The 72,089-nt window shown below is 35.7% G+C and overlaps 4 protein-coding genes across 7 annotated transcripts in view; 3 read left to right on the top strand and 1 right to left on the bottom strand.

The window, feature by feature from the left end:
* The window catches only part of LOC149780400 (band 7 protein AGAP004871-like), a 16,483-nt gene extending 10,921 nt beyond the window's left edge, over positions 1-5,562 (top strand). Inside the window, exons 5-9 of the mRNA XM_089937325.1 lie at positions 102-184; positions 782-985; positions 4,018-4,073; positions 4,593-4,671; positions 5,147-5,562. Of these exons, the coding sequence (XP_089793451.1) occupies positions 102-184; positions 782-985; positions 4,018-4,073; positions 4,593-4,671; positions 5,147-5,335 (611 nt within the window). The 3' untranslated portion in view covers positions 5,336-5,562. The remainder of the gene's footprint in view (positions 1-101; positions 185-781; positions 986-4,017; positions 4,074-4,592; positions 4,672-5,146) is intronic.
* Positions 5,563-5,932: 370 nt separating this feature from the next.
* LOC149780399 (uncharacterized) lies at positions 5,933-9,470 on the bottom strand. The gene is made up of 6 exons (XM_089936203.1): positions 8,019-9,470; positions 7,757-7,930; positions 7,495-7,668; positions 7,326-7,412; positions 6,452-6,625; positions 5,933-6,281 (listed from the first exon to the last, which is right to left on the bottom strand). The coding sequence occupies exons 1-6, from the start codon at positions 8,150-8,152 to the stop codon at positions 5,933-5,935; spliced, it is 1,092 nt and encodes a 363-aa protein (XP_089792329.1). The 5' UTR covers positions 8,153-9,470.
* Positions 9,471-19,399: 9,929 nt separating this feature from the next.
* LOC149780398 (mechanosensory protein 2-like) lies at positions 19,400-58,428 on the top strand. Of its 4 annotated transcripts, none has more exons than XM_089937322.1 (10): positions 19,400-19,541; positions 35,366-35,462; positions 39,199-39,233; positions 42,941-43,056; positions 43,807-43,879; positions 44,366-44,448; positions 49,070-49,273; positions 52,349-52,404; positions 53,049-53,127; positions 54,897-58,428. In XM_089937322.1, exons 2-10 carry the CDS (start codon positions 35,377-35,379, stop codon positions 55,083-55,085), a joined length of 921 nt encoding a protein of 306 aa, XP_089793448.1. In that variant the 5' UTR covers positions 19,400-19,541; positions 35,366-35,376; the 3' UTR covers positions 55,086-58,428. The 4 variants fall into 4 exon arrangements, with proteins under 4 accessions (XP_089793448.1, XP_089793450.1, XP_089793449.1 ...); XM_089937323.1 differs by lacking the exon at positions 19,400-19,541 and adding an exon at positions 30,250-30,366; XM_089937324.1 differs by lacking the exon at positions 35,366-35,462.
* Positions 58,429-68,187: 9,759 nt separating this feature from the next.
* The window catches only part of LOC149780397 (flavin-containing monooxygenase 5-like), a 22,075-nt gene continuing 18,173 nt past the window's right edge, over positions 68,188-72,089 (top strand). Inside the window, exon 1 of the mRNA XM_089937320.1 lies at positions 68,188-68,613. Within this exon, the coding sequence (XP_089793446.1) occupies positions 68,284-68,613 (330 nt within the window). The 5' untranslated portion in view covers positions 68,188-68,283. The remainder of the gene's footprint in view (positions 68,614-72,089) is intronic.

The raw sequence follows: 72,089 nt of genomic DNA, 5'->3' as shown, positions 1-72,089 counted from the left end.
ACACATCTGAACCCAGGCCAGCGAAGAAGCCTCATCTTGAACCTGAAACATTCTTATAAATTAAGAACAAAATAATTACCTTCTGTAATTTTAATTGACAGGTTTGTTTTTCGTTCTTCCCTGTGTGGATACCTTCAGAAGTGTGGACTTGAGAACATTCTCTTATGATATTCCACCACAAGAGGTATGTGGAATTTTATATATCTGTCGGTTATATGAATTGCTGTACATACTTCACACTTTTGTTTACAATAATACTATTCAGCTCCATATATATGTGTGTGTGTGTGTGTGTGTGTGTGTGTGTGTGGAATTTCTATCATCAAGAACCTTCAACCAAACTATCTGAATAAGTTTAAACTGATTTGCTTTAATAGATGAATATTATCCTGGACACACTTGGGCTGAGATAGTTCACCGATTTATATATATTTCAGTTAATTCAGTCTAGTAGGTGTAAATTAATAGAAATTTCTTTTATCTCTTGATGTATAAGACCTTGATGTACATGTTATCTTATATGAAAGCAAAACTGACAATAATATTCATCTACTTAATCTTTTCGACATTCTTATTTTCCTCCCTCTACTTCTTTACCACTATTATCAACACCATCACCACCACCACAAAAACAACAATAACACTAATTGGCTGCTGCTACAACAACCATACCACTGTCACAATTTCTTTTCAGTTTAAAATAATGTTTACTCTGTTAAAGGCAAAGGTTAAAAGTACACAGTAATTGATAATTGCTTTCTTCTTCTTCCTGGAATTTCAGATCCTGACAAAAGACTCTGTAACGGTTTCTGTTGATGCCGTCATATATGCCCGTATCATGGATGCCACAATGTCCATAATTAACGTCGAGAACCCCCACCAGTCTACCAAGCTGTTGGCAGCCACTACATTACGTAACATCCTGGGTACCAAACAGCTGAGTGAGCTCCTGACTGACCGAGAGAGCATCAGCCATAATATGCAGGTATGTAGGAAATTGTGTATTGGTACAGTTCTGACTGCAAAAATGTTTCAGTTTGACATCTGGTCAACTGTTTTGGTGACCACGGCTGTTGTCATGTGACTTTATTGATCTGACCAAAGTATAACCGAGGTTTATACTTGGTTCAGTAGAAAAAAATTATCCTTTGCAAAATGTATGAACTTTGGAACTTGTATATCGAGCTGTTATTTATAGATGCAACAATATGACTCTCAGCCAATAATGAGCAAAGTGACAGCAGGGCCAAAATCCAGCTATCTCAGCCAATAACGAGAATAGTGACAGCAGGGCAAAAATGCAGCTCTTGTGGTAACATGTATCATTTTATACACTGTCTGTTGAAATGAACTTCATTTCTGGTTTCTTTTCATCATTTATTCCATATGAGCATTTCAGCAGGGAATGCACAATTAGGAACAATAAAAAACAAGAAAGCAAAAGAAAGCAGCATATATTTTTGATGTTCATAAAAGGAATTAATATTGGAAGCAACATAAAATTACTTATTTTTTACAGTTAGGGAATTTGCCCCTCTTTAAGGCATTTTTGTGACATCATACAATAAGAAAAATTAATCTTCCATAAATAAAACAATTTAAAACAATGCAGAGAAAGTTTTGATTTTTAACTCGATCCACCATGAAACCAACCAAACTCTAACATTGAAAACTGAAATACTGCAGCTCTGATAATTGGTGTCATTGCTCACAATGCTTCTTAAAGTCTAGCAAAATTCATGATCATGAGTGGTAACTCGAAAAAATAAACATTTTTTTTGGTGAAAAAATGTTACTCCATTTTAAGCAATCAGACCATTGGTGTACCACTGAGACAGGAATAATGTTAGAAGATATCTGTCACTTCTGATCACAGTACATCATGGCCTTGTTGCCTTTCAGTGATAAAAACTGATTTCAGTACGTCCATTCTTTGATCTTATCTGCACTACAAATCATTCAGCATAATTCCTGATGCCTTGAAAAAAGTCATTTTGTTCTTTTAAATAATTTGTATGCTTTTTGTCGTGAGCTAAATTTGGAACACTGCATGGCCATGCTTTTGATATCCATCGTTTCTGAGAGAGAGAGAGAGAGAGAGAGAGCAAATAGAATTCATCTAAAATCAATTGGCATATTTGGAAACAATTATAGATTGTCGATCATAAATTGCTTTATTTAAATATGTTTACATTGTTGACCAAGTAGCTTTCATCCATTGTATGAGAACCTTTGTGTGACTTTCAAGTCAGGAAACATTATTTGGACTAGGTATGCAAAATGATCAGATACCATACATGGGAGATTGTGTTTGGTTAGTGACTATGCATTATATCTTGATCTATATTTGTTGCAGATTCTGCAAACATGGATTTCAGTGATGGCATATTTGTTATTGCATTTAATGAACTTTAATAATGCTGCATGAAGCGTAATGTCATATTTGCCACTACAGCAGATTTTAAAATCAGTTTTACAGGAAGGGTAGAATGCATATTCATGTCCTTTAAGTTTGATTCCAACCACTGAAATTCCTGTTTACACCAGTCACTGAATTTCTTGTTATATTTCTGTTGCTCAGAATGACATTTTAGCATTGGGCAATAAAGCACACTTAGACAACTTGACAAAATTTAAACACCGAAGCCAAACCAGCACCATTTTATGCTGATTGAGCTCTGTAGTAATCAGACAATAATTAATCCTTTAATAATTTCAGAATTATGTCTGATCAAACATAGTATAACCAAAGTAAACAAACCTCAAGCACTCAAGCCATCTGAACCTGCCAATATAATCAAAGTGTGTGTGTTTCATTGACTTGGACTTTTAACGTAGCTTTAAAAAAAATTCAGTCATATCGCTACAATGTCAGCAGTGTGGCAGTTTAGAGTGATGTCTATCATTGTGGCATCATGCCGCAGACATGTAGCATGATGTCCCACCCAGTCACATTATCCTGACACTAGGCCGACCAATCCTAACACTAACCTCTTAATGCTGAGTGCCAATCAAGGCAGCTGTTAGTACCATTTTTGTAAGTCTTTGATATGACTCAGCCTGTGATCGAACCCACAACCTCCCGCATCCGAGGCAGATGCTCTTACCACTAGGCTGCCAGAGCGGTCCAATACAATCAAAGGAATATTAGTTGTTTTATGCTGATTGAAACTGCATTGTCTTGCCACATTTTAACCAGTTCCCTATAATAATTTTGCATAAATGGGAGATTTTAGTGAGTGACGGGAAACACCCCTCATCGCTTGAGGAAAATGCTATTGGCTGGAAGGTTCACATGATTTGGTGTAGAACAGTGGAGATTTGTTACATGATGAAACAATCTGTTCTTCAAATACTTCTTATGGAATGGAACAGTTGAATTAGAGTGTATGACCTAAGTTCTTATGGAATGGAACAGTTGAATCAGAGTGTATGACCTAAGGGCTCATCAGATAATAGGTATGGCTTTGAACAGTTGAGATTTACTGCATAATCAGATAACCTGTTAAGAAATAAAATAAATATGTTGGTCAAATAGAAGAGTATTGTAAGATGATCCACCTGTTAGTGAATACCATTCATTGATTTAAACAGTTGAGATCAGGATATTCTACTCTGACATCTCAGCTCAGGTGACAACGCTGTCTCTTTTCTTCATAAAATCATTCAAGTTTTGGAGCTACAGTTCGTAGAATACTGACAATGTTATGTCCTTAAGTATTGCTTTTTAAGATAATAGATATGACTTTAGCTATAGGTTGGTCAGTATGTTTTGTCATTATGTAGATTACTTAAATTTTATTTCATAATGTTTATGCATCTGTCGCCACTTTTCTGGTAAAAGGGAGGCAATAACAGGTAGTTGATTTGGTCCTGAGATGCCCATCTATGATACTTCTACCTTTCTAGGATATTTGAAGATGGAAAATATAATTCTGTTTGGTGAATATTTTCAACACAATAATGGTGTTGTTACTGTTATTGTTATTACATGTATGATTATTATTGTTATTGCAGGCAGTGCTAGATGATGCTACTGATCCCTGGGGAATAAAAGTCGAGAGAGTTGAAATGTAAGTAGTATTTTTGGTGCTTTACTTTTAAATGTCTTATATCTTTAGTGGGATAAGTCCTTATTTCTACAATCGGAATAAGTCTTTAATTCTATAATTGGATTAGATTCGTATTTTATTTTAAAGCAAGTCTCTATTTCTATGGTGGGAAAAGTCTTTGTCTTCCATGATTTGAATACTCACTTCCACATTTTCATTCATCTTGACTGAAGCATGATTATATTGTATTGTACAAACTTGTAAAGTGGCTTGCAGACTTTAACATCCAGTCCTACAGTGCAGAGATGAAGACACAAGACAAGTAAAATAGTTTTTCTGTTTTTCATTAGATACAATTCAAACGTTGGCATGAGCAATAGGAAAAGCAAATAATATGTACGTTTAAGTTATCCATATATGTTATAACAACATGAAGAATGTCCAATGGATCATCTCCATCCTATGAAATAGTTAATGACAGTGTTGTTGAACTTTGCTTTGCAATCTTTTTTGTAACAAGTCAGTTTTCTGCATTTTCAGGAAGGACGTTCGTCTTCCAACTCAGATGCAAAGAGCCATGGCAGCTGAAGCGGAAGCGGGACGTGAAGCTCGTGCAAAGGTACATGAATGTATTGCCAGTATTTCAGTGATAATTAATTGGACTTCTGGAAACATGGATGCACCATCATTTAATTTGTGTATTTATGTTAGAAACAACCATTAAATTTAGCAATTACAGAGATATAATAGTGCTGATACACATAATAAAATTTATATAAAAATATTAATGAAAACAATAACAATGATAAAGATGACAGCAACAACTGTGATGATAATTATGATGGTACTGACCTCTTAAAATCCCAATGACCACAATGACAACCATAATCACAACAATATTTATCATTACTGTGTTGACCACACTGCTGACATCATAGTGATATGACTGAAAAATTGTTAAAGCTACATTAAAAATCCAAATCACACACACACACACACACATTATTTTGTTGATAACATGAATGATTCTGTCAACAAGACAGAAACATGAGGAAGGTGAAGAGGATGAAGATATTCATTAAATCTAATTTCAGGTCATTGCTGCCGAGGGAGAGATGAAAGCTTCACGTGCACTGAAGGAAGCTGCTGATGTTATGTCAGAGAGCCCAACTGCGCTTCAACTCCGTTACCTTCAGACACTTCACTCTATCTCAGCGGAGAAAAATTCTACAATCATATTCCCCTTTCCGGTGGATATCTTATCTGCTTTTGTCAAGAAATAAACAGTAACAAATGTGATCTTCATTGTGGCTTGACTTTTCAAAATAGCCTTGAAGCAAAAATGAGATTCATTATTTTCTTTTAAATTATTATAGTAAATATATGAGGAAGACTGTTGGATGGTCAGAGGTCCTTGATTATTAATTGTGATACTTAATAACCAAAAATACTTTTCAAATGAACAGTGATTCAAATTTTGCCTGTGAAATAATAAAGTACTTTGTACAAATGCTTGTTTTTTTTTTCTTGTAGTAAAATGCTAAATGTTTTTCAACTCACTTTCAGCTGATTTTTTGGGTATCATATATGTTCTATTCTCTTCAGATGATTGATTTATATACAAAGCTTCATTATATAGGTGTGTGTGTGAGAGAGAGAATTCCATATACTAGTGTTCCTGTATTGTGTTAGTAACTGGAAGCCTATTATTCCTTTCTGACTCATTAAATATAAAATTTTGTGGATATTTTAAGGAAATGTTTATTTGAATTTTTGTTATGACCCTATACATTGTCAACAACAGTGTTTGATTTCCATTGGTGTAAAAATATAGTTACACAGTTTTAATCTCTCTTGCTGGAATTCTAAGTGAACAAACTTCAATTGGGCATCGTATATAAAACATAGGCTATGGTTTGATTTGTCATGACATGGTATATCAGTGTCAGCTTATTGACTAATAACAACCTTGTGGGCATGGTATATAAGACATAGGCTATGGTTTGATTTGTCATGACATGGTATATCAATGTCAGCTTATTGACTGATAACAACCTTGTGGGCATGGTATATAAGACATAGGCTATGGTTTGATTTGTCATGACATGGTATATCAATGTCAGCTTATTGACTGATAACAACCTTGTGGGCATGGTATATAAGACATAGGCTATGGTTTGATTTGTCATGACATGGTATATCAATGTCAGCTTATTGACTGATAACAACCTTGTGGGCATCATATATAAAACATAGGCTATGGTTTGATTTGTCATGACATGGTATATCAATGTCATTGACTGATAACAACCTTGTGGGCATCATATATAAAACATAGGCTATGGTTTGATTTGTCATGACATGGTATATCCAATGTCAGCTTATTGACTGATAACAACCTTGTGGGCATGGTATATAAAACATAGGCTATGGTTTGATTTGTCATGACATGGTATATCAGTGTCAGCTTATTGACTGATAACAACCTTGTGGGCATGGTATATAAAACATAGGCTATGGTTTGATTTGTCATGACATGGTATATCAGTGTCAGCTTATTGACTGATAACAACCTTGTGGGCATGGTATATAAAACATAGGCTATGGTTTGATTTGTCATGAACATGGTATATCAATGTCAGCTTATTGACTGATAACAACCTTGTGGGCATGGTATATAAGACATAGGCTATGGTTTGATTTGTCATGACATGGTATATCAATGTCAGCTTATTGACTGATAACAACCTTGTGGGCATGGTATATAAGACATAGGCTATGGTTTGATTTGTCATGACATGGTATATCAATGTCAGCTTATTGACTGATAACAACCTTGTGGGCATGGTATATAAAACATAGCTATGGTTTGATTTGTCATGACATGGTATATCAATATCAGCTTATTGACTGATAACAACATGGTGGGCATGGTATATAAACATAGGCTATGGTTTGATTTGTCATGACATGGTATATCAATGTCAGCTATTGACTGATAACAACCTTGTGGGCATGGTATATAAGACATAGACTATGGTTTGATTTGTCATGACATGGTATATCAAGTGTCAGCTTATTGACTGATAACAACCTTGTGGCATGGTATATAAACATAAGGCTATGGTTTGGATTTGTCATGACATGGTATAATCAATAGTTGTCAGCTTATTGACTGATAACAACCTGTGGGCATCGTATATAATAACATAGGCTATGGTTTGATTTGTCATGACATGGTATATCAGTGTCAGCTTATTGACTGATAACAACCTTGTGGGCATCGTATATAAAACATAGGCTATGGTTTGATTTGTCATGACATGGTATATCAGTGTCAGCTTATTGACTGATAACAACCTTGTGGGCATCGTATATAAAACATAGGCTATGGTTTGATTATGTCATGACATGGTATATCAATGTCAGCTTTTTGCTGAACCTTGTGGGCATGGTATATAAAACATAGGCTATGGTTTGATTTGTCATGACATGGTATATCAATGTCAGCTTATTGACTGATAACAACCTTGTGGGCATGGCATATAAAACATAGGCTATGGTTTGATTTGTCATGACATGGTATATCAATGTCAGCTTATTGACTGATAACAACCTTGTGGGCATCATATATAAAACATAGGCTATGGTTTGATTTTGTCATGACACGGTATATCAATGTTAGCTTATTGACTGATAACAACCTTGTGGGCATGGTATATAAAACATAGGCTATGGTTTGATTTGTCATGACATGGTATATCAATGTCAGCTTATTGACTGATAACAACCTTGTGGGCATGGTATATAAAACATAGGCTATGGTTTGATTTGTCATGACATGGTATATCAATGTCAGCTTATTGACTGATAACAACCTTGTGGGCATGGTATATAAAACATAGGGCTATGGTTTGATTTGTCATGACATGGTATATCAATGTCAGCTTATTGACTGATAACAACCTTGTGGGCATGGTATATAAAACATAGGCTATGGTTTGATTTGTCATGACATGGTATATCAGTGTCAGCTTATTGACTGATAACAACCTTGTGGGCATGGTATATAAAACATAGGCTATGGTTTGATTTGTCATGACATGGTATATCAGTGTCAGCTTATTGACTGATAACAACCTTGAGTATATGCTGAATTACACACTTTTACAAAGACTGAAGCCTCCTTTCTTGTTCCTTTTCTCAATTTGACCCAAACTTGTTAGAACATAGATTTAGCTTACAATTCACAAAATATCCCTTGTTTGAAATTATCAAGTTGTAGTGGTATGGAAGTAGAGATAATGTCAATTTGTCTAATTAGTAGGTGTGGCATGAATTAAGTATCTTACTTTTTAAATTTTTTGATGACAATTTAATGATTTGTTTTTTTGCGAAAAGTGAAGGTTGCACATGTTTGAAAAACTTCAAATAGCAAACATATTGAAACTATAACATAAATGATTGGCTTTTAATTATCTTTGGAACGATCATGCATAAAGTTGCTATGTTTCCGATGAAGAATTTACACCAATCTATACATTGATAAAAATAAAATTTGCCTTAATTTTTATTTTTCTTTTTTTTTTTCCCCCTCAATCCTGATCATTTATGCTTTACAAAGTTTTATATAATACCTGTTGTTTCAAGTTATTCATTTACTGGTAATGTAATTGGAGGCATTGAACCTAGTGTTAATCCAGGCATTGTTAATCCACACCATGTGAAACACGACTTTAAACCCTAGGGCATTCTATAGGTACAGATACCCAATGGCGTTACATCTTTCTTAAGTATGTCCGACTGATGTTCAGAACTAGAGAATGATACATAATGACATTGTTAGAATAAACATGCCATGCTCAAAGCATAGATAGCCAGAAAAAGTAGTGTAAAATTGCTGATTGGTTGGAATTTAGACAGTATACTTAAAAATTGTGGTCATCACACAGACGCATAACTCTAATAGTTTTGCTTATGTTTTGAACAGATCACAAATATCTTTAGGTAACAGCATTCTCCTTCTGTGACACAAACTCCTTTACTACATAAAATGACACACCTATCCCTCTTTGGGACCAATATTATCTATCACTTCTAATGTACATTATAAATGTAATTAAACGTATAGTTTATTCACAGGTAGTGCAATGAATTTCTAAGTATAGATGTATTTTTTGGGACCAGAGAAAAACAAAAACAATAAATGAGTGACACCATTGGCAAGAATCTTCAAAAGTCTTGGTCAGCGTTGATATTTCAGAGTCGTGCAAATAGTCTGATTCAACAGCGGACTATTATGTATAATGTAAAAGTAAAATTTGTGTCTGACCTCACCAGAACAAGATCCCCAATTCCCCATTTTATCTTTGTCAATAAATAATTTGTACACTGTTATTTCCTATGATTTATCTTTACACACGAAGAGGGGCCCCGAGTGGCCGAGTGGTCTAAAAGCGCTCACCGCTCCGGATCACTGCCATCTCACCTCTGTCCCGCGTGGGTTCGAGTCCAAGGCTCGGCTAGCGTGGGTACGTGGGAAAGCCTGCCAGTAGCTTCTCGTGGGTCGGTGGTTCTTCCCTGAGTTTTCCAGGGTTCTTCCTCCACCATTTATACTGGCCGCCATGTATAGCCTATCTTGTGCTGAAAAATGGCGTTAAACCCTACAACAGTAACAGCAGTTACACACGAAGACATGAAAATGCATTTTTAGCATTTGAATCAACATTGTTTCAGTCAATCCCAGTGAGATCATGCTAAATGAATTAATAACTTTTATACATTATTTTGTTTTAGCAAATAGATCTGCAAAAAAAATAAAAAGTTATATTTTTGGAAGTAGCTATAGAGAATTGATACATTTTACCTGCATGCATGTGGTTAAAATGATAAGTTAATTACTCATTTTCAAAAACTAACCCATTTTATGTTTCACTTATATAACTTAATGAACAGAAAGAACTGGTTTTCTTTCAGACTCACATATATCTCCCATAATTTGAGGACTTCGAAAAATACAAGCCTCTTTTTTACGTAATTACTTCAGCAGAACACCATTCTTCAACCTGCATCTTTGACATTTATCAGTTGAAATAATAGATACAGATACCTTTTGTAAGTTAAAATGTGTTTATATGATATAACTTGAGGATTCTTATTTGTTATTGTTCTCTTTGCATAAAGTAAAAAAACAAACGCGTATAAATGTTTAAAACGTGTCATTGTTCTTTACCAAAAAGTTCTTGATGGCCTAGGAAGTAGTTCAAAATTTTTCGAAGCAAGTCAAGCCTACCAAGTTTTCACATCACTTGACGGACCTTGGTCATGTGCACAGACAATCTGAAAGTCTTCTGTTCATAAAGTCCTCAACACATACTTTCATTTTTCAAAGTACATGTAAATTCAGTGACATCAGAGCCACCTTCATCTGGCTGTTGGTTGATGTATACAGAAGATTCAAAAGATGGATATAAAATTGGAGTTGATGTTGCTACACCTCATGGCATCATCTCAGACTGGTTACCTAATAAAACTTCCATTCTTTTTTACTGCAGAAATTATATTCGAAAATATTTGAACAATGCGGAAACCTCTCAAAAACAAATTTCTCTTCATTTCTGATTCCCATTTTCACAATCAACACCTTTCAAAGCATTAAATTTAAGAAACCACTAACATACCAGAACTTAAAGAAACATGAACTACTCGTACAGCCTGGAAACGATAATGTATTGTTGTCTGCCTATTTATATTGGTAATAATGGTAATGATACTGACGATGAAGCAGCCAAAGCTGTACTACAGTGGCCCATTTCTGAATTGAAGATATCCTATGCTGACTTCAGATATTATATAAAAATGGGTATGTTGTGTATTCTTGGCAAAATAGGTAGAATCACAACTTCACAAACATGCATCATAACATAAAATCACGCACTGGACATTTGCATCTCTAGTATGGAAAAAATGGCTAAGATGTGGAGACATTATGCCAATATCGTATAAAACAAATGACAAAGATAAGGAGGTATTGTCAATCTCGTATGAAACAAATGACAAAGGTGAGGTATTATCCCGATCTCGTATAGAACATGCAAAGATGAGGAGGTATTATGCCAATCTCGTAAAGAACAAATTACAAAGATGAAATGAGATAGTATGCCGATCTCGTAAAGAACAAATGACAAAGATCAGGAGGCATTATGCCGATCTCGTAAAGAACAAATGACAAAGATCGTAAAGAACAAATGACAAAGATGATGTATTATGCCGATCTTGTAAAGAACAAATAGCAAAGATGAGGAGACATTAAGCCGATCTCGTTAAGAACAAATGATAAAGATGAGGAGGCATTATGTCGATCTGGTTTAAAACAAATGACAAAGATGAGGAGGTATTATGCCGATCTCGTATAGAACAAGCGGAGATGAGGAGGCATTAGGCCGATCTCGTATAAAACAAGGCAAAGATGAGGAGGTATTATACCGATCTCGTAAAGAACAAATGACAAAGATGATGACGTATTATGCCGATCTCGTTCAAAACAAATGACAAAAATGAGGAGGTATTATGCCGATCTCATATAGAACAAGCGGAGATAAGAAGGCATTATGTCGATCTCGTATAAAACATGGTAAAGATGAGGAGGTATTATGCCAATCTCGTAAAGAACAAATGACAAAGATGATGAGATAATATGCCTATCTCGTAAAGAACAAATGACAAAAATGAGGAGATAATATGCCTGTCTCGCAAAGAACAAATGACAAAGATGATGAGATAATATGCCAATCTCGTAAAGAACAAATGACAAAGATGTTGAGATAATATGCCTATCTCGTAAAGAACAAATGACAAAGATTAGGAGGCATTATGCCGATCTCGTAAAAAACAAATGACAAAGATGATGAGATAATATGCCTATCTCGTAAAGAACAAATGACAAAGATTAGAAGGCATTATGCCGATCTCGTAAAGAACAAATGACACAGATGAGGAGGCATTATGCCGATCTCGTTTAAAACAAATGACAAAAATGAGGAAGTATTATGCCTATCTCGTATAGAACAAGCGCAGATATGGAGGCATTATGCCGATCTCGTATAAAACATGATAAAGATGAGGAGGTATTATGCCAATCTCGTAAAGAACAAATGACAAAGATGATGAAATAGTATGCCTATCTCGTAAAGAAGAAATGACACAGATGAGGAGGCATTATGCCGATCTCGTTTAAAACAAATGACAAAGATGAGGAGGTATTATAACGATCTCATATAGAACAAGCGGAGATGAGGAGGTATTATGCCGATCTCGTAAAGAACAAATGACAAATATGAGGATGTATTATACCGATCGATCTCGTAAAGAACAAATGACAAAGATGAGGAGGTATTATGCCGATCTCATATAGAACAAGCGGAGATGAGGCATTATGGCGATCTCGTATAAAACAAGGCAAAGATGAGGAGGTATTATGCCGATCTCGTAAATAACAAATGACAAAGATGAGGAGGTATTATGCCGATCTCGTTTAAAACAAATGACAAAAGTGAGGAGGTATTATGCCGATCTCGTATAGAACAAACAGAGATAAGGAGGCATTATGCCGATCTCGTATAAAACATGGCAAAGATGAGGAGGTATTATGCCAATCTCGTAAAGAACAAATGACAAAGATGATGAGATATTATGGCTATCTCGTAAAGAACAAATGACAAAGATCAGGAGGCATTATGTCGATCTCGTAAAGAACAAATGACATAGATGAGGAGATATTATGCCGATCTCGTTTAAAACAAATGACACAGATGAGGAGGTATTATGCCGATCTCATATAGAACAAGCGGAGATGAGGAGGCATTATGCCGATTTCGTATAAAACAAAGCAAAGATGAGGAGGTATTATGCCGATCTCGTAAAGAACAAATGACAAAGATGAGGAGGTATTATGCCGATCTCGTTTAAAACAAATAACAAAAATTAGGAGGTATTATGCCGATCTCGTATAGAACAAGCGAAGATAAGGAGGTATTATGCTGAAACATGGCAAAGATGAGGAGGTATTAAGCCGATCTCGTAAAGAACAAATAGCAAAGATGAGGAGGCATTATGCCGATCTCGTTTAAAACAATTAACAAAGATGAGGAGGCATTATGCCGATCTCCTAAAGAACAAATGACAACGATGAGGAGGTGTGATGCCGATCTCATAAAGAACAAACGGCAGATAAGAGGCGGTCTTATGCCGGTGAACCTCCACTAGTGTGCATATCCATCCAGTGTGCCCTGACTGGCACAAATTATTGTGGAGTGTGTTGACTTCCACCATGTGGGATTGAAGTGTTTTAATGTGGACTATGTTTATGGATTTAACGATGATATACCACCCATTCAGATCTATAATGTTTTGTTTGAATATAATCTTTACCTTATATTATCAAGGATTTTATGTGTTTGACACTTGTATTGTGTTTCATGTGTATTGTACTGAATTTGTATATCTTCACCTGTTTTTTTAAAAATTATATTTCTATTCACATTTGAATTTTTATCTTCCTAACCTTGTTGTACAACCCTTCGTATTTGAATTTTATAGCTGCTTTTGATGGCTTTTCGAATGATTATCCGTTTAGGAGTAGCGACAACAAGCCATTAATGTGCCGTTAAACGCCAATACATTTGCAGAAATACGCACATACTCACCAGTACAACTGATAAGAGAAATATAAGAATTCCTGAGTAACTGGAAGTCAGAAGAATGAAGTTCCAATGTTGAGTACATAGATTATTGCATCATCGTCTGTCCGTCCGATAGGACACGTCTGTTATCGCGACACCTCCTAAAGTTCTTGGTAGATTACCATGAACCCAACCCCCCATGGATGTTTCTATGCAAGTACTAGAACGGCAGTAATTGTCCACTTCTTCTTCTTTGATGAGAGATTCTGAGAAAAATTACATTAGCCAGGTACAAATCCCTCGTCAAAATCTCGATATAGCTGTTGGAACTAAACACGTATTTAGACCAGATTTTCATCACTTCTCAAATACATATAAATTGAAAGCGGAACGTTAGTGTGTGTGTGTGTGTGTGTGTGTGTGTGTGTGTGTGTACTCAGACGAGGTAAAAAAGGGTTAATATAACAGTAGGGGGAAACTGTGTGCATGTACGTAGCGACCATGGGCAAAGCAAACATTTCAAGGAACTTTTGTTCAAGAACACATTGGAAAGTAACAGTTTTGCTGTACTGTTTGATGACGTCATTAAATATAAAGGCAGAGCTTATGCACCTGGATATCCCCATCCAACACAAGGCAAGATAACGAACGTAATCATGGGTATGCACAGGCAGATAACACGGAGAGTCATTTTATAAGTAAAGTACTAGCTATTTTTGTTTGCTTCTCATCTTAAATGGAAAGACAGTTTGACAAGGGGTTCTATCAAAATACTTCTTATGGTCTTTTGGTGAAACTATTACCTGTACTCCTCCGAAATGGGTGGCCATGTCAACATGGGATATTCACCAACTGACTTATTAGGATACATATTTGGTCCAAAACGAAACGTTTGCCATTCGTACAGCCAATATGGCAATATTGAAAATCTACCTTTCACTATCCTACACCCCACCCAACCCCTGGCCTGGACGATCATATTAACACAGTGTTTTCACCAAAAAGACTGCTATTATGTCTACTTGGTCACAGATGAAAATGGTGCCAATGCTACATTCAGTATGTCTACCACAGCAGACATTTGGTAGCGCTGAAGAATATCAGAACTGGTTTCAACAATCAACACTTAAAAAGAAGAAATGGTATTATCTTGAAGTCTTGGGTTGTTTTTGATCAGTAGAGCGTCATTCTCTTCAAGGGACTCTTGTTTATTATGTACACATTAAATCTTATGATGTTAATATGGTGTTTGATACAGATGTTCAGTTCGTATTTCTGCATCATATGTCCAGACCGGAACTATTTGGGTAGTGTTTTTTTAATGATGTCCCTACATCAATATTGTTAGACTCAGCAACTCAAAATCATTTTAAAGCACATTTTGTTTTTAATTAACACCGTAAATTTAAAAATATTACAAAGCGTAAAATAAGAGATTGTTAATAAATGTAAAACCACATTCATAATTTGTTCTGAATTGGGGTCGGTGGGGGTGGAGGATATTTTATTCCCATGTGTTACGGCATGGGCATAATCTCTACGTCATATCAAACTCATTTTTTCCGCCGACTCCGAAGAAAAGTTAATGCAGGTTTGTATTTGTTCAAACCAGGTTCATATAGATAGAATAGGTCTTTGTTTGCTATCGTTCGACCTACGTTTGGTAAGGTATATATTGTATTATTAACTTTAGTTTTATATAAACTGCAATATAGTAATGTTTTAGCGCATCTTGCTTAAAAGAGAGCGTAAGTCATACCTTTGATGCAAGACGACGTGAGTTGAAAATATTCTTACTTTCTTCGTGGAATTTTGGTATAACTCTTTCGTCGATTTACAAGCACGATACAAATTTATCCATGATGACTTGGTCAGCAGGAAGGGCCTTTTTGAACTTCTGAGTAAGATCGGTTGCCCCCCAAAACTCCTCAGCATGATAATCTCTTTCCATGCAGATATGAAGGGAACAGTCATGTATGATGGATCATCCTCAACTTCCTTCCCAATTAACAGTGGTGTGAAGCAGGGCTGCATGCTGGCACCAACACTTTTTGGGATCTTCTTCTCCCTGCTCCTGTCCTACGCCTTCGACACGTCCACGGATGGCATATATCTACACACCAGGTCTGATGGGAGCCTGTTCAACCTGGCACGACTGCGCTCAAAGACCAAAGTGAGAGCTGTGCTCATCAGGGAGATGCTTTTTGCAGATGACGCAGCTCTTGTGGCCCACACCGAGGAAGCCCTCCAGAGACTGGGAGACCGTTTTGCTGTTGCCTGCACGCACTTTGGTCTCACAATCAGCTTGGAAAAAACAAATGTCAGCGTGCAAGATACCACCATTGCCCCTTCAATCAAAATCAACGGTGTCACCCTGGAAGCAGTCAACAACTTTACCTACCTAGGGTCAACCATCAGCAACACTCTCTCGATTGATATGGAGCTGGACAGAAGGCTTGGAAAGGCAAACACCATCATGGCTCGATTAACAAAGAGGGTTTGGGAAAACAACGCGCTGACAGAGCACACCAAGGTCCAAGTCTACCAGGCCTGCGTTCTCAGCACCCTTCTATATGGAAGTGAGACGTGGAGTACCTACATGAGGCAAGAACGCCGGCTCAACTCCTTCCATATACGGTGCCTAAAACGCATCCTGAAAATCAGCTGGCAAGACCGTGTTCCACACAGCGAGATCCTGCAGCGTGCAAGAACCCCCAGCATGTACTCCCTGCTAATTAAACGCCGCCTTCGATGGCTGGGTCACGTCCGACGCATGGAGGATGGAAGGCTGCCAAAGGACATCTTATATGGACAGCTGGCCACTGGCATGAGAAGAGTCGGACGCCCCTCACTCCGTTTCAAAGATGTGTGCAAGAGGGACATGAAGGCATGCAACATTTCACCCGATGGCTGGGAAGAGCTGGCTGAGGACCGAGGCACCTGGAGACTGATGGTAAACAATGGCTTATCAGTCGCTGATGCAAGGAGAGGCCAGTTGGTGGCAGAGAAACGTAAGAGAAAGAAGAACGCAACAGCAACCACAGTAATGCAGACTTCCCAGTATGTCTGCACCAACTGCAGTAGGGACTGTCACTCACGTATAGGCCTGCACAGCCACAGCAGACGTTGCCAACAGAGACAGGCAACACCCCAAGGGCGCTATTCGCATGGTCTTTCGAGACCGAGTCGCCAATGATGATAGCGCATCTTGCTTAAAAGAGAGCGTAAGTCATACCTTTGATGCAAGACGACGTGAGTTGAAAATATTCTTACTTTCTTCGTGGAATTTTGGTATAACTCTTTCGTCGATTTACAAGCACGATACAAATTTAGAAATATCGATGTTAGATGTGAGAGATATTGCGGCTTACATTTTCATTGATTATCTTCTATTTTCAACGAAATTAACAAAATGAGTTTGCTATAAATATCTCTACACCTAAATCAGACTACATTTACCCTAAAATTTCAGTTTTATTTTCCTCCGTCAAAATGAATTTTTGCAGATGTTTCTCTTATTGCATAGCTTTCAACTATGATTGCTCCGTTAAAATCTAAGGATTAAAATATAACACTAATATCCTGCATTCTCCTGAGAATAGCCTTCTTTGATTCGTTGGGATCCTGGTATTTCGCGATTGAAAGGATTGTCATGTATGCAATTTTTAAGCCTATGAATTGTATCTACCTCCCAGACAGTTCCCAATATTTTCAGGCATGTCAGTGAGTGATGATACCAAACCTTAATTTGATAAATATTTGTTAGATATTTAGTGAATGCAGACCACTGATTATTTCATTGTTAAAGTTATTTTACTAATGGGAAGAAATGATAAAAACAGACTTCTTTGAAAATATACTAAATGATATATACTAAATGATTTAAGGTGGAAATCGATTTTGCTCTCTCTCTCTCTTTCTCTCTCTCAAGCGCGTACACACACACACACACACGCGCACAAACACACACACACACACAGAGAAAGTAATGCATATTAGAAGAATAGATACGCAATATGTACAAATTACATCACGGAGTAGACAAGCGAGCTACACTAAAGAAAGGGCAAAAGTTAGTACAACATTTATTTGTACGATGTTAAAAACGCCTTTCATCTCTCTTTATCTATCACCCCTTCCTCACCCCTTCTGTCCCATTTCCACCCCGTCTCTCGGTGGTTATGACCATAGAAATGTGTGTGTGTGTGTGTGTGTGTGTGTGTGTGTGTGCATTTGCTTTATTAAATTGTCATTGTACTATGACAATCAGGGTCGTCATTTTTTTTTGTTTGTGTGTGTGTGTGTGTGTGTGTGCATTTGCCCCACCCTGAATTTGCATGTACTGTAAAATGTAAAATTGCTGTTGCCTATATACGAAAATTAACAAGCCCGTCAAGTTTTGTTACCCTCCCCCATCAAGTTTTGCCCCCCCCCCCCCCTTTGAAAAAAGTTGACATGACTTCCCTGATGACAGGTGGCAGAAAAATTAGAATAATTCTACAACAAAGAGACAAATAAAAACTAACCAATGAGTTCTTTTTTTCGGAATGCATGCTTGCAGGTTTTATTTAAGATGTTCAAGTTACTTCCTTTTATATATATCCGCGCTGCAAATTCGTGCTGCTCCAATAAACTGATTTTATCTAGCATCGGTCATTTTCAGACGAACGATCAATAACCGATTACAATTTATGTAATCGGTTCTTGGACCATTTTCTCATGGAGTGGGCTGAAAAAGAGTTTTTTCAATTTTGTGAAAACTTCATGTGGACAAATATATCAAATATTGATCGATCATCGATTGAAATTGTTAATAGATCAATTATTTTATCACCAACACTAGTGACAAAGTCTTGACCGTAAAGTACGATTATCATTAGGGGTAGTCCATTAATTATGTCAACAAAATGGGAGGGGGTTTGAAGAAGTTTGACAATTGTTGACATGCGGGAGGGGGGAGTTCAAGATAAATTGACGTCAACAATGTTATTTTTTACAATAAATTTAATAAATCAAAAAATAGGAAATTAGTCGGTGCGTTGGTATCGGGTGTATCGGTTCCACAAGAAATGAATGAATCAGCCACATTGCCCATTATAACAATTGAGGAACATTTGGCTTCCCCATGGGAAGATGATAGAAGCTAGAATATAAACTCTCGATTTTTTCATGAACTCAAAGTGTTATAGTCAATTTGAAATCTGTTAAACAAGTAAAAAAAAAATGTATTAAAATTTATTTGTAGACCTTTTAATTTCCATAATTCTATTTTTAGCATAAAATATTGTTAGTTTGTGGGTGGGGGGGGTAAAATTTTATTAGGGGGGTCACTGAAAGTTTGACAGTTGTTGACAAGGGTGGTGGAGGGGGGTAAAAAATTGCCTAAATATTATTGACACCATTAATGGACGTCCCCTTACGTGTTTTTGAGATCAGTGCAGCTCATTTTGATAAAGGTTGTTCGTACTCGAAGTATGTGCATGCAATGTGTGTGATAGATCATCGATCACTATATAGTTAAGCAATGATTTTTATGAAACAATTTATAGTTACTGCAAGGTTTGTCCGATATTCAACGCCTGTCTTAGCCATGTGAACTGGTTCTCGTTGTGTAGAGCTCGTTATATTTAAAACAAACAACAAAGAAAACCAGACTAGGCAGGCATACCTCGTGACTCGTGGTGTAAATATAGCTTTCCGTAATTGTCTTGTGATCTGTAGGTGTAAAAATCCCGGAGTGAACCAACCTTTATATAGTTTGACCTGCGACAAAAGAATACAGTACGAACACTTTGCCGATCCAGATCAGGTAGGAAATATATGTATGATATTGCGCTTAAATCCTGATATTACATTAAATAGCTGTTAGGTACAGCATATACAACCTTTAGATAAATGATCATCTTACGGTCTGCAGCAGCTCAACGCTGACCCACTTGTCGCACGATCGTTATTAATTTAACACTTGATAACTATTTAACTATTTCTGCGTGGCATCAGACAAAATCATTATGTAGGTTGCATGACAGATGTTGGGTACAACATCAATATAACATCAATATTTCAACATAACGTACTAGATCATTTTACCCCCCCCCCCCCCCAACCATGCAACCTAAATATTTATATATACTTTGGCAGTTACAGCATCATTTATATTGCGGGTGAGATATCCATCCAAATTAACCTTGATCAGCTGCCACACTGTGCCCCTGGGAAGGGCACGTATGTTGAAAGTAAACATACACTTAAAAACCAACCAGCCAGCATTGATCTGCTTATTTTGGCCAGTTTCGAACCCTAGTAAATTTCCTGCAGTTGATACGTTTACTTCTGCCAAATCCTACGATGTAGGAAACTTCGCTGAGAAGATAAACAACATCCTGGATATCCCGACATACCATAACTACATCATGGATAGCCCGAAATGTGAAACTTCAGATGTCGGACTTCTCCCACAAGAATATTTACTTTCTTCGAAGCGTCCAGTTTTTACTATGGAAAAGGAAGAAGAAAAGGGTCAAAAGCGTGAATTAACAATAACAGATAGGTGTATGTATTAGAGGTGGGATGTTACCATCAGTTCCCAAGGTTGGGATGGGGGTTGATTTCATAGTATCATGGATCGGAATATGCTGCGAAGAGTCCTAGAAGGGTACACATTGGTGCGACATAGTAATTCTAATTCCGGCAGAGTTCTGTTTAGGTATATAGGCATTATACAGTAGTAATTCTTATCTAGCGATCCATGTTGAGATTATACAGTCTCTTATCTTGCAATGGGTGTGGAAGTAGCGTTGGCTCACGACGTTGAGGTGATAAATCAGAATTGACTGAAACATGTATTCATCTAAGACCACCAGTTGTGTGCAATGTCGGATTACCAAATAGGCATACACGGGCCATGGGGCCCCGCGACAACGGATCAAAACAATATTGATAAATTGTTTTAGGAGATAATTTGCGAGGTGGTGAGGCCAAGATTTCGACTCCCTAAGGGCCTCCACTGGGTTTAATCCGGCACTGGTTGTGTGTACGCAATCATTTTAGATCGTGACCAAAATCGTGTGTATGCGTTCATTTGAGATCACGACCAAATCGTATGTATTCATTTGAGATCATGATCACATTGTGTGTATGCTACTCATTTGAGATCACGACCAATTATGTGTATGTACTCATTTGAGATCAAGACCAAATGGTGTGTATGTACTCATTTTCAAATCAGGACCAAATTGTGTGATGTACTCATTTGAGATAATGACCAAATTATGTGTATGTACTCATTTGTGATCATGACCATATTGTGTGTATGTACTCATTTGAGATCAAGACAAAATTGTGTACCTGGAATTTAAGTAAGAACGCAAGCGGGGTCCATATCCTCGTTTGCGTTGTATATGAAGTTACCAGTCGACCATATATATATATTTTCTGATTTTTCATGCAAAGTCTAGTCTATAAACTACAAATACATGCATACAATACACTCGTCTTTATATTTAATTCATAAATGACAAATCCTTGTGACCGCTCCGGTGGCCTAGTGGCTAGAGCATCTGCCTCGGATGCGGGGGTCGTGGGCTCGAACCCCGGCCGAATCATACCAAAGACTTACAAAAATGGTATTAACAGCTGCCTCGCTAGGCGTTCAGCATTAAGAGGTTAGTGTTAGGACTGGTTGGCCTGGTGTCAGGATAATTTGACTGGGTGGGACATCATGCTACATGTCTGCGGCATGATGTCCCAGTGCTAGACATCACTATAAACTGCCACATTGCAGACATCATAGCGATGTGACTGAAAATTTTTTGAAGCTACGTTAAAAATCCAAATCACACACACAGATCCTTGAACAGGAAACAATCAAGCCATCTAATTAGCATTCGTTATATAACATGGAATGATTGCTTTTTAAGGTTTGCTATTGTAGGTTTGATTCCTGCCCAGACCAACCCTAGTCTGCTAATTTGATGTGTATCTGAACTTGGATTCCATAGCTTAGGTGCTGTATTTCAGTTTATGTATTGATGTACCGTTTCACGCCACCAATGAGATTAAACAGAAGTTCAGTAAACTGTTAGTTTTAAATTTTGGATTTAAATGTATCGAAAATAAGAAGATGCTATTTTATCCAGTTTTATTTTCGTTACAAGAATAGTTGCGCAAAATTTTGCATTTGTAGCACCTGAGAACTCAGGCTTAATGAGCCGTAAGTCCCCCGAGTGATCGGAATGTATGCACCAACTAACTTCAGCTCATAATTTACAAGCATCAGTACAGGTACTTCATAAAGGTACAGGTACTTCATAAAGGTAAATAACGAACAAATGACAAATACGTCTACAATCTTTGCAGGTAGGTGCGATATTGCAAACGTATTGCTGTCCTTTTGTAAATATGAATAAACCTCGTCAGTTTCACAGTCTAAAAAATATATTCCCGTTGCTAATAATACGATTCATGTCGTTTCTTTTGGGCAAGAGATTGAAAAACTTGGATTATGCTATTTAGAATATGGCCTATTGTATATAAAACGATGGAAATAGCAAACTGTTTCCTTATATTATACTGTATGTCTGATAGGGCGGGACTCGCAATGCATACTACTTTGAAATAGTTAACTATCTCAAGGAAATAACCTTGGAAATCTAAAGTCTTCAGACCCGACCAGAAATAGTCTTTCTAAGACGTCAACGCCCATAGTACATATTTATAAATAAACAAAACCTATGCTATAATATGTCTGTTACTTAAGCCTTATAAGCTGACAGCTTTTATTGTTCGTTCAGTGGTAATAGTTTGTTATGATGGTGGAGGTCCAAGTGTGTCTTAAAATATTCATTGAAAAGACATTTTGTATGAACAATGTTACAGTCGTACTTCTTAGATAACTTGACACGTGTTTGACTAACTTCTGTGGGTTTCCGTTGTTATGGGTATGGAGTCATGGAGAAAACACGAAACACAAAGGGGCCGTATGTACATCATTCGGAAGATTGTCATAACACGAAACAACGTAAAATAATATAACCATATTGTAGTGGTATGTCGACTTCGCTGAATTTCATTTAACAATCTCCATGCTGTTGACGTAATAGCATGATACCATCTCCACTGTGGTCGAGGGAGTGAAAACTGAGATGTTTTTTATATTACGTCTGCGTCAGACTAGGACTGCCTATATATTAACCCCTGGAGGTTTTTGGCGTTTTCGCCTGAAATGTAGGAAACACGTTTTGTGGGCTATTTCTGAATATATCCTAATACATCGACTTTCTAGTGATTTTCCATTAACCTAATACATAGTTGTGTTAGAAACATCGTTTTCACTGGCTATTTCACTCGCGTAGAAGGCTAAAAATTAGCGTTTTTTTCTTGTTTTTTTTCTGTTTTTTTTTTTTTTTTTTTTTGCTTAACGGACCCATCACTTTCGTATCGAGACTACTCTTTATTCCAAATGCCCATCGTATCCTACATTTTGCAAAGGTTCATCTGTCTGTGTGCAGTTCAGAATGTCTAAAATCCGGACACAAAATCGGATTCCGACCAAGGGTGGATAAAATCAGGTCCAAAACTTAGTTTTTTTCCTCTGTATTTTGTAGTGCAACTAGAACTTCCAGATTATTTGGTATCATTGTACAGCTACATCTGTCTACCTTTCTTTGCAAGAGTACCAGAACATAAATCTTGTCTTTTCACTCAAAATGTGCATATTAACCAATAAATATGCGCAATAATAAAACCACGATCGAATGCGCAAGAATAAAACCACGAGTGAAAATGACTGTACGTCTGTGTGGGTGTGTGCACATTTGTTTTTTTCACCCGGGGTGGGTTGGTCCGGAAACCCCGGAACACCCCACCTTCCGATCCGGCCCCTTGTCTTATAAGATTTATATATGTTCCATCTGCTATTACAATACGCATAAAATCAACATAAATTGTTGAAGCTAACATTGTTTATTTGTAGAAAAGTATATTAATCTAGTCTGCAGAACATATAAAGTACATCACTGTGTTATATTTAGTGCACGAGACCTCTGTAGCCTCCACCTTGCTGAGTCTAGATTCGACAAGGAACTCCGAATGATACTACTCGTGAACATGCGCTATGTACATAAAGAACTAGTATCAGTTTCATCGGATTTTTTAATTATTTTTATAAACATACACATATGAATCATATCATAGTATTGGCCATTGCTGTGTAATTTTTTTGCAGCCTAATAATATTGGCAAATGGGTAAACTGATCATCTTTTGTAGTCATAATTCCAAAGAAGAAGGGCTTTTTTTTGCAAGTATTTCATCATTGTAAAATCCATTAATGTATATTTGTCATCATTTTAAAGTCTAATATTATAGATTTTTTGTTATATGTGTGGGATATGGTTGGTTGTTCATTTAGATGTATAATAATGGTAGAGAAATCTTTGGGATGTTCAATGAGTTATATTCGAAAATATTTCGTCTCTGTTGTTTCTGCTTCAGTCAGTATCATTCTGCCGGCTTATTGAAGCAAATTTGAAGTTATATTTTGGATTTTTAAACTTGCACGAATGGTCAAGCTTGCAATTATGCTGGGGGTGTATGTGTTGTTTTGTCGTAAGACAGCTGTCATATAACATTATAGAACTACGTTAGGTTTTGCCATGCCCTTGAGAAATTAATTGTTTTGAGTAAAGGTCTGGTATAATCAGAAAAAATACAAGTGAAATGCATTTACAAATGATAGATTAAATATTACGAAGGGTATGTTAAATGTTTGTCTTATTTCATACCTTCCTCAGCCCCATCATATGAAAATTTATAAACTGCTATACATGTCATCTGTTTACTCTATGGTCTTACACAAAGTATCATAAAAGAGCGAAATCCAGCACAATATGTAAAATTGTACAAATAATTTATTTCCCCAAAATAAAAACTGAAAACGTAAAGTAACTTTACCTACTGTATTGCGAATTAAATCACAAATAATCCTAGAATTTCTAACACAAGTCATAATGATTAAAGCTCTGAATAAACGTTAGTGGTATTCCTAAACAAATCCAACGCTGAAAATGTTGATGTACCTGTGATGGCCTGAATAGTAATGCTATTCAGCTGTCTTTTGGTGCATCACAATAATAATATTCAAAAATATATCCCTATTTGAATTTCACTATAAATCCAAGTCTCTATTTCCAAGACTATATCCCTGTTTTAATTTCACTATAAATCCAAGTATCTGTTTCCAAGAATATATCCCTATTTGAATTTCACTATAAATCCAAGTCTCTATTTCCAAGACTATATCCCTGTTTGAATTTCACTATAAATCCAAGTATCTGTTTCCAAGAATATATCCCTGTTTGAATTTCACTATAAATCCAAGTCTCTATTTCCAAGAATATATCCCTATTTGAATTTCACTATAAATCCAAGTCTATTTTTCCAAAAAATATATCCCTATTTGAATTTCACTATAAATCCAAGTCTCTATTTCCAAGACTATTATTTCAGTTGAGCACTTTGTATTTCCAGTGAATAAATAATTTATATAAATTCCAGTCCAAATGAATTATTAAGCGCAACGATAAGACTGATTTCTGCTTCAGATGTTATTGCAGGAATAAATATTTATTCCAGTAAATGAAGGATTTTTTACTCGTGTAACCTGTCCTTGGCCCAGGTAACAATTAGTATTCTCAACAACAACAAAAAATCAAAACAAACTATTATCTAATGGAAAATTTCATTGTAGCATGTTTCAAATGTTTACAAGACAAAATCATAGTTATAATTAGAAAGTCTGTTACTAATTTTATAATGAAGATCATGTTAAACACAAAGTATTTGTCTCAGACCAAGATAATAATCCTGATATGTATTCTTTAGTCAGAAAAAGGTAAACAGCATTGCTTACAAAACTGTAACTAAACCAGAGAGGATAGTGCTTTTTATTGATCCAGGAGAAGAATGCATTACTATAATTTTACAAAGAAATACTATCGTGCAGGTTAGAGAATTTATATTGTTTACACCCTCCACCATATCAACAAAAATATGTGCTTACAAAGTGGCTATAAGCATTCATTCGTAGCAGACACGCCTGCTCTTTTTGGAGTATATTTGTATTTCGATAATAATCTTTATATATCTCGATTTATGTCGAGCAATCTGGAGTTACTGTATACTTAGATGAGAATGAATAAATGGGTCGATATGTGGGCGTTGATGTCACGCACTAATACTTTTAAAACCATCGATTCTATAGCATCATTGTGTGTGCATGGTCGAGTGGATATTGGGATTAATAGTCGTCAGAAATATTCGTAAACTTGTTAAATGCTAACATTCCACTCATTTCTATATATGTTACCATAATTACAAGGCAAGGGCAACCCAGAATGAAACCAAAACCGTTAAATGGGATAGACCTTAATATTGTCTACCTACCACATCCCATTTGTATTGTAGGTATGGCGATCATATAAAATGTATTTTTACACTACGATGTGAATCCAGGTAAATTTATTCTAGAGTGTTGATTTTTAGTAATACTCTGAATTACATGTATATTACATGGCGGGAAATGGTGTTTTTCTGAATTACATGTATATTACATGGCGGGCGATGGTGTTTTTCTGAATGACATGTATATTACATGGCGAGAGATGGCGTTTTCTAAATCACATGCATATTACATGGCGGGAGATGGTATTTGATTTACATGCATATTGCCTGGCGGAAGACGGTGTTTGTCTGAATAACGTGCATATTACATGGCGGGAGTTGGTGCTTGTCTGAATTTCATGCATATTACATGGCGGGAAATGGTGTTTTTCTGAATTACATGCATATTACATGGCGGGAGATGGTATTTGACTTACATGCATATTAATTGGCGGAAGATGGTGCTTGAATTACATGCATATTACATGGCGGGAAATGGTGTTTAAATTAACATACTTATTTCATATATTACAAGGCGGGACATAGTATTTGTCTGCATTACATACATATTTCTGATATTACATAGCGGGAGAAGGCGTTTGCCTGAATTACAGGCATATTACCTGGCGGGGGATGGATTTTAAATTATACACTTATTTTACATGGCGGGAAATGGTGTTTGAATTGCATGCATATAACATGGCGGGAGATGGTATTTGTTTGAATTACATGCATATTACATGGCAGGAGATGGTGTTTTCTGAATCACATGCATATCACATGGCAGGAGATGATGGTTTCTGAATCACATGCATATCACATGGCGGGAGATGGTATCTGACTTACATGCATATTGCCTGGCGGAAGATGGTGTTTGTCTGAATTACGTGCATATTATATGGCGGTAGATGGTGCTTGTCTGAATTACATGCATATTACATGGCCGGAGATGGTTTTGGAATTACATGCTTATCTTACATTGCGGAAAATGGTGTTTAAATTACATACTTATTTCATATATTACAGGGCGGGAGATGGTATTTGTCTGCATTACATACTTATTTCTGATAGTACATGGCGGGAGAAGGCGTTTGCCTGAATTATATGCATATTAAATGGCGGGAGATGGTATTTGAATTATACGCTTACATTACATGGCGGGAAATGGTGTTTGAATTACATGCATGTAACATGACGGGAGATGGTGTTTGTCTGAATTACATGAATATTACATGGTGGGATAGTATTTGTATGAATTACATACTTATTTCTGATATTACATGGCGGAATATGGTGTTTGTCTGAATTACATGCATATTACTTGGCGAGAGAAGGCGTTGGTCTGAATTAAATGCATATTACATGGTGGGAGATGTTATTTGAATTACACACTTATATATATATATATATATATATATATATATATATATATATATATATATATATATATATATATATATAGCTGGAAATTGTGTTTGTCTAAATTAAATGCACAGTACATGGTGGGGGATGGCGTTTGTCTGTCTGTGTGTGTATGCATGATTAGGATTCTTAACGTAGCTTTAACAATATTTCAGTCATATCGCTACGATGTATATACAGTGCGGCAGTTTATAGTGATGCCTAGCACTGGGGCATCATGCCGCAGACATGTAGCATGATGTCCCACCCAGTCACATTATCATGACACCAGGCCGACCAGTCCTAACACTAACTTCTTAACGCTGAGCACCTAGCAAGGCAGCTGTTAGTACCATTTTTGTAAGTCTTTGTTATGACTAGGTCAGGGTTCGAACCCACGATCTCCCGCCTTCGAGGAGGGCGCTCAAACCACTAGGCCACCAGAGCAGATGGTGTATGTCTGAATTACGTGCATTCTACATAGCGTGAGAGGACGTTGGTCTAAATTACATGCATATTAATTACATAGCGTGAGAGGATGTTTGTCTGAATTACATGCATATTACATAGCGGGAGATGGTGTTTGTCTGAATTGTATGCATATTACATGGCGGGGTATAGTGTTTGCCTGAATTACAAGCAAATTACATTGTGGGATATATTATTTGAATTACATGCTTATATTACATTATGGGAGACGGTGTTTGTCTGAATTACATCCATATTACATGGCGGGAAATGGTATTTGAATTCTATACGTATTTCTGATATTACATGGCGGGAAATGGTGATTTTCTTCTATTTGTTTTTATACAGAGCTTCTCTGAGGTTAAATTTATTGCTTTTCTTTGGATCAGAACATTGAAAAACCCCTAAAATGTCCCAACACAGTTCAATTTCTACGTGTTCAATATGTTCCAGTCCTGATGATTTGTTCAAACCTAATTTAGAGTCAGAGATTCGCCCTATGGGTCTTCCTTAGGGTCAGAAGAGAAAGACGTCCATGATATTGATGTTGTTTCTCAATTTGCGAGTCTCTCTGTTCACCACAGCTCACTCTTTTGATGTCAGAATATACAGAGAAATGTACAATTTTAAATGGAGGGTTTATCTCACATTTTGCTTGTTTTCATTATTATTATTATTATTATTATTATTATTATTATTATTATTGTGTTCTTGTTTGTATGTTTGGCAGAAATGCTATTGATAAAGTCCACGTTTTCTGTTATTTCACGTTCATTTACAACCAATACTTTTGGATGTGTCACTTTTCAATAGATATGCACAATGTTTTTGGTATACAGTCGAATGGTTACGTATGCGTATTGTTGCATGTTTGCAATTATTCTTATCATTAACACTTTTAATTCCTATTGTAGTTTATTTTAACCAACCAATGGTACTATCTTGCATAGTATGTGCTGATGTGCCGTTAAAACAGCAAACATGAATCAGTGTAAGTGGAGAAAACGTTTTGTGATATTCACGTAGCATGTGAAACAACCGTATTTACCAAGCTCATTTGGACTGATAAGCCCATCTCCCCCAAAGTACGAAATTCTGTGGTATATTTACCAAAGATATCTTTGTCAAACACAAGTTTGTTGACAAATTGATTAGACTGACTCCCTGTTCATATCAGTAGTTATGTACTGCCAAGTTGGCCGACTCAATCTGATCCGAAACAACGCGCTGGTTTTATTCCTTAAAAAATGGTAAATTTCCACCTTATGGGTATTATCTAGAGCTTTTGATTGTTGTCGGTTAACGCCCTTTTTTCAGCACACTGTAGGCTATACACGGCGGCCAGTATATGTGATGATGATGATGATAACGAGGAATTTGTATAGCGCCTAATCTTTAGAAGCTCTAAGCGCTTTACAACATTAAACAACATCTATAAGATAAAAACACATATAATGATATGATTACAGAAAGAAACACCATGAAATTAGAAAACATTAAAAAACATGCTGAGAATATTTAAGGTAGGAAACATTGTTAAGTCTTTAGGTTTGTTCTTGCAGTCGAAATGCGTGATTTTTAAGAGCACTCTTGAATGTGATCACTGTGTCTTTGTGTCTAAGTTCAGTGGGCAATTCATTCCTGGTATGCAAAAGAACGATGTCCATATGACTGCATTTTCATAATGGGAATAATGAGTATAGTTTATCAGAAGAGGAGCGTAAGTATCTTGCTGTGTGTACACTTGAGTGTGGTCGGATAGGTATGTTGGACTTGAGAGTCCGACAGTGAAACGTAGCACAGAGAACACATTTTGTGGTTGATTCTGGATAGAATGGATAGCCATTGTAGGGTACAGAGCGGAGAGGAGGTGTGCTCTGCTCGTGGTACTCTAAGTATGATCCGAGCAGCTGTGTTTTGAACTTTCATGTTCGATAATCTCCTTTGGGCACTGGGATAGGGCACTCACACATATCCTGTTTATAATTCTGTTTAATGGTCTGTTTTGTATACCGTCCATGCATACGTAAATCAGATTTATTGTTACCTGTGTATAAGAAACATTTGCCCTTAAACACCAACTTTGAAATTTGCATTATTTAAAGGTTTCATTGTATATGTGTATAACATTTATGTGGAGTAGTGGAATGTGTATACAATATTCTGTATGCCAAAATTTACTTCTTTAGCAGGAATGTAAATCTGCTGAAACCTTGATTTGAAGCCCACGTATCTGCACCATTATCTTGTGTGTGTCTACCCCTTTTCTCTTGCCGGGAATCTTGATTGTCATCAGTTTGTTACAGACACAAAATGGATGATTAGGCAAGATAACATAGTAATTTAAATAGTATTTGTTTTATATATCTTCATGCTTCTAAAATGCATATTGAATTACTTTAACTGTTATTTAAGTTTAATTGTCACTTTTACAAAATCAGAATTGTTCACGGAATATATTTGTATGACGGTGCAATAATAAATAAAGTAGGTAAATAACATTAAGTCTGGTTTTCGTGATACTGATCCATACTGTTTTCAGTAATACCCTTCCCTAGTGATATATCTTTTGATACTTAATACTTTACAGTGAATAAAGGATCATGAAATATGTAATATCAACATACCTCATCAACTTAACGACAGCTAATAGTAACTTTTGAAATCGAAATCTCAAAAGCTGTTTATATTGGTATTATGTATAATTCTTGTATGCACTAATCCCTATCCCCTTCTCTTCCACGTTTGCAAGCAGAAATAATGTATTCAGTATTACGTCTTTCTAAACACATGGCATCTCTCTTCTTTTTTCCTCTCTGATGAAACTAGTCTGATTCCCTGCTTCGTGTGTTCCCTGCGTTGCACTCCGCTATATGTATAACTTAGTTCAACGCAAGGAGTATACGAAGTAGGGAACTAGACTATGATGTGATTATGATTGGTTGTCATGACAACAAGAGCCAGTCAGGGTCGACCAGTCACATTCGTCTGGTCCTGATACTGATAATAGCAATGATTAATTTTCCAGTATCACTAGAGAGAAGTCTTGTATACACTTGGCTGGTTTAGGTTGGAGTAATAGACTTGTACACACCTGGCTGGTTTAGGTCGGAGTAATAGACTTGTATACACCTGGCTGGTTTAGGTCGGAGTAAGACTTATATACACCTAGCTGGTTTAGGTCGGAGTAATAGACTTGTATACACCTAGCTGGTTTAGGTCGGAGCAATAAACTTGTGTACACCTAGCTGGTTTTGGTCGGATTAATAAACTTGTATACACCTGGCTGGTTTAGGTATGTGTAATAGACTTGTATATACCTAGCTGGTTTAGGTTGGAGTAATAGACTTGTATACACCTGGATGGTTTAGGTTGGAGTAATAGACTTGTATACACCTAGCTGGTTTAGGTCGGAGTAATAGACTTGTATACACCTAGCTGGTTTAGGTCGGAGTAATAGACTTGTATATACCTAGCTGGTTTAGGTCGGAGTAATAGACTTGTATACACCTAGCTGGTTTAGGTCGGAGTAATAGACTTGTGTTGAAACAATTGCTTTGCTTCATTTAGTTCAGACTATCCACCTATTTTTGTCACTTTTCCATCTCGACTGCGAAGTGAGATTATAATATTTTACCTCGAATGTTGCATATTGCATCCTGTGTGTAATAAATATTTTGTCAGTTACTCGTAGAAAATCAAACTATCATGTTTATTTATATAACGTCTCATTTTTAACGGTGGCATTAATGCTTTCCTCATACTTTTTAAGTACATGTTCTTGGATTGCTATCATCTGTTTTTGCAGTCCTGTTAAAATGTACTTGTTTCCGTTTAATTAGAAACGTCATAATTTGTGAACAATTGATTGACAGCCAGTTTACGTGGACAGTTGATTGACAGCTAATTTACGTGGACAATTAATTGACAGCTAATTTACGTATTGTGTTACCAAAAGAAGATGATTTTAATAATTTCTTTATTTTCATTCTCCGTGCCTTGGGGCGGTACTGGTTTTTGTGTGGTTCTTAGTGACACTAATCTTTTAGTCGGATAAATTGGTTTGTTTTCCAGAAGTTCTCATTTAGGATTGTTTTCTAAACTCATCGAAATCGTGTTCAACACGTGGCTTTTTTTTGGTCTCTTCCATTGTCTGGTCTATTTCTATATCTTCTTCGTGGATTTGTTAATCGCTTTTATACAGCTTCAGGAAGTAAAATTCAGGGACGGGCTGGAGAGAGGGGTGGACTCTGTTTAATCCGGGATATTTTCTTTTCCGTTTACCTGAAGATTATTTTCATCCACTAATATAATAGGTCTCATCTCTCTATAACTTAGATCAGGAATATATTTTGAACCTATTTAAGGGCCGGATTATTTCCTTCCCCTCCCCCTGCTGCCCCCCCCCCCAAAAAAAAAAATTTCCGACCCCTGCGGCAATTGAATACATACCCACCATCAACATTACTGCGTACATCCATCCGTGCTGCTGCAAAGATGTTAGAGATATTTCCAATGACTCTGTCAGTTTCCTTAGGTTGTATACACAAGGGTTATACATATGGATTCAATAATGGAGAAACTGTTAAAATGTGATTCATGGGCAAAAACAGCTTATCTTAGTAACTTTAACTCTCATGATCACATAGTATGCACTCAATTTAAAGATCATTGTTAAATGCCTAATTATTCATATGCTTGTTTAAGTGTCAGATAATCTACATTTCGTGGGGGAGGGGTGGGTAGCAGAGATCTTACACTTTATAGTCTGGCTTGACCCATCCACGTTTCAGAAGCAATTGTAGAGTTCGGACTTCATTCTGTACACGCCACTGGATTTCAAAGGTCAGGTAAGTACGTGTAATGATAAACACCGTTTTCCCTATACAACGCCGCATACGTCGTTTGTGCTGTGTGGCAAATGTAGCAGAACGTGTTACTCACTCCAGGATGTAACACCTTTAAAGTTGTAAAGGATTATAGAAATGCCCCCAGACACACACTACAAATGTGCCTTTGTGAGCGCTCACCCCACCGTCTATCAGTAATTATAGTACTGCCAGGCACTCTGTCATAATATTCACCTATTTCAATCGAAAGCTCTCATTTTGCACCAGCAGTCGCTATTTCTTCAAGAAAAATCTGCTTGTACCACTCACCAGTATCTTCACGCCTACTAAACTTACTGTGCTTCAGGTCAGGTGAATTCGTTGTAGTCAACATCGCAGTCAGATGTGCATATCCAGTTCCAGTGACAGTACCCCTCCCCCTCACAGTTCTTGCATTAACAATATTCAATTGACTGTTCTGGATTTACAGTCTGAGTTATTTCGATCATTCATTACTATACGCATCCATGATTCTTCACCAATAACATTTATAGACTCGCGTCACAATTATTTTTTTTCTATATAATCTTTACATTTGTTTCTCAGTACTGAACTTTCCACAGTGTCAAATCATACTAAATGATATATTATTATAAAATTGCTTCAAAGATGAATTTACGGTGAAAATCTCGTCAGATGGTATCGGGAACTTTATTGAGAGGCTGGACTGAAAATGAACAGTGCAGTGGGTCACATATTTCATTTCCGGATCAGCATCAGTGCCTCATTACTCACTACGTACTGCCGTCGAACGACGCACTGACAACCACGCCATAATACTCAAAGTCGAAAGAATGCACAGTTAGCTTTAATCCACACCAAGAATGTCTAAATCTTACTCTTGTTTCACCCACACCAAAATGAGAGAGGTAACAAATGTCCTAAATATAGATTGGGACAAAGTACTGACCCGGAAATAATAATTGTGACCCGAGTCGTGTCAACAAGTCCGTATGAGAATACTTTGTGCTGCTAGGGAATGGGAGATAACCCTTCCAGCCATTATTATTACTATTTCAAATGTACATGTATGAAGGGTAAATGGAGAAACATGATTCTCAAACAAATTCAAATTCATAAGTCTGTAACCACACATTTTCTCAAATGTAACTCTGCATCATGTTCTTCAAACTACAGTCTCTAATGCTAACCATCCTAAACAGATTTTGTGGTGTATTGAGGAAGGCAACGCTGAATCCTTAATGCGCGATCTGCATGCTTTTTCGCGATATCATGCTTTTTGCGATCTCATGCTTTTTGCGATCTCACGCTTTTTCGTGATATCATGCTTTTTTGCGATCTGCATGCTTTTTTCTTCTTCTTATAATGTAACTTTATTGTATTTGTTGAATATGGCGACCTCGTAGTAATGAACTCATACTGTTCTAACCCTTTTCACACCTCATTCTTTCTTTACGTGACGACCAACGCATAAAGCACATACATTACAATGTCTGCTGGTTTTCACGTCTTACTTAATTTTCTGGTCGACTAGACACATATACTTCCTGTATGTTACAGACCACAAAGGTGTTCCGATACTTCTTTTCAGACCACAGAGAGTTATGCCTATATCGTACAGTACACATAAGTTGTTACTGCTTAGGTGTACATTCTAAATATTGTCAAATGTATTGAACTAATAGAGTGAGGGGAACAAAATTACCGTTTATTTCTAAAACTTTAATTAGGGACTTTGATATTGCCTTCTTTCCCAGGGTGTAGGAAAACATTGTTTTTCATTAACTGATCTATGCCATAAGTGCGGTATCATATACAGAAGAAAAACGATTTACTTTATTTCAGCGTATGGTATGTTTAATCGTTGAGCAAGTCTCGTGTTCTGCCGCTGTTCTTCTTGTTGTTTTGGGTGTAACGCCATTTCTTACCGCAGTATAGGCTATACATGGCGGCCAATATAACTTGTGGAGGAAGAATTCGGGAAAACTCGTGTATATATATGGAACATTTAACCTTGGTCTGAAAATGATAATGTTTTTTTATTCATTATTATTTTTTTTCCTATTTTATTTTCGTTAGTTATAATGTGAACTAATAAACATATCAACCACATTTCGAAATATTCAGTTATAATGTGAATTGAAACACATACGAGCCACATTTCGAAATCGAAATCTTCGTTTAAGAATTACGTTGAATACGCCTACTGCTTTAACTGCGATAACAAATATACGCATTGGGCAAGTGATCATAAAATGTTGCTATTAATAGCTGTTGTTTAAACCATTACGTCGGTCTCATTGATAGAACTAACAACCACCATCTTTGACACAACTAACAACTATGTGACTAGTATCACATGATATGCCTAACGTCTGGTAATGGTCTTTCATAACAGATTACATTGTAAAGATTGTTAAGAAAGAAGTCCTGAAACTTAGGGGTAAATATTTCACTTTTATATTTGACATCAGAACTGGGATAAATGGAGGAGACTGAAGTTGGAAAGATAGACAGAAAGCTGCTTGGAAGCGGACAGTCGCTTTCGATTAATCGGACAGGAAATTCTAGGTAACTATTTCATTTGCAGAAAATTAATTATTGCACTCATTAAAAAAGGTCGTGGTACAGAGGCAGATTTCGCGTGGAAAGTTATCTCTGTTTTTATTTGACAGTATGGGACAACAGTATGTCATTAATAGCGTATGAAGCGAACCACCTTGTGTTTTTATATTATCAGCAACTGATCTTTACGGATTAAAAACCCTTTTTCCTGCTGGTAAAGACGTTTGATTTATTTGTAACTTTTCCACATTTCTGTATGACATTCTTACCCAAAGTTCTTTCTTGTATTGGCTGGATCTAATCTGGTTGAAATATTCGGGGAATGACAAATCTGGACAACTTCAAAACATTGTTGAAAATGTCTAATGTCATTTACGATGTTCAGTATTATTTTTAAAAAAATTACATAGAAACTGATATCAGTACGATTTTCTACACATCATCCTTGCCCGTTTTGTTGTTCAAATTTTGAATACTGGTTTCAGGCACTAACTTTTTCCACGGGCGGATTTAGAGGGGTTTCTGGATGTTCCAGAGAACACCACGTTCAAACCAGTTGTACAGTAGATATTCAGCCATTTTGCGGAAAGCAAACGATCTTTGTTTTAAAATGTTTATGGTTATTATTACCGCATCTGTTTTTTGACAGGTGATTTCATTGAGTACAGCATACGTTTAGCTGATTCGATTAGGAAATAGGTAAATGTAATTAAACAACTGCCACGTACACAAGCAAATTAATATTTGTTTCTTTTTCTTTTTTAGTTTTTAAAACTTTATTAGAAAATGAGAAAAACGTTCAAATTCGCTTTGAAACATTCCCTATTAATGTAATGGAGAGCACATAGACTGGTGTCTTCATTTCATTGTGTTCTTCCTTGCAAACCAAAGTAGTCACTGATGTTACGGAGGAGCAATGTAAACTTATTAATACTTTTATAGGGGTTCACTCAAAAATAAGTATGAATCTTTTGAAGTTAGTACATTCTTAGCGACGTTTTGAAAACCAATTTTTTAAAATTAAATTCCTTGTTCTGGTAGCAGTTGATTACTGTTTATGCATATGTTAATTACAATAATATAATTTAGGTACTCCTGTTAGTTAGAATTAATGATGGCGTATAGTTCATGAGGTACGCATGTGAAGTCATAGGCCAAACTGCACAGTGAATTGACTGAGAACAGCACATACACTTTAGGTCAGTCTGGGCAGTTACTTTGGTGAATTTTCAGCCGACAATGACAACGACGAATTAAAGAAAAATGAGAATACGTTTACATTGAAAATACAAATACAAAGTAATGATTTTTTAAAAGAATGCTTGTTAGATTTTGATTGAAATATTCAGGTTATTGGCTTTTATAATCGATTGCTATTATACGAAACCGTCACTACCACCAACTCCTCTTTTTGCATTCATTTTTTGACAGAAAAGAGCTATTTTAAATATTTTCATGTGACAATTTGGCTCAAAAAAAATAGTATGGTCTTCATACAAGACTTAAATTTTCTGGTATTATAATAAATTAGCATACTTATAAGCCCTTAAAGTTCTTAATTTTGAAATATTTATTTCTGTAGCAATACGTAAGCCAAGTGGGCTGATCATTTGCAGCCTAACTCGAACTAAAAGTAAACCAAATTACAGATTTAGTTTCTGTGTGAATTTATCAGCACTAGGCTTATGCTACTTAGGCTCATGCCTTCTACCTTAAAAATTGTGGGTGGGTGGGTCAAAATACGAAACTATCGAGTGAGACCTTAAGCAGCACATAAAGTTATAAACCATAACTCGAACCTGCTTAGAAGATATCATGGATCCACCCCTGTGTTTCGAAGCATTTCAATGTTGACATAATGGATGCTTGTTCTGCATTGGTTTTGTCACTGACTTTCGAGGACCTATATCGAAAGTGATTTTTTTTTTTTTAAATGAAAAATTGCGACATCAGACTGGTTAATTCCTGCCGTGACGTTCATGATAAAACATCCGTCTCTCCCTCATATAATTTGCATGCATGATTAGCCAATGAACGATTGTCATATGCTATCTTTTCATTTTTCCAATAGTTCAGCATTCATTAGACTTTGCATTTCTCTATACTGCGTTGTGCAATGCTGCACGTCACGTACACAGCACGATATTATATATGCTCTGTGCCATTTTATTTGTATAATGTTGTCCAACAAGTAATAGAATTGAACCAAATTTGGTTTGAGTAGTGCTTCCTTTCCATTAATTGATACATAGTTCAAATGTGGTATAAATTTAATTTTTTTTTTTTTTTTAATGTTACGACTTTAGATAATCCGTAGTGGATCTGTGATGACGATGGAGTGTTACGTCATAAAGATCCATATTGTTGCGGGTGCGCGTGACTCTAGTGAAATGTATATTCATCTTTTTCTTTAAGCGTTGTATGGTAAGATGAAACGGGATTATTTTGTAATCACTCCAAGACACACCCACCTACCCCCCACAGGGTATTATGATTTTTTGTAGCGTTCATTGTAATATCACAGCACGCGACATTCAATCTCGATTTTACTGGAAAACATAATTTTAGGTTGATCTCGTCCAAAATGTCCAAGCAGGGCCCTAGGATGTGCGGGGGACCAAGGCAGTATGCGGGAACCAAGGCAGAAAGCGATGAACACTGGGCCCCAAGCAAAAGAAACATGCATTGCTGAGAAGCGCGGGGCCCAAGGCGGTTGCCTCGTTCGCCCTGTCCTAGGGCCGGGCCTGTGTCAAAGTACTTTAGCATTCGATTTTGCAGCATGTACTTCTCGGGACGTGTAAATAACGACGCACCAAAGGAACGTGGATTATGCGGATCCAAATAAACTGAATATTTGCTATTTAACGTTATGTTGTTGTTGTTGTTGTTGTTGTTTTAGGGTTTAACGCCATTTTGCAGCACACGATAGGCTATACATGGCGGCCAGTATTAATGGTGGAGAAAGAACCCGGAAAGACCACGGAAAGAACCACCGACCCACGAGAAGCTACTGGCAAGCTTTCTCACATACACACATTGGCTGAAACCGAGACTCGAACCCACGCAGGCAGAGGTGAGATGGCTGTGATCCGTAACGGAGAGCGCTTTAGACCACTCGGCCACTCGGGGCCCCTATTTAACGTTATGTGTAATCAGATTTTGAAAAATTACACTCATTACGAAAACAGACGGTGTTGAACGTATACATGACCTGTATGACTTCATATAGACCCATCCTTAAGAAAGCGTCTCAAACGACGTAAACATGCTCTAATGATTCTATTAGAACAGGAAAACGCTCCCATTTACCCCATACGACCTCCTCCCCCCTTTTTTTCTGACTTGGAAACAGGGTGTGTGATTCATAGTTTTAATTATAGCATAGGGGCAGATTATAAGAATGCCAAATCCTATGGGGATCGCCCAATCCGTCCCACAGCTAGTTGAAAGCGCAATTTTAAACCAATGCTTAATTTTCTTCTGACACCCAGGGCTACAGCAAAGTATTATTTACACATCGTACCTGTATTATCTAAGTTGCATTTCACGCATTTAGAACAACAATATCGACGTGAAGCGTTCTAAACTTCCTGATCAATATTTACTTTCCTTCCTGATCAATATTTACTTTCCGATGTATGAAATTTCTGTGTTTATGGTTTTACAGTAACTGCGACAGCTTGGGATTCGAAACCAAAACGCACGGCTTCATATGTAAAATATTGTGTATTTTACTTTTCAGACGAGGTACGAAGATGAGTAGCGTGGAAGAAAGAAGTAAGCATATTTGTGTATTTCTGTGACTTATCAATGCATCGATGAGGGATAAAACTGAAAATTTGTCAGGATGCTAAGCGTATGTATGTATGTATGTGTGTATGTATGTACGTACGTACGTACGTACGTATGTCTGTATGTATGTATGTATGTAACCACCATGTCAGCCAAGTCTGCGCGTCGGGTAATTTTGCGTTAACGATACGTCATTTCTGTAAACATTGGATCACGTGTTATTTTGGGTCAAAGATCCATTTTGTATCAAGAAAGAACGATCGCAATGTAATTAAGAAAAATGATATTCATAAAGTGTACAAAAATATCCGGCATTTCGACTCGAAATGCATATGCAAATGTGATTTCTAAATGTCAACATGAAGTCCAACTCCATGACCTTCTTGAGCCGGTAACCCAGAAAATCCGATTTACAATGTATCTTTTAGAATCATAAAAATAAATACATTATACAAACGATGGAAATGTGTAACTTAAAACAATACGCATTTTAATCCAAGTTTCCATTTTTGCAACAAGTTGTCCCACATATACAAACTTGCCGCTACAATATAAATTCTCAAGAAATTCACCGGCGTATAGTCTGTTTCTAAAGTTTTCAGTACTTTTTCCCCATCAGCAAGACGTTGTTAACACATTGTATCCTATTCATCGTTGTTTCTCGCCCACATAATAGATCATTTTTTAAATATAAAATGTTGAACTTTGCTAACTTTTTTACAAGATCGGTTTTGTCTGCTTAATATATCTTGCCATTTATTGGCGTTACTACGATGAATATTTTAAAACTAGCTATAAACCTGACCTAATTACTCGACTGAAGTGCTGACAGAAGCAGTCCAAAATAATGTATTTCATTTCTATTGCCCCATTAATAATATTACATCATTTCAACGCTGTGCGCAGAATAGGCCGACATATCCCGAGTCAGGAAAACACGGGGGTGGTATCCCGTGTGACCAAAATTAATATTATTTTAAACAAAATATTCTGGTGACAATTGCATCTTTTCACATGGTAAACATTGCTGTATTTTATTTTCGTCAATCGGTCGTATTCGGTATGCGTTTTGCTTCAGTATTGGAGACGGAAACCTTAAGTCCACAGAAATGCCCGACATCATTGTATGTATGTATGTATGTATGTATGTATGTATGTATGTATGTATGTAAAACGTGGAATTATTAATTTATTTTGTTGAAAGATGATGCAAAAATATTTATTTATTCGTCTATAATGGGGTCAGGAGGGGTTAGTGAAACAGTGCGAATAATTTCAGTATTTTCAACTCAGCTTTCTAACAACAAAAGCTTCGAGGACATGTGCATCTGTCCATTCGCCTGTAACGATGTAAATGAGGAATGTTGTATGTTGACTCCCCTCCCTTGCTACCATGGGAGTTGGTCAGAATATGAAGTAAGCTAATTAATATTTTAAATTTTTGACCACATACACGTGCCCCCCTCTGCATGTCTGTCTGTATGTGTGGCTGTCTGTCTGTCTGCCTGTCTCTCTCTCTCTCTCTCTCTCTCTCACACACACACACACGCACACACACACACACACTCTGTATTTGACAGGCCATTGAAGGCGTTGAGCCCTCTCATAACCTCATGATGTTTGTCTTCCGTGCATAATGGATAGTCTTTCTTCTCGGTATACCATACTCTCTTAACTTTTTTTCATGACTTCTCTGAACGAGTGTACCCACAAGTGCAGATATTTGTAACAGACGATGGATGATGCTTTCATTTGACCTAGATTAAGTGTCAGGAGTTAGAGCGGTGAATCTGGACGACATATTGAGAGTGGTTTTGTTGGTCTTGTCGTTTCGTGGCTCACATTTTACAAATGGTACTGTTTTTCATCCACATATTAATAAATTATTAAATCCTCCATTGGAGTTTTTGACGCTCATTCCTGCCCCTTAATCGGAAAAAGCGTTTCCTCCACCAAATTACATTTAGCATGTTTCAGGATTGTGCTTCCCCATAATTCCTTTCTAACATGGAAACTGAAACATAATAAATACACATAGGTTGCACAGATCCTCTAATAATAATAATGATAATAATAATAATAATAATAACAATTATTATTATTATTATTATTATTATTATTATTATTATTATTATCCATTGACAAGATCTTATGGGGTAGTCTGTTTTCCATTGTCCATCATTACAAGTTTGTTATTGCCACTGCCCGTAAATTACTTGAAAGATTGCCATGAAACTTAAAACACATATTCATTCCATGGCCTAGTTTGTCCTAGTTAGAAACAGTATTGCCTGCTTATTCAGTATGACTGCTACAGTGCTCATCTTGAAAAACTCTTTATCGCTACTCCTCCTGAATGGATGGTTATAACTAACATGGTGATTTCACTAACAGACATCTTATGCTGCCAAGATGGTTGTAAGTGAAAATGGTGCTGACCCAACATCCAGTATGGCTGTCATGACAGCCAGCTTGAAAATCTGTTATTGCTACTCATCCTCAAATCATCATGGATCTGTAACTAAACGTCTTCGTATAATATCTAGTTACTGCTACCGGTAAATTACAAAAAATTGATTTTTAATTTGGCTTTCCTGACTGAGACCATTCACAGTTTTTCCTCCACACACATTCGCACAAGATAATCTCATGCTGTACTATAAATTCATAGGCAAACACATGAAAGAAAAATTCTATCTAAATGATTGGTAGTTTTGAACTCAGATATTGAGTTCAGGTCTCCCAAATAATCACAATGCTGTCAAGCCCTTGACTACATTCTCTCACTACAAACCATTTAGCCATTGGACTTAAGATACTGTAAATGAAGTCTGGAGATTAAACCTGATGAACAAGGTACTAATCTATTTTGCCGTCATTTACTTCACCAAAAAACTAATTATCTTCAGCTTTTTACTATCCAAAGGAAAACGAGCTGGCTGAATGTGTCAGTTATTTTTGGACATACTCATGTTTATGATGTACATGTTTTTAATGAAAGTGTTCCTCTGTTAGGTAATCCCTGTTTTTGGACAACCAAGACCATTAACCAAGGCCAATAATCCATGTTAATGGACAAGGGAATGGACAGTCATGTGTGTTGCATGTCATTAATTCCTGTTAATGGACAACCATATGTGTTACATGTCATTATCTCTCTTAATGTACAGCCATGTTTGTTACATGCCATTAATTCCTGTTATTGGACAAGCATGTTTGTTACATGCCATTAATTTCTGTTAATGGACAAGCGTGTGTGTTACATGCCATTAAACTCTCTTAATGGACAACCATGTGTGTTACACACCATTACAGATGGTGTTCATAAGGAACACAATTTTGAAATTTTAAATTGGTCATGCTTTAGTTTGAACTTGTAAATTCCAGTAAATTTTAAACTTCTGACACTTGTTTCAATTTTTATGCTGTCATGGTCCAGGAAGCAGACAATTCAACTTAATTTTAATTCACAATCTGATGTCAAACAAGGGATAAGTACATTTTGGGTTTTGGGTGGGGTTTGTGCTGGTTGATATATGAGTATCAAGTTATGTGCTTCCAGAATTGAACTCATTAGTCAGTGATGCAAATCAAGTACTCTAACCATTCTGTGCAGCCTACAACTCTCATGCCTGAGATGAATTTTTTAAATCTAAACTCTTCATTAATGGAGATGTTATCTTTCCCAACAGAAAATTCTTCGATTGATCCAGATGGAAGCATCGGCTGTTGTGGCTATATTTTGATTGGATTGTCCTTCCTTATCTTGCTTCTATTCTTCCCCTTCTCTCTCATCTGTGCCATAAAGGTAATTATGCATCTTGAAACATCATTTATTGTCTGTCTGTCTGTCTGTCTTTTTGCATTGATTTTTGTCTGTGTCTGAACATCTGCATTTTGACACAAATGTTGCTGCCCAGCAGAAAAAGAAAAGTATATAAATAGTATGTTTATAACATGAAAAACAAGAAGGGTAATGACCAAAATGAAATGACCATAATGAAGATCACTGCTGTAATATTACTGAAAAATTAACACAATTTTTTTAAATATCTGTAATACCCTTCCTGTTGCTATTGCTTAGCTGGTATTTTTCCTAGAGGAAAATACCCAATACAAATGAATACATTGTACCTGGGTAATGAATACATTGTACCTGTGTAATGAATGTACCTGTGTAATAAATACATGTACCTGTGTGGACACTAAAACATCTTCTGTAGAGTACCTTACAGAATTTCAATGTCTATGAAATTATACATGTATTCATTAGATTGTAGTGAAAATTATTTTTGAATCAACAGTGATAAAGTGTACCATTTACTTGAAACTGTGACATACTTCATGTTGTTGTTTTGACATTATATTTAATCCATCTAGGATGTTAATAGTAGTATATGATTTGTAAAAGTGTATTAAGAAATGTTATGTGGATTGACATTATTACAGTGAGGCTAAATATTATTTCTTCGACAAAACAATCAATTTCTTATGTAATTTGCAATGATTCATTTTTTTATTTAAATTTAAATATAGTTCTAAATTTATTTTCATACAGATTGTACAAGAATATGAGAGAGCTGTCATTTTCCGTTTGGGTCGTGTCAAGCAAGGTGGTGCCGTTGGACCAGGTCAGCAAACAGAGGCTGTCTTTCTTCTTATCTGTCTGTTCCAGTATCAGGATTTCATAATGCAAGAGATTCCCTCTCCATTTTATTTTGCCATTTATTACCACCATTCTGTCTGTCCCATTCATTGATGTTTGAATATCAGTTTTGTTTTGTTTAATGATATTTGGTATTTTCTTTGTAACAATTTACATTTCTTTCATATAAACATGACTTGCTTTGTGACATCCTTTATACATTTAAACCACTCAAGAACAAAAAGTCAAACAGAAATTTTGCTCGTGAAACATTTACAGTTTACAGAGTGAATTTATCAAAAAGAAGAAAACAAAATTTTGCTTAATGGAGGTTTCATCCCATAACATGACCTGATTTGTCCATCTGTCTCCATCTGTCATTCTGATTCCTTCTCATTTTTGATCTGAATATTCTGTAGCAATTAATGAAGAAAACATGATTAATTTTCCTGTTTTTTTTCCTTCTGGACAGGTTTGTTTTTCCTTTTCCCCTGTGTGGATACATTCAGAAGTGTCGATTTGAGAACTTTCTCTTATGACATTCCACCGCAAGAGGTATGTGGAACTTGGGAAATGGATGTTAATATATAAATTCTTGTGCACACTACATATCTAACACACTGATGTTATTCCTTTTTAATTATGGAACATATAACATCAATAGTCTTTAGTGAAAAATCTAGATGAGTTTATACTGATTTTCTTTTATAAGCAGGTATGACCGTGTAAATCGTGTAAATAATATGTCTGAGGTTATTCCAGGTCTTTTCTTTTGATATAGTAAATTAACGCTCCACTGGTTGTTGTCCAGAAGAATTGATTGGATGGCTGGTTGTCTCTCATCCATCCATCTGGCTGTCTGTCCATTAGCACACAATGTATATGATTGTAATTCCTCCTAAACTACTTGGAGGATTACCTTGAAATTTTACATAAACATTCTCACCAAGGTCTAACTGGTCCTATCAGAACACTAATATGGCTGCTAAGGGAGCTATTGTACCTTATGAGTTGAAGTGGATTTTTTGCCAGAAATAATATTATGATATCTAGATGATATGAAAGTGGTACTCATCTGACCTGCAATAAGGCCATTTTGTTGTTGTTGTTGTTGTTGTTGTGGGGTTTAATGCCATTTTTCAGCACGATAGGCTATACATGGCGGCCAGTATTAATGGTGGAGGAAGAACCCGGAAAACCCCAGAAAGAACCACCGACCCTCGAGAAGCTACTGGCAAGCTTTCTCACATGCCCACATTGGCTGAATCTTAGACTCGAACCGCCGCAGACAGAGGTGAGATGGCAGTGATCCGTAATGAAGAGCGCTTTAGACCACTCGGCCACTCGGGGCCCCACAAGGCTATTTTGAAAATCTTGCTAAATGGATAGTCAAATATATGTGGAAAGTTTCACCAGAAAACTTATTATAATGTTGATTTTATCGTAAATGAAAATGGTGATGACCTGACATCCAGCATGGCCACCATAGCAGCCATCTTTGAAAATTCTGTTATTGCTACCTATCCGTGATGGATGATCATAATGAAATGGGATTTTCACCAAATATATACTTGTGATCACCAGTTGGACGTTAATAAAAATGATGCCATCTGACATCAGCGGCAGCTATCTTAAAAAATCTTGTTATCACTATTCCTTCTGAAACAATGGTCATATTGATATGGGTCTTTGACCCATAAACAATGGTTATATTAATATGGGTCTTGGACTAAAAAACAATGGTAATATTGACATGTGGCTTTGACCCCCCAAAATGGTCATATTGATATGGGGCTTTGACCAAAAAACAATGGCCACATTGATATGGGGCTTTGACCCATAAACAATGGTTATATTGATATGTGTCTTGGACTCAAAAACAATATTAATATTGATATGGGGCTTTGACTCCAAATTTACGGTCATATTGATGTAGGGCTTTGACCAAAAACAATGGTCATATTGATATGGGGCTTTGACCAAAAACAATGGTCATATTAATATAGGGCTTTGACCAAAAACAATGGTCATATTGATATGGGGCTTTGACCAAAAACAATGGTCATATTGGTATAGGGCTTTGACCAAAAACAATGGTCATATTGATATGGGGCTTTGACCAAAAACAATGGTCATATTGATATAGGGCTTTGACCAAAAACAAAGGTCATATTGATGTGGGGCTTTGACCAAAAACAATGGTCATTTTGATGTGGGGCTTTGACCAAAAACAATGGTCATATTGATATAGGGCTTTGACCAAAAACAATGGTCATATTGATATGGGGCTTTGACCAAAAACAATGGTCATATTGTTATAGGGCTTTGACCAAAACAATGGTCATTTTGATATGGGCCTCTGACCAAAAACAATGGTCATATTGATATGGGGCTTTGACCATAAAACCTCTTACAATATCTGGTTGGTTCAGAATGCCAATGGGGCTGCCAGTATGGCCATATTAAAAATCTAATTACGACTGCTCCTACTGAATCATTGGTCATATTTGCATGCTGTTTTCACCAAACGATCTCTAATAATGTGATTTTGGTCTTAACACATTAACCCCTGGAGGTTTTTGTCATTTTCGCCTGAAAATCGAGTAGGAAACACATTTTGAAAGTTATTTCTGAATAGATCCGAAAACACCAAATTCCAGGTGATCTTTCAATAACATACTGCCTAGTTGTGTTAGAAACATCATTTTTTGTTGGCTATTTGGCTCGTGCATGAGCAGAAGGGTAAAAGTTGGAGTTCTTTTTTTTTCTCTCTTTCTCTTTGCTAAACGGAGCCATTATTTTTGTATCGAGACCACTTTTTATACCAAATGCCCATCTTATCCTACTTTTTGCAAAGTTTCATCTGTCTGTATGCAGTTCATACCGGTTTGCCTTAGATCTGAGACCAAAAAGTCTAAAATCCGGACACAAAATCGGATTCTTACCATGGGCAAATTTTGATACAAAAGGGGACTGCTTATTGACAGTGTTCCAGGTATCAGAATGGTTAATGGATAATTGTATTACAACAAGCTAAAAAACAAAGATGATAAAAAAAGGGGACTGCTTATTGACAGTGTTACAGGTATCAGAATGGTTAATAGATAATTTGTATTACAACAAGCTAAAAAACAAATATGATTAAAAAAGGGGACTGCTTATTACAAATACAGTTTCAGATGCAAACATTTACAGCATTATGAAAGAGAACACCAACTTTTATGACATTAGGGATTATCAAAAGGACCACATGTTTGGTTCACCACAGATTAATAAAATAATAAATACTTGGATAATCAAAGGATAAAGATAATCCAACCAGATCACAATTGTGAGAGTTTGGGGATTAGGATTAAAGTCAAGAATGGGTGCTCATTATGACGGGGATTTTTCAATGAATCCTAAATAAAAATGGTGCCAGTCATACATCACTGTATGCAGGACTGGTGAAGGTGAAAAGAAAGTTTCCAAACGAACACAAAAATGTGTTATGAAGAAATATAAAATGTTACATGTGCAAGTATTGATTATGCAATAACAAGGAATATTACAAAGAAATGAATTTACTGACTTGTTTAGTCATACAATGTATAACATGAAAATAATAATAATAATAATAATAATAATGAGGACTTTGTATAGCGCCTTATCTTTAGAAGCTCTAAGCACTTTACAGCATTAGACAAGACCTGTAAGATAAAAAACATAATGATATGATTGCAAAAACAAACACATGAAATTAGAAAACAAAAATAGACCATGAAGCATTTAATTCCCTGGACAACAAACATTTCTTAGTTGACATCATAATATATCACCTTGCAGACAAAGGAGGACACTATATCCAAAGGGAAACTTAGAGTGTTTTTTTATTTCTCTTCTTTTTTTCAGAGTATCTAGTTTATTGTTTCATGTCATCTGTAGTGGGTTAAATTTAAGCAAACATAGTTTCCATTGGTTTTTCTGTCCTTGCTATAGAAGACAAGCAAAGACCAGACAGTATCTCTAAAACTTGGAACATAGATGTGGACATTTTAACAGTCATCCATACCAATATTTAAAAATTTGTTATCTCCATTTTCTTTCCACATTTAATTGTGTTCATCCAGAGTCTTATGTTTTTGATTATCATCAGGACTTTGTACAGACAGTCCATTGTACAGACAGACAAGTCCATTGTACTGACAGTCCATTGTACAGACAGACCATTGTAAAGACAGACAAGACCATTGTACAGACAATCCATTGTACAGACAGACCATTGTACAGACAGACAAGACCACTGTACAGACAGTCCATTGTAAAGACAGACAGACCATTGTAAAGACAGACAAGACCATTGTACAGACAGACCATACCGTTGTACAGATGGACCATTAGCGACATCAAAAGTTTCAACTGAGTCTGCAGAGTTGATAATTTTGGTTATTAGTGATGTTTACGTTAGTGTTAATTCATTTGCCTAGTACAATATATTCTTCATCTGTTTTTGTTACAAAGTTGGCAGGAATGCAAGGTCATTAGGAGCATTGAGATGTATCTCTACAATTCATACACAGATCATTGCCTTTATTTTAAATGCATGAAATATTAGTTCCTCTGTGGCAACTGTCAGTACTACCACATTACAGTTGAGTGCAATTATTTATGTTGTATAGAAATTAAAATAAATAATTTGTCTGAGCTTGCATTGTTAAAATACATATAATTGATTGGAGTAAACATTTATTGTGATGGTTCTACCAGTGTATATGTGCAAGAATTGCTTCCATGTACCCCTGCAGTTAACGTTGGTGATTTAGAAAATTTACAAACGATCTTGTTTTTGTTTTGTATACCTTTACAAGAGATGATAATACTTTAGAAACATGCAGGTGTGCTAACACTTAAAATATATATACTTTCTTGCATGAAAATGAAATTACATTACTCTTTTTTCCTTTTCCTCATCATTTTTATTCACCTCTCTGTCTTATAAATACACCACTAACATGATGACTAAAGCAACATTAAAATGGCAACTGCTACTACTAATACTACTACTACATTGCTGTTACTGCCCCACTACTTTGCACGTTTTGACCAAAAGATATCTACTGTGTTAAGGTCAAAGAATACAGCAAACCCATCTCAATAACAAATTATAACTGCTTTCTCATTCTTCATGGAATTTCAGATCCTTACAAAAGACTCCGTAACGGTTGCTGTTGATGCTGTCATTTACGCCCGAGTGTTTGATGCCACAATGTCCATAATTAATGTTGAGAATGCTCACCAATCTACCAAGCTGTTGGCAGCCACCACTTTACGTAACATCCTGGGTACCAAACTGCTGAGTGAGCTCCTGACTGACAGAGAGAGCATCAGCCATAATATGCAGGTATGTATGAAATTCAGGACTGTGTTCTAACAACAATCTGATCTTGAACATATTTCACTTTAATCTCAGATCAGTCATTGTTTCCACCTCGGTCATTGGTCATTCATCAGTCATTGTGGCCACCTCAGTCATTGGTCATTCATAAGTCATTGTGCCAGGCCACCTCAGTCATTGGTCATTCATCAGTCATTGTGGCCACCTTGGTCATTGGTTATTCATCAGTCATTGTGGCCACCTCGGTCATTGGTCATTCATCAGTCATTGTGGCCATCTCAGTCATTGGTCATTCATCAGTCATTGTGGCCACCTTGGTCATTGGTCATTCATCAGACCAAAATATAGTAGATGTTAGCAAGAGCACAGATTTCTTAAGTTAATGCAGAGGGGTTCATTTGCAGATTCTATGTTAATGGTGTTTTAATTCAGGTTTTTCTTCTGATTTACTACTAATGTGTACATCTATAGAGAATACAAAATTCACAAGGCAAAACAGAAAAAAATAAAAAGAGAGCCAAGAAGATAAATTTCATCAATTACAAATTCCTAACTTAAAATCTATTTCTACATTCAGCAAAGAAATTAACATTCCATGCAACAAGAATACATTTCTTTCACCAGCAAAGAAAGCAGATGTGCCTCAGTGGAAAACATTTCCATAATGTTATTCAATAATATATAGTGTTTTAGCATAATTCAATCACTCAGGGAAGAATTAATGCTTGTACACTATCCTCAAATAAGTACATCATACTAAAAGTGTGTTTAGATCATTCATAGGTGTGGTTAATTCTGAAGATAGAAACCATGACAGTTTTATGAAATCAAGTTATGGGGCACTTAGTGCAGACTCTATTAAGGCCCTGAGCTTTATCATGGACAGTGAAATCATTCTTAGCTGAAATTCGCACAACTGAAAACCAACATTCATGTGTGTGTATGTGAGAGGGAGATTACAGGACATGCAGATGTGCAGTTTTAAGTTTATTTTTCAACCAGTGTAGTGTATCGTTATCTCACAAAAATCAAAATATTGTTAGAAATAGTATAAGATAATAGAAAATCAGTATTTGAATATTAGCCACTTTGTGTCCATCAGGCAAGGTCATTGATCGAAGAATTATTAAAGTGTTACTACAGCAATGATCTATATAAACCAACCATTTTCTTTGAACATGTTTGGAAATATTGCCAACTGATTTATGTATAATACAATTTGTGCTTTCTCTCTCTCTCTCGCTCTGTCTCTGAAACAATATATATCAAAGGCATAGTTTTGAAATGTATCAAGTTAATATTTTTATTTAAATAAAAACTCTACAGATGTAAATAACATGGGACTGAATTACTGTTTATAAGACATGAGTGTGTGCTCAGAAGATTTTGAACATGTACAAGGTCAAAGAATGATAAATTAATGAATTAAAAATTTATACCATGTTAATTATCATAAGATCATGTACATGCATTTGGTCTCTCTCTCTCTGTCTCTGTATCAGAAGGTTAGCCTGAAATTAACATGGTTTTGATAACCTTTGACCCTTTTATTTCACAAAATCAATCTTTATCTCTGACAGACAATACCAGATGTCTGATTTATTGATTCAGTTCTTTGGACTAGGAAACGTTGGTGGAAGGTCTTAAAAGAAATACACAGGTCTTCACCTATATACACTTAATGCACTTTCATGTATGTTTTTTTTTCATTATTCAGTATGCTAATTGAAGACAATCTAGTTGGCCAGTATTTTTCATTTAGATCAATGGGCCTATGAAAATTCTCTAACTTTAAAATGGTTGATTCAGAAGTGGAGAATGTTTTTACCTTACAAGGTTTTAAATGCCAGGAAAGAACATCAGCTAAAAACCAGAACAAAAAACAACAAAAAGATCCAAGCAAAATAGAAATGAAAAAAAATAGTAAAAGAAAAACAGCAGAGATAATCAAAGACAGTTTTGCTCCATCTGTAGAAACCTGTCTAGAGCAAACAAGCATGCAAGGAAGCGTGTGAATGCCATTGTTGTCTTCACTAATGTAATATCAGGTGTATAGAAATTGGCATCGAAAATGGTACACATGTGCCAACATGTTTATGAGGAGTACAGAGAAGATAGATAGGAATACACTGGCACCTGAAGCAGTTTTTTGGGAGCCTTGCTAAACATTCTCATCCCACCATCAAATTCAAGATGGAGTGATCACTCAAGTCCAGAATGTTCCTAAGCTCTTTATTTATATTAAGTGATAGACACACAGAAACCTACATTGCAAACTGATGGATTCCCATCAGCATCTTTCACATATCAGACATAACCATAAACATGAAAGCAAAAGCCTCTTATCATCCTAGATGTGTAAAAGAAGATGATACAAGAATAGAACTATGGATCCTGCTTTAGAAAAGCTGAGGCTACTGACCATGCCAATCAAATCAGATATGAAGCTTGGATAGTAACTGCCAAAATCATATTTCTTTTGTAACAGCGTACTGTCTAGATGTCACAGATGTAACATAAATTCTGGAGACACGGACACATTACCCACTTAACTGCCTGTTGAAAGTTGTTATTCAAAGATCCACCTATTGTTGCTTACTAAGAACTAAAAGTCTTAAAAGACATCTTGTGCATATCAAGATGAAAGCAAAGAATCAGGGGTGTACAGTTGTAAAGGCTGGTATTGTCTAATCAGCAGACAAAATCTCTTGTACCTTCACATAATCATCTCATTGCCAACATAATTGTAATGTAAATGATCATATTATGGCCTTATGCAATCTTCTTAAGATATTCTTGAAAGGTCTGTTCTTAATTAATTCAACACTCCTGGGTAGATTTCACACATGCAGTAACTTTGATATTGTTTTAAAATTGTGATGTCCCTAGCAGAGAATAGTGACTCATTTGTTTTACTTGTTTTGTCTTATGAGACACTCAGTGTATGAGGAATACAAGAAATGATAACTGATTATGAAAAGTCCATCTATATTACTTATTTACTTCTGTAACAGTCAGAGAAGAAAACTTCCATCTGATCTGATTTTCAAGCTACAACTAATACTACTATTATTATTGTAGGAAGTGTTAGACCATGCTACTGATCCTTGGGGTGTAAAGGTCGAGAGAGTTGAAATGTAAGTACTATTTGGCCTTACTGCCTATAACTTATTTTCCATGGTGGGACAAATCTTTATTTTCCATAGTGGGTCAGGTCTTTATTTTCCATAGTGGGAGAAGTCCTTATTTTCCATAGTGTGACGAGTCCTTATTTTCCATAGTGAGACAAGTCTTTATTTTCCATAGTGGGACAAACCGTTATTTTCCATAGTGGGACAAATCTTTGTTTTCCATAGTGGGACAAGTCCTTATTTTCCACCATGTGACAAGTCATTAATTTCCATTGTGCGAATAATCGTTTCTTCAGTTTTAGTCAGATTGATTCAGAAGTGACCATATCTTATTGTAGAAGCTATGAAGGTAACCTAAAAACTAAATTACACCACCCAATACAGAGAAGATGAATTGAGAAAGGTAAAATAAATCTTTTTGATATACACTAGATGTTGTTTTTCCTTTGCCCAATAATTGCAGGACAGACGTTTGTACAAGCAATTATGTATGTACCATATTATTTACTCTTAATATATCCCTTTTGGGTCATAGCTTAAATTATGGATCCAAGTAGATAGCTTTATTTTAACTTTAGTCTAAAGCATTGTTATGGATACATGCTTTTGAAACTTGTTTTTCATTACGAGTCCATTTTCTGCTATTATAGGAAAGATGTCCGTCTCCCGATTCAAATGCAGAGAGCCATGGCAGCTGAGGCAGAGGCAGGACGTGAAGCACGTGCTAAGGTACATGAGTGTATTGCCAGTATTTCAGTGATAATTGATTACATGTCTGCTAAGGTACATGAGTGTATTGCCAGTATTTCAGTGATAATTGATTACATGTCTGCTAAGGTACATGAGTGTATTGCCAGTATTTCAGTGATAATTGATTACATGTCTGCTAAGGTACATAAGTGTATTACCAGTATTTCAGTGATAATTGATTACATGTCTGCTAAGGTACATGAGTGTATTGCCAGTATTTCAGTGATAATTGATTACATGTCTGCTAAGGTACATGAGTGTATTGCCAGTATTTCAGTGATAATTGATTACATGTCTGCTAAGGTACATGAGTGTATTGCCAGTATTTCAGTGATAATTGATTACATGTCTGCTAAGGTACATAAGTGTATTGCCAGTATTTCAGTGATAATTGATTACATGTCTGCTAAGGTACATGAGTGTATTGCCAGTATTTCAGTGATAATTGATTACATGTCTGCTAAGGTACATAAGTGTATTGCCAGTATTTCAGTGATAATTGATTACATGTCTGCTAAGGTACATAAGTGTATTGCCAGTATTTCAGTGATAATTGATTACATGTCTGCTAAGGTACATGAGTGTATTGCCAGTATTTCAGTGATAATTGATTACATGTCTGCTAAGGTACATAAGTGTATTGCCAGTATTTCAGTGATAATTGATTACATGTCTGCTAAGGTACATAAGTGTATTGCCAGTATTTCAGTGATAATTGATTACATGTCTGCTAAGGTACATGAGTGTATTGCCAGTATTTCAGTGATAATTGATTACATGTCTGCTAAGGTACATAAGTGTATTGCCAGTATTTCAGTGATAATTGATTACATGTCTGCTAAGGTACATGAGTGTATTGCCAGTATTTCAGTGATAATTGATTACATGTCTGCTAAGGTACATGAGTGTATTGCCAGTATTTCAGTGATAATTGATTACATGTCTGCTAAGGTACATGAGTGTATTGCCAGTATTTCAGTGATAATTGATTACATGTCTGCTAAGGTACATGAGTGTATTGCCAGTATTTCAGTGATAATTGATTACATGTCTGCTAAGGTACATGAGTGTATTGCCAGTATTTCAGTGATAATTGATTACATGTCTGCTAAGGTACATGAGTGTATTGCCAGTATTTCAGTGATAATTGATTACATGTCTGCTAAGGTACATGAGTGTATTGCCAGTATTTCAGTGATAATTGATTACATGTCTGCTAAGGTACATAAGTGTATTGCCAGTATTTCAGTGATAATTGATTACATGTCTGCTAAGGTACATGAGTGTATTGCCAGTATTTCAGTGATAATTGATTACATGTCTGCTAAGGTACATGAGTGTATTGCCAGTATTTCAGTGATAATTGATTACATGTCTGCTAAGGTATATGAGTGTATTGCCAGTATTTCAGTGATAATTGATTACATGTCTGAAAAGGTGGAAGTCCTGTCATTAAACGTTTTTTTAAGTTCAGAAAAAACAGCAGCAAATAGAGCTATACAATAATGATAATAATAATAATAATAATAGTAATAATAACGATGATGATACTACTGATACATCAAACCATGAAGATATGATAAGTACAATGATGATGACAGCAGTGGTGATAACTTGGATGATTATGAGAATGTAGATTCAATTTAAATTGCACCAACCATAATGACAAGATTCATATATTTGATAACACTAATGACAATGACAGTGAGGGCAATGAAGATGATAACATTCATCAAATCCAATTTCAGGTTATTGCTGCTGAGGGAGAGATGAAAGCTTCACGTGCACTGAAGGAGGCTGCTGATGTTATTTCAGAGTCCCCATCTGCTCTGCAGCTCCGTTACCTTCAGACACTTCACTCTATCTCAGCGGAGAAAAACTCTACAATCATCTTCCCATTTCCAGTGGATATTATGTCTGCTTTTGCCAAGAAATGAACATCAAAGATCATGATATATATTCAAGTGGCATAAAATGGAAAAGTAAAAACGAAGAGGCATACATTTTATTATACCATGTGTTTTAAGGAAGATTGCCTAACAAATGAACGATATTTAATTTGTGACGGTCTGCAACCAGAGGTTTTATATGAATTATTAAGCTATTTTATTGTTAGGATAAACAATCCTATATGCAAATTCGTTTTACAATTCTTCTGGAAGCATGCTTATGGTTTTTTTTCTCTACATTCTTCATCATTCAGGTATCACAAATATTTTACAGTTTTATAGCGTTTTATTTATGCAAAGCTTCAATATGAAAAGGAGACAGAGTGTGGGGTGGGGGTGGAGTGTTATATTTCTTTATTTTCATATAACATTCTTTCTATAATTGGAAGCATATAATAACAGTCCGAGTCAAATTGTCATCTGTTGAAAGAATATTACTCACTTAAAGATAACGTCCTTGCTGTTAGTCATGACCTTTATGTTATTGTAGCATCATTTAGTGTTTCATTTTTAGTGAGCAAGGTGGGTTAGCTACAGTGGTGTGTCCGTGGACAAGACACTTTACTTCAGTTGCCTCGGTACTAAATAACCTACTTGTGTTGCTGTGCTGTAAAGCACCGACCCAAACCAAATCAAAGAGGAAAATGACTTTACTTATTTGTGTATGAAATACATTTATGATGCTTGCCTTTCTTTGCCATATTTCTGATTGAAACTTGGAGAAATCATCGTTGATTTTTAGTAAAGGCAAAGTTTTATATTACATTGTTTTAGTACTTTATAGTTAGATCATTTACAAATAAAATTCCAGAATGTATGCTTCATTATTGACTTTTATAAAGGTTATTTCCATTTTTTTTTCAACCATGCTGCTCATATGCATGCTTACTTTTATTCATTTATACATAATACATCTATGTACATGTCTTTGTATGCCCTGCATTCATCGTATTTATATAATAGCTTCATCTGTAACATTTAGTACAAGTTTAAATTGAGTATGTACATCCCCAGCACCAAAACTGGATTTGTCTTTGTAGGAGATTAGATTGTCTTGTAATGATGTTAATCAGATAATATTGTTTAGTCTTTGTGCTAGTAAATGTTGAATTAAGCTTGTTTGCTTCAGTCCTTTAATATATGTCTTTGATTTAATACAACAAAATGTATTTTATCCAGGTCATTAATCTCCTTCAAGAATTATTTTAATAACATACTTTGCATGTGTAATACTTAGTACACATATTTGAATAATAAATAATTTCAAATTTAAAACTTCCATGCAGGGAAATCAGTTTCCATGATTAAATAATTTCAAATTCCATGTATCATAAAACATACAGGAAACAATAAGAGCTTGTAAAACAGATATTTTGATGTTTGTAAGGACTGGTTATTCTCCCAATATTTTCACATCATGATATAGGTCTTGCTATAATAACATAGTCTTGGCTGAAATTTTGATGGGAGGAATGAGGATGGAGAATTTTGTGTATCAGGAAAAGAACAAGAAAAAGGCTCTCACCTTCTCTAGCAGGTGGGGTAAAACATTTCAGTCCAATTCAAAGACAGCATTGCTGACCTTGGCTATAGCGATAAAAGTGTGATAAATTATTGGCATTTTGGCACAGTGACATCACACTTGTTTGGCTCACGGGAATTTAATCAAAACTCCTAAATCAGCCTTCTGTAAAGTATTGTGTAAAGAAAAATGTTTGTACTGTGACGGCTTAAATGTTCCATCAGTCATACTGTATCATGAAAAAGTACAGTATTTAATGTAATATGCACTCGATGTTAATCCGTGACAAAAATATATAGAGTAGCAGGATAATCTGTACATGCCAATATTTTGCACCTTCATGCTTTCATCTTTTATCATTAATTGACTATTGTTTAAGGCTTTCATAATGACAATTTCAGTTTGTTTTTTGGGGGTGTGGGAAAAACTCGCAATGTAACGAAAATTGTAAAAACTTATGATCAGGAATGATGTGACTATTAAAGACTAATATTCTACACAGACAGTAAAGACTATTTTGGCACCTAGGGTTAAGCTGCTGTCAAATAATAGTGTAACAAAAATAAAGCGTGAGGAGTGTAAAACTCCACAACACAATAGGTGTGTTATCTCGAGTTGTATTTGAATATGGAGGAGAGTAAAACTCCACAACACAATAGGTGTGTTATCTTGAGTCATATTTGGATATGGAGGAGAGTAAAACTCCACAACACATTAGGTGTGCTATCTTGAGTCGTATTTGAATATGGAGGAGAGTAAAACTCCACAACACAATAGGTGTGTTATCTTGAGTCGTATTTGGATATGGAGGAGAGTAAAACTCCACGACACAATAGGTGTGTTATCTTGAGTCGTATTTGGATATGGAGGAGAGTAAAACTCCACGACACAATAGGTGTGCTATCTTGAGTCATATTTGGATATGGAGGAGAGTAAAACTCCACAACACAATAGGTGTGTTATCTCAAGTCGTATTTGAATATGGTAATAATATATTTTGAAATTTTCTGAATAAAACAAAGCTTGTAGGCAGCTGCTGCATATGTCTGAGAAACAAAACAACACCTGATTAACATTGACTCAAGAGTGAACTTAGCAAACAGAAATTTACATATATATTTTGAAATACCTAGCTTTTCAAGGTATTTTAGGTGATATTTCCATGTAAACAAGAACAAATATAATGCTTGTTCACCTGGTGAACTCGCACCTTTTTAAAAGAAAAACGTGTTATAATTATAATGATTCACTGATTAAGACATTATTGATAATGAAGGTTATGAATTTAAGGATCAGACAGTGGTTACATAAAACTGGGATTTGGTTATTGCATTTCAATAGAAACATCAGATATCCTGTGCAAGATAGGTTGTGTTTAGTTTCTTGCTAATGTCGACATTGATGGGATAATTGGAAAACTTTTAAAGAAAAGTCTCAATCTGGTAGTATTACATGTCTGTTTTATAGAAACCTTGTAGATTTACCTTGCACAAAAATGTATGAGAGCATCAAGTTATTTTGATATTTAGCATAGTATAAATCTTGTATCAGATGCATTTTTTTATACATAATTGAGGAGAGCTCCTTCAACTCTCTCTCTGCATCTATCTATCTATCTATCGTGATACACTCACACTCGCAAACAAATGAAAATTAAATAATCTAACTACTGAGCTCTGGCTTAACTATCTTTTTATCAAGGATGGTTAAAGCTATTTGTATATCATTGAATGTGATATGTAAATCAACATGATGTATAAAACATTGCAGGATATCATTATTATTTTTGTAATAAAATATAACATCATATATCTTTGTTCTTTATTTTATTAATTGTGTAGCACAACTAGCATTGACTACACTTTTATATATTAGAAACATATGCATATACACATAATATCTTATTACATCAGAAACATATACAAAGCTGTCGGACATTTCTGCGCACCTAAGGTTTCCATCTCCATTATTGAAGCAAATCGCTTACCGAATTTGACCAATTGATGAAATTAAAGTACTGCAATGCTTGCCATTTGAAAAGAGACAATTGTCACCAGAATATTCTGTTCAAAATAATATTAATTTTGGACACATGGGATACCACCCCCGTGTTTTCATGACTCACAAAATGTCGGCCTATTATGCACACAGCTTTGAAAAGATGTAATGTTTATCCATTGGGCTGTATAAATGAAATATATTACTTTGGACTATTTCTGTCAGCAGTTCAGTCGAGTAATTAGGTCAAGTTTATAGCTAGTTTTACAAAATTTGACGTAACAATGCAAGTAAATGGCACGAGTAATTAAGCAAACTAAACTGATCTTGTAAAAAAAATTAGTAAAGTTCAACATTTTATAAAAAAATAAGCTATTATGTGGAAGAGAAACAAGCTATTATGTGGAAGAGAAACAACAGGGAATAGGGTGTAATATGTTTAAAACATCTTGTTTATGGGGAAGAATTACTAAAGAATTTAGAAACAGACCATTGACCGGGGAATTTCTTAAGAATGCCATTCTTGCGGAAAGTTGACATGTTGGGTAGCAGACAACATTGTATGTGTGGGACAACTTCTTGCAAAATTGGAAACTTGGATTAAGATGCAAAATTTTTTAAGGTATACTTTTCCACTTTTTGTATAATGTATTTATTTGTATGATTCTAAAAGATACATAGTAAATAGGATTTTCTGGGTTACAGGTTTAAGAAGGTCATGGAGTGGGTCTTCATGTTGACATTTAGAAATCATATTTTCATGTCTTTTGAGTCAAAATGTGGGACATTTTTCTACACTTTATAAATATCACTTTTCTTAATTAAAGTACGATCATTCTTTCTTGATACAAAATCGATATTTGACCCAGAATAGCATGTGATCCAATGTTTACAGAAAAGACATATCGTTGCACAGAATTACCCAACGTGCAGAATTGGCCGACATGGTGGTATGCATATACACATTATATCTTATTTCAAACATTGCTTTGACATTAGACTTTTGAAAGATTTATATCACCTCGTTGAAAACTGTTGAATTTTATAACATACAGCGTAGCTTTGTGACTCTTAATCTTGAGTACAAAAATTAATTATTGCTGTGCTTTGTTAATTGTCTTTGTGGTCTTTGCATATCAGACACCAATGTGTACCACATTGCTTGGACATTTGTAGATGATCATGTAAAATTTTGACAGGTTCAGCATACCAGTGTGCAAGACTGTGTATGTGCTACAAGTCAGAGATCTGGAGTATGCAATTTTTAATTGAGTGGTCTAACAAACTTCTTGTCTAGGGAAGACGAGATTTTAGATTGCAAAAATCAATTGTACAAAACAGCCATATTATAAATGTATAATACTTAAGGCCATATAAATATCCTCCTAGTTGTATGACCACAACTCAATTGAAATGAATTGCAGACCCATACTATTTTGGCACAACTGGGATTTGGTTGCTATCGAATACTAGTGTAACAACAAAGTGTGATTATGCAAGGGTTACTCTACAACACAATAGTTGTGTTATCTCGAATTGCATTTCAAGCAGTGATAATATGGTACTAAAAGTTACCTTTAAAACTTAAAACTTGATTTGAAATTGTCATTTTGCCTTCTAAAGATTTTAATTTTATTTGCAAAATCTTCAGTGAAACCAGCTGGCATTCATGAAGTCATCATCAGTAGAGAACTTTAAGTCCTACCCAGAAGTGGTTTCAGACTATGAAAAAGACACATCTAGTCTTGCATATCAAAACAAAGTAAGGACACTATCAACAAAAACCTGGAGAATGTGGACATTGATACACAATGGACAAGGAGGACATTGATACACAATGGACAAGGAGGACATTGATACACAATGGACAAGGAGGACATGCTTACTGTACATGTCTAATCTGAACTACCATTGGTAGGATCTAGGTAAAGCTGACTATTTATTTATTAGGGAAACAGTGGCTGACTGATCCCCATTTGGCTTGGAATTGTATATTTGGACCGGCTACACCGTACCAATGGCGGCTTCAGGGTCCTGGAAAGTGGGAAGGCGCCAAGGAAGCAATCTACAGTCAGTGGGACAGGACCTACTATCCCCTACAAACCAGGCCTCTAAACTGCAAACCAGTCAAATCTAAAGTTACAGTTTACTTCTTGTCAGCTATAGGTGTGGCTGGCATCGGTCTTCTTGTAGGCTGTGTTGTAACCAAGTGGGATAATATATAAAGCAGCGTTTATTTTTAAAATTAGGGAATGTGCCATTTGTTTTTACGATTTCGTTTTAACTCTATTATTTTAGTGATTAATCGTTTGATTATGGGAAGTCGGTGTTGGGGAGATATTTCATAACTTGAGTAACTGACCAATTTCGTATGCAAATTCAATTTTGCTTTAAATCTGATCGCAAAATTTCATTAGGAGAGAAGGAGAACGACAGCGAGAGATGGGGGGGGGGGGGAGGGAGATATATGTGGTAACTACGGACCTTAGTTAAAGTCTCAGTTATGTAATGCTAAATTAAAGGAATAAGGGAGATAATCTTCGTTTATTTTCTCCCAGTGACTTGTGCTATATTACATCCCTTGATCTACATCCCATGATCGTTTTAAACGACTTCAAGAAACAAGAACAGATTGTTAATAAGTTACAAGCAGTATGGAACAACAACATAAAGGATCATGCGATGGAATTTGCGATGGGAATGATGGACACGAGCTTTGATGACACCGAGACAAGTCTGTACGCAAAGGTTGATTTATATGGATCTAAGTGTAATTACAACTTGTAATTTGTAAATGTTAAACAAACTGTATTTTTCAATGCAAATTAATATTTGTCATGTTTACAAGCGTAAAATATACAGTTATTTTATCATTGATTTAGCCACAACTTCAAGTTGAATATGCGTATGAGATTAGTTGTTATTTAGTTACTACTGTTGCTTCCTTTATTAAAACTTTGCGTCTTCAGTATAATTACAGATTCTTGTGTCGACATCGTCATCGACAAATCCTTTGATATATATTTAGATTGTTGCGTTACACGTATTCAGTGTTTCGTTTACTTCAATCAGATAACTTGTTCCCTGTCTCATCATTTTGAATAATAAAGATTTCACGATTTAGACTCTTAATTAAAATGTGTTAGAGTAGACCATTGATTGGTCTGATTAGTTTATGGTCAGGCTTTGATTGGAGCAAGTTCATGCATATTGAGCTGTAGCCAAGGTTTGACTAAAAATCTAAACAATTTCTTCATAAATTGTGAACTAAATTATCATGCTTATGTTGTTTCTGACAGTATTAGTATTTCGATCAAGGTAGCGAGGGCACCGAGGACGAAACATGCATATATAGGTTTAAAGTTTAATTCCTGAAAATCATTTATTTGTTAAGACACAATTGAGATTGTCCAGCCATGTACAGAAATCGCTAAGTTTTAAGCACCAAATAACAAGGCGTTTTCAAGACAATGATATAAATTGTGACCATTTTAAATGCTTGAAAACTGGTAAAAGTTGGTTTATAAATTGGTTGCTGTTATAATTTCAGAATAAGATGGATGTTCAAAAATAGCCGTTTGTGTAAACACAATGATATGTTTAGTGTGAAAATGTCGCCTAAGAGCCTTTTTCACATAAGAATCTTGTCTTTGGTCTATCCTTGTTCTATATTTAGATTGTGTCATAAAGAGAACTCAAACGTGTGAGCTAAACTTACGTAACAGCTCTGGTGAGATGAATACACAAAACTAGTCATTGGTTTGAAATAGTGTACAGGCTAGTGTTGGAAATTGCAGAAATTTTAGAATAAAAAGCACTTCAAAATACAAATTAGCAGTGAGCGGAGCCTTACACCAAGACTAATTTTCAGCAAACGGTCTTTTTGTGTGCTATGAGCAAGTTTATATATTCAACCTATCATCATGAAGCTTGTTTCGCTGGTACCAACAACTCAGATCTCTACAAGTTTAGTATCTACGTATCGTTGGCATTATGTTAGTATTTCAATTTCTCTACCTCACTTTCCATTGCACTTGATTTCTACAGCGCCTTATTATATCTTTGCTGGAATTGTTACCTTAAAACTGATACGAAACGATAAATCAATGCTTGTAATGAATCTTTTTTAATTTCTGTCTTTTGTCTACATCCCTTCTAATTGTTAAATTACCTTGTGAACATAGTTCAATATTGTGGAATAGCCCCAACGCAAATTTAGAAAAGAGTATATAAAGACTGAGAGCTATTGATATTAACTAGCGTGCTATTATTTAACGTGGCTAACATTACCAATTTATCACAGAAAGGATGCCATAAATAAAAACAAGATAACCGTTATGCAATGCTGCTTGCAAAAACGGTATCATTATAGGGTGGGAATTACATTTGCTTCTATGATATGAACTAGGGAACATATTCAGTGTGTGGGGAAGCCGCATGTACTAATTTACGCATGAACAGCTATTTTCCTGAAGTAAAAAGATTTTCAAGTGCTGTGAGTCAAATCATATTTCAGGGTACTATCAATTGTGTTAGCAAAAAAGACAAAAGGATTTGTTGTGCTTTTTCTAATAAATTCACGGACTGTCGAATTTACAGCTTCACTGATTTTGTTAAAACATGATTGCGAAAGGTCACGTGTCATATCATAGTATTATGCTTCCAAGTGGTTTTATCATTTCTTCTTGATTAGACAGCGTTTTGTATTAACGTAATGTTAACTGTACTATATCATTATTTGACAAATTGCAACCTGTTTTATGAAGTTTTATACAGGAAAAATAATAGCAATAAATATTGTAACTTTTTTTTTAGGTGATTGGTTTATCTGTAAGCAGCATCAATAAAAAATATACGGAAAAGATGGAAAATTTACAGATTTTCTTTGATGTTGTCTCAACAAGTCGATTTCATAGGAACCAGGGCCTGCACACATAGCTAATGAAATGAACCATTTTATATATGTAGGATACATCGTTTAATGAAAATCGGAGACGAAACAGAGTTCTAATTAAGGATAGTCCTTAGCCTTCTTTCTGTGATTGAAGTGCTAAAGGAAATTCAAAGTTGGTACCTTGAGCAGTACATTATTTGATGAAAACCAGAAAGGAGATATAGTGCTAATTAAGGATAGTCCTTCGCCGTCTTTTTGTGATTGAAATGTCGAAGGAAGTTCAAAATTGGTACATTGAGCAGTAGGTGACTTAGATCATTATTTTACGGGAACTGACAGTTCTTTGAGATATTCAAGTACCTTTATGGTCTGACTCAGGGACAATATTCCACTGGTTTCAATGATCTGTCCCATGCATATTCTCACAAACGTGTATGTGTCATAACACATAATGCACTAATTAGGCTGTTCTCATGAAGCCCATTGCATTTCTTCACATGAAGAATATAGACTGTATCTTATTCTGAATTTTATTCATAGACTATTTTTATTGTCAGTGGGTTCATTCTCACAAAATTCATATTTTCCCGTGCACTTTCAGACAGTAAACGAACACTACCTTTTGCGTTCTACCATGTGCACAACCATTTGAAAGTGAAGTTCATATTAAAAGTGCTACTTTTCTTACACAGAAAAATAGTCCATGTTAGTTATTCTTGATGGTTGATGTAAGTTTTGTTTGGACATGTCTTCTTTTCTCTCAGGTCTTTAATTTATAATTACAAATTTATTCGCTACATACATAGGTGTTGTAGGTCAAAAATAAACCCCATTGCGAGAAGTCATTTGCAACCATCTATTCGCGGTTATATTCATCTGATAGTCTTTTTTAACAGCACAACACTCTTTGGAATAATTACGTTAAATATCCGTATGGACATTAACCTGCATCACAATAGAACAATCAAACTAGGCCATTGTAACCCAGTTTTTATGTATTATAGGGTATGATCTAGGTCGTTACTATCGTTTGGTATTGTAATCCTAATTTTATTTGTAACGAAACTGTTTTGCTCCAAAGTATCAAAGTGTATCCTTAAATAAAAATCACTGTAACCTACTTTTATACTAAATGTATTGGATACAGTTTTACATTAAGTCCAGTAATAAACTCGTATATACCAAGAAATACTAAATTATTAGGAGAAAAGAATGCAGCTTAAATTTCGTTTGTATCCTTAATACTAATAGCAAATTAGTCATTCATGCATAGCTTTGTGTTAATTGAATTAATCATCCTGGTTGTGTTAGACTGCAGTCTGTTGACCCTGAATGCATCATTGACCCATTTAGGACGGGTTTTATTATAAAACAGCATAGATCTTGTAAATGTCATTTTGTACGATTATTCTAAATTTATAAAATAGTTTGTTAAAATTTGTATGGCTCTGTACAACACCTAATACACCATCATCTTGTATAACTGATACCTTGCTGTCCCTCTGCACGCGCTATGGTACTTTTCAAGCTAACAGTATAGGAATGTGAATAATGAAGAAAGTGAATTAGAACACAAAACATGATGCAGATTGACTCCCTGTAACATAAAGACATAGAATATTGTCAAAAGCTAATACTAGAAGGAAGCCACCTTCATGGGTTTCCTGATAAACATGTATGATCCATTGATTGGACTCAGTAGCATCCTTTGCAATATTTAATCGAACGTCATTAAATAGTTATCATTTTAGAACATTAAAAACCACCATGTTGGTATTTTCCGCGTTGTTTCTCTTAAGCATGTATCTTAAGGACTCTGTTTCAAAATCAATTTAGCATGTTTTGTTTTCATTTTACAGCTGTGTAGCTATAAGATGTGATCTTAAAAGCTCTTTATCGTCACTTTCAATTTCCTTCACCCCCAACCGTCCCGCCATCTGCAAATTTTCACTTATTATAAAACAAACAAAATTAGTATGTGTTACTTATTTTCATGGTTGACCTAAAGTTATACGGAAAGGTCATTCTGAAACATATCTATCAGGTCTTAATTGTACTTAAGACATGAACGTTGCAAGAATAATTGTAGGGGAGGTCTGAAGCAAACATGCATCAGGAGATATTGATATTCACTATTTGTTTGTGGTAATTTGTAACTGTTGATCCCTTTCCAAAATAGAATATTCCATTGAATAATTTAATTTACGTATCGGTATGAATCTTTTTGTCTTTTATGATATAACGAAGTAAATAATTATAAATACAATTATTTAGATCTTTTAGTTTGTGATCACATTGCCTTGATCCATCTGCAATGCTGTCAAGGCGTGAGATTAGGCAAATGTCTATGTAATTTGCTTATACTATTCTTTGTATAGGTTTGCAGTATTGTCCTCCAAAATCAATTTAGGTGCTCATTTTGTGATTGTAAAATAAAAAAGAGCCTTTAAAATGCGTTTGGTTCATCACGATAATATTAAATGTGGGGTAGACATTTATGCATGGTTATGGTTTATTGAGGACTATCATCTTGTTTCTATTGCAGCCAAGCGTCGATAATAGTCGACAATGGGTAAATTATTGGTTTTATCAGAAAGTCCGCAGAAATAAAGCATAAAAAAGATTTAAAACTAATTATTTTATGATTATGTAACTATCTATGTAATACAAAACATATTGTTTTAAATGTTTGGTAGTTCTCTATAAGACCTAATATGCCATCACATTTTATAATGTTATCAGCAGTCTTTATTTAAATGTGATACAGAACTTTTCTAGCTAACATAATATAAATATGAAGGTAATACTATATATATATATATATATATATATATATATATATATATATATATATATATATATATATATATATATATATCACACACACACACACACAACACAAATATGGAATTTCCAGAACGTCTGGCACGACAGAGAATACATGTGACCGTCAATATTTAGTACAGCTAATCAAGAAACTGCATGAAAAGTATGGTGAGTATGACCACTAATATACAGAGTGGAAAGTCAGATTTCAAGAATTTATCAGTCACGTGACTAACATCACATGTCTTTACAGGGTAAAATGTTCCGTTCCATTGGGAGAAAAATGACATCCGTAGCACCAGACCAAAGGTTAGGGCCCACAATACGACACTGGTAGAGCCTTCAAGGGCCAAACATACAGGTCATGGTCAATTTATGGTTTGTCAGCAGCATCTTGCCTGGAAATAAACGTAGGGATACATAATAGCGGATGCAAGACGATACAAGTAAATAGCTTTGGCACTGTTGCTAACGGGATTTTCCTCTCCTCACAAACTAAAACAATTGCAACATTTCTACATTATCGTATCTCAGACCTGTTAGCAATGTTTTGTTCTGATAGGAAAATCATAACTTATTATTGTCATTTTAAATTTCTTTACAGGCAAATACGTTGTCCGTTTGAAGTTCTACAAACCGCACACGGCATTAGCATCATCACTGGAAAAGCAAAGAAATAATTTTTCACATGCGTCGGTGAAAATTGAAACCTTCCACCCTATGATTAGATCGTTCATCCTACCCAAGGTTTTGCTGTTTCAAGTTATGAAAGTTCTTTTGTATCGCACTTTTGTACTAAAAATTATGATTTGATTGAAAATGTCATATTACTGATGCAAACTTAAAACAAGAAAGACCACCCCCCCCCCGATTAGCGGATAAACCGCAAAAAACGAGTTTACAGAGACACCTGAAAAATGTATGTATGTATATAAGTAGTCGAGTTTTCACTTTTGCCCCCCCCCCCCCCCGCAACAATTCAGCTGGCGCACCTGCACATGCGACTCCAAACCTGGATTCGCCTAGCATGCCAAACGAGGATTCACATAGTTTGCCAAATGATGATTCTAATAGCATCTGAAACGAGAATTCACATAGCATGCTAAACGATGATTCGCATAGCATACAAAAAAAGGATTCACATAATATTCCAAATGATAATTGCTCATAATATTTCATAAATTAACAACTAAAGAACGTGGGTTTAAGTGATAAATAAGCCAACAAAGTTTAGATGATTGCGATAAAACTTACTTGCTCAAAAAATGAAGGGAAAATAGTCCATTTAAACCATTTCTCCTATTTTATATCTTTACTGAACCAGTTCTTAATTATTACACTTTATATTATGACACTGTTTCAAATGAAACCGCAGTTTAAATTCATATCACAATAATTAACCAATTATACCTCAGTATATGTGCAAATATTATTCATGGACTCCTCAGAGAATTTTTATCAGGCAGTGTAGGTTAGCAAAGTTTTCATGTACCACCATGTTGGTGGCAGTTCTTCATTTAAGAAGACTTTATCTCCAGAAAAGGGACGAATGAAAAAGAACGTGGAGATTCAATCAAAGAAGGCACATAAAACGTCCTCATTTATCTGGCAATAGAGTTGGAAAATAAATTAAAAGCAGTTCATTTTGTTCCCTAAGAAAATACAGAGTGATGACAAAAATCTGCTAGTCCATATACGGATGCATTCTTTTTGTAAACACACATACATTCTGACCCACATACACGGTACGGTTTGTTATTATCTCTGACTTGTCAGTAGATTGCTGGTCTCCGTTGCTGACCTTGCAATCTTAATAGATCTACATGCATTCTACACATGATGATAAGTCTAATTCAGTATATGTAACCTTACATTAGAAGATTATCCATTCATGACCGACACTTTGTAGACAACGGTGCACTCTATATTTATTTCTGTAACTAAAAATGAGTAAGAAAAAGGTAGCCGTTATTGGTGCTGGTGCTAGTGGGTTGGCGGCAATCAAATGTTGTCTTGATGAAGATATGGACACCGTGTGTTTTGAGAGAACCGGAGAAATCGGGGGTTTGTGGAACTTCACGGAATCCGTCAGGGATGGGCAAGCTTGCGTAATGAGATCTACCGTCATAAATGCTTGTAAGGAGGCGATGACCTACAGCGACTTCCCAATTCCAAAGGAATATCCAAATTTCATGCACAATACGTACGTGTTGAAATATTTCAACCTGTATGCTGATAATTTCAACCTAAGGAGATGCATTCGATTTCAAATGGAGGTATGTCTGAATATATATGTTCATTCATGGTCTTTCATATGTTCATCACTCTGATATGTCTATTTGTATGTGTGTCTGTCTGTGATGATTTATGATAATCGATCTAAAAGGTCTCAATTCAAATAGTTATTCTGAGCTTTAACTCTAGGTAATTATTTCCTTCTGTCTTGTTATTTCCCTTCTTCGTTATCGCATTCTGGGATACATAGAGCGTCATGCTGAGACATTTTCAGATATGAAATGATATGAGCAGTCCAACATCCTTGTGCAGCCCGATAGTGAATCTCTAGCTCACCCCCTATAGGTTTGCTATCTATGATCTCAATATATAATCTCTAGTCGGAACATGTCGGAACATGTTGTATCAGGGTGGATGCGGAAAAAGAAACAAAGTTTTTATAATTAACTACCTATTAATGAGGAATCACCAGTTTGTCATTGTTCGATGATCCTGGTGTGTGTGTGTGTGCGCGCGCGCGCGCGCGTGTGTGTGTGTGTGTGCGTTTGTATTTGGTGTAAACCGAGGACATTGATGAGATTACACACCAACGTACCGAGGACACACCTCCTACCGAGGACGTCCTCGGTTGGTAAAATGGTCAAATCTTGCTTCTCCCAACTATTTTAGCCTAGAATAACGTAAAATCATGATTTGTGGGAAGGTCCCCGTTTACACGCATGTACTTGTTCGCGATTTTGGAGTGTATCTATCCTCCTAAGTTGGTGATACACACGCCCGAAAACATGTTCTCGATTGCCCGGTGGAAAACTTGTAGAGAGATCTCCACTATCAAATTACTCGTTGCAAAAACGTATTATCTCCCTTTAGATCCAAGCATCCGATACAAACTACTAAGCTAAACTGTAAGAAGATAAGCTGGTGCATATAACAGTCCCTGGTATTTGTATTAATATTTCATACATGTTATACAATAGTGTTGGGAAACTCAGGATACATACATACCACACACGTTCAATCTGTGACATGTACAAAATAAGTACATCAAAATGCTATTGGAAATACGCATGAATTCATTGTAGAGTTGGAATGAAACTGCTAATTATCGGACCAATCTGTTAAGTTAAAACGTCCTGTGTGCGGCGAGATTTTACACACGTTAAGATATTGAAAAGACATCCTTGATATGCAAAATTTATTTTGTGATTATTAAATGAGCTATATCCTCCCCTATTTCATAATTTGCCTATTTAATATTCAAACAGGATATAACATGTGTAATTCAAGTTAAAAAAAATCCCGTCACGATGAAATCGAATTATCACTAACCGAATTTGGAAGTTACATGCACAGAACTTTAGTAAATATATAGAAAGATAAATGTATTATACAGAGGTCAAACATTTATCATCAAGATGATCAGTCCCAAAATGAAACATTTAATTACAGGAATATGTTTTTCATTATCACGCTCTCAAGACCTGCAACTAAACGTGCACGCAACCATACACTGTTGAATGCATTAAATGTTCTTTTAAATGTATTTACTTGCTTCCGTTATTGATTGGATGACTTTGCTGAACATATCATGAATTATTGTATCGCTGTTTCTGTTGTAAACGAAGTCTTATTAAAACAACACACAACATATAAATACAAGACGTCAATCTATATTGCTTTCCCAAATTTAAAGAGGTTTTTAACAATAGCCAAAACGCTCAGGATGTTCTACAGGACCAACTTGTATTTATAACTTAACAGAACATTTACTTAGAACTGCATTAGACTGTAATATTCTTACTCATTTAGTATTTTATTCAGCATGTTTAATACAGAAGGCGACGCGGGGAAAAAAAAGACTGTTTAAAACTTCCAATCACCTTTACGTGATACACTGAATTAGCAAATGTATAAACTAAATGATTCTGAAGGTGAACCAAGAGAGTGTTGTACCATTAACGTATATTCTTGTTCATTCATGGCTCCAAAACAAACAAAAAAACTCAGAATAAACTGTTTGTAAAAAGATATTAGACAAGTATCCCCATCCACTAAATGTATGCATACATCTACTCTCACAGAACTTTGTTCTTCGCCTCTAAAATTACTGAACTTTAAAGCATTTTAAGAGGTTTCGATTCGGTTAACATAGATAAGTTGTTGTTGTTGTTGTTGTCGATGTTTTAGTCTATCATTATTCTTTGTCTTGAGGTTGAGATAAAACATTATACAGATTACAACAGAAATAATGTTGTATGCATCATCGATTTATTCAACCAAAGTTACTTGAAAAATAAAAAGTCTCCGTGAAATACACAATATGGCTAACACAAACATTCGTTCTTATTTTCAACTTTATATCTGCACATGCCTGAGAGAGAGAGAGAGAGAGAGAGAGAGAAAGAGAGAAAGAAAGAGAGAAGATTCGTACGCGTATTTTTTTATGCAACAAAGATATTACTATATTTTGTCAAAAAGCGAATAGTCATTGCCAATAAGGCGAATTTCCTGCCATAAATGACACTGGACAACAAATTTTTACAAAAGTCATGTTACTGAAATAAAATTAGTCAATTCTTATCAATTTTTATGTGCTGAACACGAATATGACAGTCAAATTGCAAAATTGGCTCTAGTTTTTTTGTAATCTGCAAGAAATTAATGTTTGCATAACGAAATGCATTCCAATAGTAAAAGGTCAACTGTAATAGCCTACCTATAAAAAATCAAGTCATTGACTACATCTTAGATTTCTTCGCCTGTCTCTTGTACAGCTGTTCGGGAGCATCTCTGAGGAGTGTCCAGCAGTAGTCAGCCAGCATTGTAGTGGACCATTTTCCCTGGTATCTTTGTTCCATTGTTGCGATATCTTGATGAAAACGTTCGCCGTGTTCATCACTAACAATACCACAGTTGCTAGGAAAGAAATCCAAATGGGAATGAAGGAAGTGAATCTTTAGAGACATATTGCAGCCAAGTTTCTTATACTTCATCAACATGTCTTCTACTAGTTCCTTATAGTTTTCTGCCCTAACATTTCCGAGGAAGTTTGTAGAAACTAGGCGAAAAGCATTCCATGCTTGTTTCGCGTCACCTTCCAGCAAGTTGTTGAACCGGTCATCTTTGAAAAGCTCTCGAATCTGAGGACCCACAAAACCCCCCTCTTTAATCTTTGCTTCGCTGAGTCGAGGGAATTTTTCATGCAGGTATCGGAATGCTGGCAAAGTCCGGTCAATGGCTTTCACGAAGTTCTGCATCAAACCTAGTTTGATGTGAAGGGGTGGTAGCAAGATTTTCTGAGCCTCAACCAGAGCTGGGTGTTGGATATTCTTCTCTCCAATGGCTACATTCTGCCTGTGAGTCCATTCCTTCCTCATGTAGTGCATTTCCCTTGCTCGGCTATCCCACTCGCATAAGAAACACATGTATTTTGTATGTCCTTGCTGCAGTCCCATTAAAAGGGCAACTACCTTCAAATCACCACAGAGGTGCCAGCTGTACTTGTTATACTCAATGG

The sequence above is a fragment of the Sinohyriopsis cumingii genome, chromosome 16 (assembly GCF_028554795.1).
Source record: "Sinohyriopsis cumingii isolate HCF-2022 chromosome 16, ASM2855479v2, whole genome shotgun sequence".
Taxonomy (NCBI): Eukaryota; Metazoa; Mollusca; class Bivalvia; order Unionida; family Unionidae; genus Sinohyriopsis; species Sinohyriopsis cumingii.
The sequence above is the reverse complement of the archived record's forward strand: the minus strand, read 5'-3'. Positions and strand labels throughout refer to the sequence as shown.

Excerpts from the sequence above, each read along its gene's own strand:
- LOC149780399 (XM_089936203.1), bottom strand. The coding sequence starts at position 8,152 with ATGACAAATCAAACCATAGCCTATGTTTTATATACCATGCCCACAAGG. Across the intron at positions 7,931-8,018 it reads TTATATACCATGCCCACAAG|GTTGTTATCAGTCAATAAGC; the intron begins GTTGTTATCAGT and ends CATGCCCACAAG. Across the intron at positions 6,626-7,325 it reads TTATATACGATGCCCACAAG|GTTGTTATCAGTCAATAAGC; the intron begins GTTGTTATCAGT and ends CATGCCCACAAG.
- LOC149780398 (XM_089937322.1), top strand. The coding sequence starts at position 35,377 with ATGGAGGAGACTGAAGTTGGAAAGATAGACAGAAAGCTGCTTGGAAGC. Across the intron at positions 43,057-43,806 it reads CTCTCATCTGTGCCATAAAG|ATTGTACAAGAATATGAGAG; the intron begins GTAATTATGCAT and ends ATTTTCATACAG. Across the intron at positions 43,880-44,365 it reads AGGTGGTGCCGTTGGACCAG|GTTTGTTTTTCCTTTTCCCC; the intron begins GTCAGCAAACAG and ends CCTTCTGGACAG.